Genomic DNA, 67,565 nt, shown 5'->3' with positions numbered 1-67,565 from the left:
CCATTGACCCAACGCTGCCAAGGCCACACCAAACCCATCAAGGGCAGAGTCATCATTCCATGTTTCCTGCCTTGGGGGCTGGGTTATTTGTTAATGAAAGTAAAAACTGGGAATCATTAAGGTTGGAAAGGATCTCTAAGATCATCAGTCCAACCATCAACCCAACACCCCCATGCCCACTAAACCATGTCCCCCAGTGCCACCTCTGCCCATTTTTTGAACCCCTCCAGGGATGGGGACTCCCCCACCTCTCTGGGCAGCCTGGTCCAATGCTTGGCCACCCTTTCCATGAAGAAATTTCTCCCAATATCCAACCTAAACCTCCCCTGGCGCAGCTTGAGCCTGTTTTCTCTCATCCCATCGCTGTTCCGTGGCAGCAGAGCCCAGCACCCCCCCAGCCCCCCCAGCCGTCGCGGTCGCCCCGCGCCGCAGCAGCCCGGGCCTGGCGTCAGCGCTGCTCAGCGACAGCCGCACCGGCCCCGCGCCGTCAGCGCTGCTCTCGCCCCAGAGCCAACCCGCGGCGCCGTGCCCGCTGCCGGGAGGAACATCACCTCCATGGCAGCCGAAAGCGGGGCGGCGCAGCGGTGTGGGGAGGTGTGGGGCAGCAGCGCCGGGGCAGCTCGGTGCTCGGTGCCAGCACCAGGGTGGCTTGGTGCTCGGCGCTTGGTGCTTGGTGCTCAGTGCTCGGTGCCAGCACCGGGGCGGCTCGGTGCTCGGTGCTCAGTGTTCGGTGCTCAGTGCTCGGTGCTTGGTGCCAGCACCGGGATGGCTCAGTGCTCGGTGCCAGCGCCAGGACGGCTCAGTGCTCAGTGCTTGGTGCTCGGTGCTCGGTGCCAGCACCGGGATGGCTCGGTGCTCGGTGCTCGGTGCTCGGTGCTCAGTGCCAGCACCGGGATGGCTCGGTGCTCGGTGCTCGGTGGTCGGTGCCAGCACCGGGATGGCTCGGTGCTCGGTGCTCGGTGGTCGGTGCCAGCACCGGGATGGCTCGGTGCTCGGTGCTCGGTGCTCGGTGCTCGGTGCCAGCACCGGGATGGCTCGGTGCTCGGTGCTCAGTGCTCTGTGCTCGGTGGTCGGTGCCAGCACCGGGATGGCTCGGTGCTCGGTGCTCGGTGCTCGGTGCTTGGTGCCAGCACCGGGACGGCTCGGTGCTCAGTGCTTCGTGCTCGGCACTCGGTGCTCGGTGCCAGTGCCAGGATGGCTCGGCGCTCGGTGCTCGGTGCCAGCACCGGGATGGCTTGGTGCTCAGTGCTCAGTGCTCAGTGCTCGGTGCTCGGTGCTTGGTGCTCGGTGCTCGGTGCTCGGTGCCAGCACCGGGATGGCTCGGTGCTCGGTGCTCAGTGCTCGGTGCTCAGTGCTCGGTGCTCGGTGCTCGGCGCTCGGTGCTTGGTGCTCGGTGCTCGGTGGTCGGTGCCAGCACCGGGATGGCTCGGTGCTCGGTGCTCGGTGCTCGGTGGTCGGTGCCAGCACCGGGATGGCTCGGTGCTCGGTGCTCGGTGCTCGGTGGTCGGTGCCAGCACCGGGATGGCTCGGTGCTCGGTGCTCGGTGCTCGGTGGTCGGTGCCAGCACCGGGATGGCTCGGTGCTTGGTGCTCGGTGCTCGGTGCCAGCACCGGGATGGCTCGGTGCTCGGTGCTCGGTGCTCGGTGGTCGGTGCCAGCACCGGGATGGCTCGGTGCTCGGTGCTCGGTGCTCGGTGGTCGGTGCCAGCACCGGGATGGCTCGGTGCTTGGTGCTCGGTGCTCGGTGGTCGGTGCTCGGTGCTCGGTGCTCGGCGCCAGTGCCGGGGCAGCTCGGTGCTTGGTGTTCTGTGTTCGGTGCTCGGTGCCAGCGCCGGGGCGGCGGGTGCTGGGCGACGCCGGATCGCCCGCGAAGGCGGCACGGCGGGAGCCGGCCCCGGGCCCGCGGGGCAGGGATGCGCGGCACAGCGGGCGCCGTGGGGGTCTGTGCCCGTGTGGGTCTGGGACGGGGGTGCGGGGTGCTGGGGGCAGCAGGGCCGGCTCCGTGCCCCATGGCCGGTGCCGGTGGTGCCCTCTGCCAGGAGCCGCACGGCTCCCGGTGCCCGGGGTGGTGCCAGGGCTGTGCCCGGGCGGGGGTACCCGGGGCGGGGGTGCCTGATACAGGGGTGCCGGTGTGGGGGTACCCGGGGCGGGGGTGCCTGATACAGCGGTGTCAGTGCAGGGGTACCTGGTGCGGGGGTACCCGGGGCGGGGGTGCCTGATACAGGGGTGCCAGTGTGGGGGTACCCGGGGCGGGGGTACCTGATACAGGGGTGCCGGTGTGGGGGTACCCGGGGCGGGGGTACCCAATACAGGGGTGTCAGTGCAGGGGTACCTGGTGCGGGGGTGCCCGGGGCGGGGGGTACCCGATACAGGGGTGCTGGTGTGGGGGTACCCGAGGCGGGTGTACCCGATACAGGGGTGCTGGTGCGGTGGTACCTGGTGTGGGGGTACCTGATACAGGGGTGCCGGTGTGGGGGTACCCGGGGCGGGGGTACCTGATACAGCAGTGCCAGTGCGGGGGTATCCAGTGCGGGGGTACCTGATACAGGGGTGCCGGTGTGGGGGTATCCAGTGCAGGGGTACCTGATACAGGGGTGCTGGTGCAGGGGTGCCTGATACAGGGGTGCTGGTGCGGTGGTACCTGGTGTGGGGGTACCCGATACAGGGGTGCCGGTGTGGGGGTACCCGGGGCGGGGGTACCCAATACAGGGGTGTCAGTGCAGGGGTACCTGGTGCGGGGGTGCCCGGTGCGGGGGTACCCGATACAGGGGTGCCAGTGCGGGGGTATCCAGTGCGGGGGTACCTGATACAGGGGTGCCGGTGTGGGGGTACCCGGGGCGGGGGTACCTGATACAGGGGTGCCGGTGCGGGGGTATCCAGTGCGGGGGTACCTGATACAGCAGTGCCAGTGCGGGGGTATCCAGTGCGGGGGTACCTGATACAGCAGTGCCAGTGCGGGGGTATCCAGTGCGGGGGTACCTGATACAGGGGTGCCGGTGTGGGGGTACCCGGGGCGGGGGTACCTGATACAGGGGTGCTGGTGCAGGGGTGCCTGATACAGGGGTGCTGGTGCGGTGGTACCTGGTGTGGGGGTACCCGATACAGGGGTGTCAGTGCAGGGGTACCTGGTGTGGGGGTGCCCGGGGCAGGGGTACCTGATACAGGGGTGCTGGTGCGGGGGTACCTGGTGTAGGGGTACCTGATACAGCGGTGCCAGTGCAGGGGTACCCGGTGCGGGGGTGCCTGATACAGGGGTGCTGGTGCGGGGGTATCCAGTGCGGGGTTACCTGATACAGGGGTGTTCAATGCGGGGGTACCCGGGGCGGGGGTACCCGATACAGGGGTGCCGGTGTGGGGGTACCTGGGGCGGGGGTACCTGATACAGGGCTGCCAGTGTGGGGGTACCTGATACAGGGGTGCCCGGTGTGGAGGTACCTGGTGCGGGGGTACCCGATACAGGGTGCTCAATGCGGGGGTGCCCAGTAAAGGGGGTACCTGATACAGGGTGCCCGGTACAGGGGTACCCAGTGCAGAGGTGCTTGGTAGAGGGGTGGCTGGTATGGGGGTGCCCGGTACAGGGGTGCTCAATGCAGGGGTGCCCGGTGCGGGGGTGCCCGGTGCGGGGGTGCCCAATGCGGGGGGGCCTGGTACAGGGGTGCCCAATATAGGGGTACCCGGTACAGGAGTACCCGGTGAGGGGGTGCCCAGTGCGGGGGTACCCTGTGCAGGGGTACCCAATACAGGGGGGCCTGGTACAGGAGTATCTGGTGTGGGGGGTACCGGGTATGGGGGTACCCGGTGCGGGGGTGCCCGGTGCGGGGTGCTCAATGCGGGGGTCCCGGTGCGGGGGTGCCCGGTGCGGGGTGCTCAATGCGGGGGTCCCGGTGCGGGGGTGCCCGGTACAGGGGTGCTCAATGCGGGGGTCCCGGTGCGGGGGTCCCGGTGCGGGGTGCTCAATGCGGGGGTGCCCGGTGCGGGGAGCTCAATGCGGGGGTCCCGGTGCGGGGGTGCCCGGTGCGGGGGTGCTCAATGCGGGGGTCCCGGTGCGGGGGTCCCGGTGCGGGGGTGCTCAATGCGGGGGTGCCCGGTGCGGGGTGCTCAATGCGGGGGTCCCGGTGCGGGGGTCCCGGTGCGGGGTGCTCAATGCGGGGGTCCCGGTGCGGGGGGGCCCGGTGCGGGGTGCTCAATGCGGGGGTGCCCGGTACAGGGGTGCTCAATGCGGGGGTCCCGGTGCGGGGGTCCCGGTGCGGGGTGCTCAATGCGGGGGTGCCCGGTGCGGGGTGCTCAATGCGGGGGTCCCGGTGCGGGGGGTCCCGGTGCGGGGTGCTCAATGCGGGGGTCCCGGTGCGGGGGTCCCCCTGTGCCCGGTTCCCGCGCGCCCTCTCCCGCCCCCTCCCGCCCCCGCCTTCTCCCAGGCCCCGCCCCGGGCGCGGCTCCACCAATCAGCGCCGGGGAGCGCCGGGCCCCGCCCAGCGGCGGGGACGAGGCGGGGGACGAGGCGGGGGCGTGGCCTACGTGGCGGGGGGGGGGGGTGGCTGGGGGCGTGGCCGGGGGGCGTGGCCTGCGCGACCGGGGCGTGGCGGGGGCGTGGCCTGCGCGGCCGGGGGCGTGGCCGGGGGCGTGGCCTGCGCGGCCGGGGCGTCGGGCGGCGGCGGGAAGATGGCGGCGGGCGCGGGGGGCCCGCGGCGGGGGCGGGCGGTGAGCGGGGCCGGGGGGGCCGGGAGCGGGGCCGGGGGGCTCGGGGGGGCCGGGAGCGGGGCCGGGGGGCTCGGGGGGCTCGGGGGGGCCGGGCCGGGCCCCCTCGTACCGGTTGCAGCCGAGCGCCCGGGCCGCCCTTGGCCGTGCGGGGCTGCCCGGCCCCGGGGGGTCCCCGAGCGGGGGGGGCCGGGCCGGGGGCTGCGGGGCTGCTCCGCCCCCGGGGGTGCCGTGAGGCGCGGCCGAGCCCGGGGCCTTGGGCCGGGGGGGCCGGGAGGGGCCAGGGGTGCGGAGGGGCCGGGGGGGCCTGGGGGTGCGGGGGGGCCGGGGGGGGCTGGGGGGGGTCGGGGGTGCGGAGGGGCCGGGGGGGGCTAGGGGGGTCGGAGGGGCCGGGGGGGTCGGGAGGGCCGGGGGGGCCCGGGGGTGCAGAGGGGCCCGGGGGGGTCAGGGGGGGTCCGGGGGTGCGGAGGGGCTGGGGGGGCCCGGGGGGGCCAAGGGGGGTCCGGGGGTGCGGAGGGGCTGGGGGGCCAAGGGGGGGCCGGGGGTGCGGAGGGGCCAGGGGTGCGGAGGGGCCGGGGGGGCCAAGGGGGGGTCCGGGGGTGCGGAGGGGCTGGGGGGGCCGGGGGGGACTGGGGGGGAGCCCGGGGGGCTGGGGGGCAGTGGGGGGGGGCCAGGCCCCGCCACCGACGCCCCCTCTCCCCCCCAGGTGCGGCGCTGACGGGACGGGCCCCGCCGCGACCTTGACCGCAGGTAAGCGGGTGGGTGGGCAGCGCCGGGGGGGGTCCCGGGGCCGCTCCCACCGTGCCCGGGGGGTGCCCGGGGCGAGCAGCACCCCCCGCGGCCCCGGCTGCGGCGCCCGCCCGGCACCGGCGACGAGCCGGCCCCCGCCCCACGCTGGGTGAGTTTGGGTGGGATGCCGGCCCCGTGCTGCCGGCCCGGTGCCCCCGGGTGCCAGCCGCGGCCTTCGGCCTCGCCGGGAGCAGCGGCAGCTCCCGGCTGCGCGCCTGCCGTCGCCCCCGCGGCGAGCCCCGTGCCGCGGCCCTGCGCCCGCCGCGTGGCTCGGGGGCCGCAGTGGGCCGTGCCGGTGTCCCTGCCCTCGCCGCGGCAGCGCCACGGCTGCCCCCACGCCCGCCGGGTGCGCGCTGCCCGTCCGAGGGGCTGCCTGCGGGCGCGAGCTGCCCGCTCCCGGCGCAACGCCGCTCTGCCGCAGCCGGGACGCCTCGCCGCACGCCGGCACGGGAGCCCGGTGGGCAAATGGCGGGCTTGCGGCGCGCCGGCCGGCTCAGCGGCGCCGTGCCCCGGTGGGTCTCATCCGCCGGCCGGCTCCGCTCCACGCATGGGCGAGGGGTCCGGCGCCGGGACGGGGCTGCCGAGACCCCGCTCTCGGGGCTGTCGCGTGGCGGTCGGGGCCCCTCGCCGGCCCGGCCGCGTGGCTGCGGCTGCCCCCCGGCGCGCGACGTCCTGCGGGCACTACCGGGCGTCGCCCGTCCCGTCCCCGCCGCGGCGATGGCTTTGCTCTGCGCCGGCTCGCGCCCCGCTCGGCCGGCCCCCGCGAGGGGCGCGTGCGGTGACGCCGTGCCGGGCAGCCTGACCCTGGCGTGGGGCGCGAGCCGCGGTGCTGCCGGCCGCTCTGTGCCGGGGCTCGCCCCGGCGCGCTGGCCTTCAGCGCGGTCTAACTTTAGCAACTGCGGTCAGGCCTCGCCCGCGCTGGAACGGGATGCCGGTTGTGCCGCGGTGCAAGTATGCCTGGCGTGCGCCTGCCGCCGGCACCGCCGTGCTCGGCTGCCCGGGGTGTCGCTCCCCTCCTTCCTGTGCTTCGAGAAGGCGCCGGGGCCCTGCCCTGCCCGTGTCGGCTTTCCGCTCTCCCGGCTCCGGCTCTGCCGCCGTCGGCTTCCTCCTTTCTGCCCTTTGCGGTCTGGGTTTTCGTTAATGGCCGTTTTCGTTTCCCTCTCGCCGTGGCAGCTCCTCTGCCCTCCCCGCCGCGGGGCCGCGTCCCGGGGGCAGCCCACCTTCTCCTTGCCGCCCGCCTCGCGCCGGCTTCTGGCTGCTCCCGGCTGAGCCCCGGTGCGTGCGTGCCGCTGGCGGGGCCGCGGCGCCTCGCCGTGCCGCGGGGCCTCGCCGTGCCGCGGGGCCGCTCCCCGCCCGGCGGCGGAGGGTGGAGGCCTGAGCCGTGCCCCGTCCCGGCATGGGAACCGCACGCGACGGCTGCTCCCGGCCGCGGCCCCTGCACCGGGCCGCCGTCCCCGGCGAGGGCTCCGCGCCTGCCCCCCTGCCCCGGCGCGCTCCGGCACCCGGCCCCGCTCCGGCTGTCCCTGCCGCGCGTGCTTCCCCGGGGATGCTATTTCTGGCGGGGCGCGGCAGCTGGGTTTGCCGGCACGGGGAGGGCTGCCGGCGCGGGAGCCGCCGGTGCGGGAGCCGGCGCCGGCTCTTGGCACCGTCGCTCTTCCCACGCGCTCCTGGGCGCCTTGGCCGGGGTCCGCGCGGGTGCGGGGGCTGCAGTGGGGCTGGCCCCCACCCCAGGCTCCCCGGCAGCGGCGGTGGGTGCAGGCAGCCGGCTCCCAGGGCAGCGCCGCGCTCTGTGCCGGCGCCTATCCCCGCGCCGCGGTGGGCCTGAGCGGTGCCGGGGTGCGGGGCACTATAAATATCCCCGCCGGCTGCCTGGCAGCAGCGTGGCGCCGCACTGCCCGTGGGCGCGCCGTCGGTGCTGCCGCAGCCGCCGAGCTGGGCTTTCCCCACCGTTGCGAAGGCCGACGCTGCCGGTGCCCCCGCCTCGGCTGCGGTCGGCGATGCTCGCGGCGCGGCCTTGTGCCGTGCTGCCCGTCGGCCCTCGTGCCGGGCGAGCTCACGTTTGCAACGCCGAGGATTTCGCTTTGAGCGCCCGCTGCCGCCTCCCGCCGCGCTCCTGCCCAGGGGTCCTGCCCGCACCCCGGCCCCGGGCCTCCGAAGGGCTCCGGCACCGCTCCCGGCACCTCGTCGGGGTCAGCCCCAGCCTGCTTGCGCGTCCCACCGAGGCTTTGGTTTTGACGGCAGCCCGCCGTCGCGGCCTCGCCGGGTCCGGCTTCCTTGCCGCGGGGCGTGGAGCGCGTGCCGGGGCCGGCGTGGGCTGCGTGGGATGGAGCCGGGTGGGATGGAGCCAGGGCGCCGGAGAGAGCAGACCCCGGGCGAGGTGCCGGTGCTGGTGCACGAAGCCCCGTCCGCGCCGCGGGCAGGGGTACCTGCTGCTCCCCGTCACCGTCGCGGCGCTGGCAGGGTCGCCGGCAGGGCCCGCGACGCCGCGGTCGGGGGGAAGGGGCTGGGTGGGGACCCCTGCTCGGTGCGAGGGGTCTGTGGGCGTCCCCCCTCGCCCCGGCAGCGTGTCGGGGGGCGCCTCCTTCCCCGCCCTGCCCGTGCGCGGTGCCGCCGGCTGCTATGGGGCCGGACCCCTGCCGCGGTCGCTGGGGGGCCCGTGACCCCCAAGCTGGCGGCTGCCGGGCCATCGGCCCCGCCGGGTGTGGGGCGCGGGGGCGGGCGGCTGTGCCGGCTGTGCCGGCTGGGTGCTGGGCGCCGCGGGCTGGGCCGGCTCCCGGGTTCAAAGTGCGGGGCTGGGCGTGGAGGCAGAGCCGGCAGCCAGAGCCCTCCCGGCCGGTGCCGCCCCGGCACGCTTGCTCTTCCTCTTTCCTGGCGCAGCTCCTGGCGCTCCGGCACCCCCTTCTCCCGCTCCGGCACCCCCTTCTCCCCGCTCCGGCACCCCCTTCTCCCCCTCCGGGCACCCCCTTCTCCCCCTCCGGCACCCCCTTCTCCCCCTCCGGCACCCCCTTCTCCCCCCTCCGGGCACCCCCTTCTCCCCGCTCCGGCACCCCCTTCTCCCGCTCCGGCACCCCCCTTCTCCCCCTCCGGCACCCCCTTCTCCCCCTCCGGCACCCCCTTCTCCCCGCTCCTGCACCCCCTTCTCCCGCTCCTGCACCCCCTTCTCCCCCTCCGGCACCCCCTTCTCCCCCTCCGGCACCCCCTTCTCCCCCCTCCGGCACCCCCCTTCTCCCGCTCCTGCACCCCCTTCTCCCGCTCCTGCACACCCCTTCTCCCCCTCTCGGCACCCCCTTCTCCCCCCTCCGGCACCCCCTTCTCCCGCTCCGGCACCCCCTTCTCCCCCCTCCCGGCACCCCCTTCTCCCGCTCCGGCACCCCCCTTCTCCCCGCTCCGGCACCCCCTTCTCCCCCTCCGGCACCCCCGCCTCCTGCCCAGCTTGCAGGCAGCCGCGGGGCAGCGCGGTGGCCCCGGTAGCCGGCTCCTTCTGTGGCGGGCGTCCTTTTTTAGATTGGATATCGGGAGAGATTTCTTCACGGAAAGAGCGGTCAAGCACTGGAGCAGGCTGCCCAGAGAGGTGGGGGAGTCCCCAGCCCTGGAGGGGTTCAAAAACAGGCAGAGGTGGCACTGGGGGCCATGGTTTAGTGGGCATGGGGGTGTTGGGCTGATGGTTGGGCTGATGATCTTAGAGATCCTTTCCAACTTTAGCGATTCCCAGTTTTTATTTCCATTATAAATGATCCAGCCACCAAGCCAGGACACATGGAACTATGACTCTGCCCTGAACTGGTTTGGTGTGGCCTTGGCAGCGTAGGTTACTGGTTGGACTGGATGCTCTTGAAGGGCTTTTCCAACCTCAACGATTCCATGATTCAGGCCGACACCGGGCTGGCAGCGTCTCGTGGGGCGAAGCCACCGAGTGCGGTGCTGCCGCCGGCTCCCGCGTGCCACCGGCGAGCTGCAGCGGCCCCCCCCGCCACCAACATCCCCGTTACCGCCGCCGCGGCCGCTCTGCCCACCCGTCCCTGCACGGCCCCTGCCTGGGGAGCCGTGCCCGGCGCGGGGCTGCGGCACGCTGCCGGCGCCGACTTCGCTTCCGCGCGCTCTGCGCCTCGTCCGGCCCGGCTCGCCGCGGCGCTCCCTGTCCCGCTCGGCAGCGCCGGGCTGCGGGGCTGCGCCGGCCTCTCCGCTCGCGGCACTGGGGCTGGCACCGCGCTGCTGCGGCGCTCGAGGGCTTCCCCGGTGCCTCCCCGCCGGCCTCGCTCCTCCTGCGGCGAGCTGCCCCGCCGCGCTGCTGGCCGCGGACGAGCTGGCGGTGCCCGGCGCTTTGGCCGCTGCCCGTGGGCGCCGCTCGCTCCCGCGTCTGCCTGTCCGTCCCGTGGCCAGCGCGGCGGCTCCGGCGCGACGCGGCAGCCCCACGGCGCGGCAGCCCCACAGCACGGCGGCTCCGGCACGGTGCGGCAGCCCCACGGCGCAGCGGCAGCCCCACGGCGCAGCGGCAGCGCCACGGCACAGCGGCAGCCCCACGGCGCAGCAGCAGCCCCACGGCGCGGCAGCCCCATGGCACGGCGGCTCCGGCACGGCGTGGCAGCCCCACGGCGCAGCGGCAGCCCCATGGCGCGGCAGCCCCATGGCGCGGCAGCCCCACGGCACGGCAGCCCCACGGCACGGCAGCCCCACGGCGCTGCCCTCCCAAGCCCCCCAGGGCGACGCTTCTGCAGGGCGCGGGTCTCCTCGGCCGCCATCCGCTCCGCGCTGGCAGGACCGTGGCCGCGCCGGCCCGGCCGGGACGAGCACGGGGTGCTCTATCGCCAGCTCTATCGCCGTGGGGCAGGATCGGCGCGGGGAGCGGAGGCGGCGGCGCGGGGGCGGGGGGTCCCGGGCTGGGACAGGGGCGTCAAGAGGGAGCCAAAACGATCCCGTGCATCCCAGCCGTGCGTGGGATGCGCTGCCAGACCCCGGCTGCTTGCCCCACCTCGTGCCCCGGCGCGGGGTCGAGCGCCCCGGCAGCGCCGGGTGCCCCCCGCGCCCGTGCGGGCTCTGAGCCGCCGCTCTCCCCCCCGCAGCCCAGCCCCGGCTGGCAGCAGCATGGAGAGAGGGGCCCTGCGGCCCCACCGCTCCCCCCTGCCCCTGCGGCGCTGCCAGGCGGCAGCCGGATCCGGCCCGGCCCGCGGGACGCCTCGCCGCTGCCCGTGACCGTCCCCCTGCCCTGCCGATGGAGAGGATGAGCTGGCTGAGCAAGCTGAACCCGCGGGCGGCCGGGCAGCGTGCCCCCCGCAGCGCCAGCCTGCAGACCCCCGTCACGGCCGACCCCGAGACCTGCCTCATGGTCTTCAAGAACCACTGGTCCCAGGTGAGCCGGGGCCGGCGGCGCGGACCCTCCCCATCCCGGCGCTCGGCGTCGGCTGCAGGGACCCTCCCCATCCCGGCGCTCGGCTGCAGGGACCCTCCCCATCCTGGCGCTTGGCGTCGGCTGCGGGGACCCTCCCCATCCTGGTGCTTGGCGTCGGCTGCGGGGACCCTCCCCATCCTGGCGCTCGGCGTTGGCTGCAGGGACCCTCCCCAGTGCTCGGCTGCAGGGACCCTCCCCATCCCAGCACTCGGCTGCAGGGACCCTCCCCATCCCAGCCCTCGGCGTTGGCTGCAGGGACCCTCCCCATCCCGGCACTCAGCTGCAGGGACCCTCCCCATCCCGGCGCTCGGCATTGGCTGCTGGGACCCTCCCCAGCGCTTGGTGTCGGCTGCAGGGACCCTCCCCATCCCAGCACTCAGCTGCAGGGACCCTCCCCATCCTGGCGCTCGGCGTTGGCTCCAGGGACCCTCCCCATCCCGGCACTCAGCTGCAGGGACCCTCCCCATCCCAGCGCTCAGCGTCGGCTGCTGGGACCCTCCTCGTCCTGGCGCTTGGCGTTGGCTGCAGGGACCCTCCCCATCCCGGCACTCGGCTACAGGGACCCTCCCCATCCTGGTGCTCGGCTGCAGGGACCGTCCCCGCCCCAGCGCTCAGCGTTGGCTGCAGGGACCCTCCCCAGCGCTTGGCGTCGGCTGCAGGGACCCTCCCCAGCGCTTGGCGTCGGCTGCAGGGACCCTCCCCAGTGCTCGGCTGCAGGGACCCTCCCCATCCCAGCACTCAGCTGCAGGGACCCTCCCCATCCCGGCACTCAGCTGCAGGGACCCTCCCCAGCGCTCGGCATCGGCTGCAGGGACCCTCCCCATCCCGGCACTCAGCTGCAGGGACCCTCCCCATCCCGGCACTCAGCTGCAGGGACCCTCCCCATCCTGGCGCTCGGCGTTGGCTCCAGGGACCCTCCCCATCCCGGCGCTCAGCGTCGCCGTGCTCTCCCTCCAGGTCCTGCGCATCCTGGAGCGGCGCGGCTGCAAGCCGGCCCCCGACGACCTCAGCGCCGTGCGCAACAACACCTACCAGATGCTGAACCTGCTGGCGGAGGACCGGCCGCGGGGGGAGGCGGCCCGCGGGCCCATCCTGGAGTTCGTGGCCGCCGAGAATCTGCTGGAGCGGCTGCTGTGCTGGCACCTGCAGGGAGACTTCACCGAGGAGCGCAAGGTGGAGCAGCTGAAGCTCTACGAGATGCTCATCAGCCAGGCCCGGCAGCCCCTGCTGCGGCACAAGCCGGTGCTGACGCCGCTGCTGCGGCTGCTCAGCCTGTGCGCCGAGCCCACCTCCGCCCCGCTGGAGAACAGCCTCGTCCTGCTGCTCAACCAGCTCTGCGTCTCCGTGGCCAAGGAGCCCTCCATCCTGGAGCTCTTCTTCCACAGCCACACCGACCAGGGCCCCGCCAACCTCATCATCTTCTCCCTCCTCATCCCCTTCATCCACCACGAGGGCGTGCTGGGGCAGCAGGCCAGGGACGCGCTGCTGCTCATCATGGCGATGTCCGCCAGCAACCACGCCGTGGCCAAGTCCATCACCGACAACTCCTACTTCTGCCCGGTACGATGCCCCCGCTCGCCGCGGCGCTGCCGGGGCCCGGCGGCTCTGCTGCCGGCGCAGGGTCGGGTTTGGCTGCCGGGGCCACGGCTGTCCTGCGGGAAGGTCCTGCCCCGGCTGCGCGGCCTGGGCCGTGGAGCAGGGAGGGCTGCGAGGTGGGGGGCTCGGTGGCGGGCTGGGGGCCAGGGCACCGGTGCCCTGGGGACAGCGGGGGACGCAGGGCCCGGCAAAGCCCCCGGCTTCCGACTGGGGCGGAGCGGGGCAGGCAGGAGCAGGAGCAGGGCGAGCAGGAGCAGGCAGGAGCAGGGCAGGCAGGAGCAGGAGCGGGGCAGGCAGGAGCAGGAGCAGGAGCAGGCAGGAGCAGGGCAAGCAGGAGCAGGAGCAGGGCAAGCAGGAGCAGGAGCAGGAGCAGGCAGGAGCAGGGCAGGCAGGAGCAGGAGCAGGAGCAGGCAGGAGCGGGGCAGGCAGGAGCAGGGCAGGCAGGAGCAGGAGCAGAGCAGGCAGGAGCAGGCAGGAGCAGGAGCAGGGCAAGCAGGAGCAGGAGCAGGCAGGAGCAGAGCAGGAGCGGAGCAGGCAGGAGCAGGAGCGGGGCAGGAGCAGGCAGGAGCAGGAGCAGGAGCGGAGCAGAGCAGGCAGGAGCAGGCAGGAGCGGAGCAGGCAGGAGCAGGCAGGAGCAGGAGCGGAGCAGGCAGGAGCAGGCAGGAGCAGGCAGGAGCAGGGCAGGCAGGAGCAGGAGCGGAGCAGGCAGGAGCAGGCAGGAGCAGGCAGGAGCAGGAGCAGGCAGGAGCAGGAGCAGGCCGGAGCAGGCAGGAGCAGGGCAGGCAGGAGCAGGCAGGAGCAGGAGCGGGGCAGGCAGGAGCAGAGCAGGAGCAGGAGCAGGGCAGGCAGGAGCAGGCAGGAGCAGAGCAGGAGCAGGGCAGGCAGGAGCAGGAGCGGAGCAGGCAGGAGCGGAGCAGGCAGGAGCGGAGCAGGAGCAGGGCAGGCAGGAGCAGGAGCGGAGCAGGCAGGAGCAGAGCAGGAGCAGGAGCGGAGCAGGCAGGAGCGGAGCAGGCAGGAGCAGAGCAGGAGCGGGGCAGGCAGGAGCAGGAGCGGGGCAGGCAGGAGCAGAGCAGGAGCGGGGCAGGCAGGAGCAGGAGCGGAGCAGGCAGGAGCAGGCAGGAGCAGGAGCAGAGCAGGCAGGAGCGGAGCAGGCAGGAGCAGAGCAGGAGCGGGGCAGGAGCAGGCAGGAGCGGGGCAGGAGCAGGCAGGAGCGGAGCAGAGCAGGCAGGAGTGGAGCAGGAGTGGAGCGGAGCAGGCAGGAGCAGAGCAGAGCAGGCAGGAGCGGAGCAGGCAGGAGCAGGAGTGGAGCAGGCAGGAGCAGGCAGGAGCAGAGCGGAGCAGGCAGGAGTGGAGCAGGAGTGGAGCAGGAGCAGAGCAGAGCAGGCAGGAGCGGAGCAGGCAGGAGCAGGAGCAGGAGTGGAGCAGGCAGGAGCAGGCAGGAGCGGAGCAGGCAGGAGCAGGAGCAGGCAGGAGCGGAGCAGGCAGGAGCAGGAGCAGGCAGGAGCAGGCAGGAGCGGAGCAGGCAGGAGCAGGAGCAGGCAGGAGCGGAGCAGGCAGGAGCAGGAGCAGGCAGGAGCAGGAGCAGGCAGGAGCGGAGCAGGCAGGAGCAGGCAGGAGCAAGCAGGAGCAGGAGCGGAGCAGGCAGGAGCAGGCAGGAGCGGAGCAGGCAGGAGCAAGCAGGAGCAGGAGCGGAGCAGGCAGGAGCAGGAGCAGGAGCAGGAGCGGAGCAGGCAGGAGCAGGAGCGGAGCAGGCAGGAGCAGGAGCAGGAGCGGAGCGGAGCGGAGCAGGCAGGGCCGGCACCGGCGCTGGTGCCAGGCCCCCGCGGTGCTGGCCGGGGCAGCGCTGCAGGCACCCGCGCCAGCTTTGCCCCTGCCCTCCCGCCGCTCTCGTTCCTGCCCGGCTCCGGCACGGCGCAGCTCCGTTCCCGTCCGCGCCGGGGTGGGCGACGTCCCGGGTGGGCTCTGCCGCGGGGGCACCGCGGTGGCCGTCCCCGCGCCGCGGCTGCAGGGCGGGCAGGCGGTGCCCGGGGGTCCGGCGGCGCGGGGGGGCTGAGTGCCTGTCCCCCCCAGGTGCTGGCCACGGGCCTGAGCGCCCTGTACTCCTCCCTGCCGCGCAAGATTGAGGTGCAGGGGGACGACTGGCACTTCCTGCGCCGCGAGGACTGGATCGGCGTCTCCTCCCTCGTCCTCTTCATGAACTCGCTGGAGTTCTGCAACGCCGTCATCCAGGTAGGGCTGGGGGGGGGGCCGGCGGCCCCGTGCGGGGCTGGCCGCGGGCCCTGACCCCCCCCCGACGCCGCTCCGCAGGTCGCCCACCCCCTCGTGCAGAAGCAGCTGGTGGACTACGTGCACAACGGCTTCCTCGTGCCCGTGGTGGGGCCGGCGCTGCACAAGGTGAGCGGGCTGGCCCGCCGCGGCTTTCCTGCCCGCGCCGGCACGCGGGACCCCCACCCCGGGGCTGGTGCCCGCCTGGCCCAGCCCCGCGCTGCTGCCGCCGCCCGCAGACCTCCGTCGAGGAGATGATCGCCAGCACGGCCTACCTGGAGCTGTTCCTGCGCAGCGTCAGCGAGACGGCCCTGCTGAAAACCTTCCTGCGCTTCCTGCTGCTGCACCGCCACGACAACAGCACCATCCTCGACACCCTCGTGGGCCGCATCAACAGCAACTCCCGGGTGAGAGGCGCCGGGGTCCCGTCCCCCCCCCCCCAGAGTCCTGCCCCGGCCAAGGCGCTGCCCTCCTGCCCCGCCATGGGGCTGCCCCACGGCACCGTGCCGCTGCCCCACGGCACTGTGCTGCTGTCCCGCGGCGCCGTGCTGCTGCCCCATGGCGCCATGCTGCTGCCCCACGGCACTGTGCCGCTGCCCCATGGCGCCGTGCTGCTGCCCCACGGCGCCGTGCCGCTGCCCCACGGCACTGTGCTGCTGTCCCGCGGCGCCGTGCTGCTGCCCCATGGCGCCATGCTGCTGCCCCACGGCGCTGTGCCGCTGCCCCACGGCGCTGTGCCGCTGCCCCATGGCGCCGTGCTGCTGCCCCACGGCACCGTGCTGCTGCCCCACGGCACCGTGCTGCTGTCCCGCGGCGCCGTGCTGCTGCCCCATGGCGCCATGCTGCTGCCCCACGGCACCGTGCTGCTGCCCCACGGCACCGTGCTGCTGCCCCACGGCACCGTGCCGCTGCCCCACGGCGCCGTGCCGCTGCCCCACGGCGCCGTGCCGCTGCCCCACGGCACTGTGCTGCTGCCCCACGGCACCGTGCCGCTGCCCCATGGCGCCGTGCTGCTGTCCTGCAGCGCCGTGCCGCTGCCCCACGGCACCGTGCCGCTGCCCCACAGCACCGTGCCGCTGCCCCATGGCACTGTGCTGCTGTCCTGCAGCGCCGTGCCGCTGCCCCACGGCACCGTGCTGCTGCCCCACGGCACCGTGCTGCTGCCCCACGGCACCGTGCCGCTGCCCCACGGCGCCGTGCCGCTGCCCCACGGCGCCGTGCCGCTGCCCCACGGCACTGTGCTGCTGCCCCACGGCACCGTGCCGCTGCCCCATGGCGCCGTGCTGCTGTCCTGCAGCGCCGTGCCGCTGCCCCACGGCACCGTGCCGCTGCCCCACAGCACCGTGCCGCTGCCCCATGGCACTGTGCTGCTGTCCTGCAGCGCCGTGCCGCTGCCCCACGGCACCGTGCTGCTGCCCCACAGCACTGTGCTGCTGTCCTGCAGCGCCGTGCCGCTGCCCCACGGCGCCGTGCTGCTGCCCCACGGCACTGTGCTGCTGCCCCATGGCGCTGTGCCGCTGCCCCACGGCACTGTGCCGCTGCCCCACGGCACCGTGCCGCTGCCCCACGGCACCGTGCTGCTGTCCTGCAGCGCTGTGCTGCTGTCCTGCAGCGCCGTGCCGCTGCCCCACGGCGCTGTGCCGCTGCCCCGCGGCTCACTCACCTCCGGCCTGTCCCCAGCTCTGCATGGTGTCCCTCAGCCTCTTCCGCACGCTGCTCGGCCTCAACTGCGAGGACGTCATGCTGCAGCTGGTGCTCAGGTAACCCGCGCCCGCCGCCCGCGCCGGGGCGACGACCTGCCGCCGTGCCGCGCCGGCTCCCGCCGGGCCGTCGCCCCCGGCCGCGTCTCCCGCCCCGCTGCCGGAGGCGTTGGGGCGCGGCCGACGCCGGCCCCCGCCGGCTGCAGCCCCGTGCCCCCCCGCCCCCCCAGGTACCTGCTGCCCTGCAGCCACGTCATGCTGAGCCAGAAGCGGGCGGTCAGGGACCTGGACATCTACGGCAAGACGGCTGCCAAATTCCTCTCCCTCATCCCGCGGTGCTGCCGTCCCGAGAGCCTGCCGCCGCCCGACCGGGAGGAGGAGCACGCTGCCTGGGCCAAGGGTACGGTACCGGCGTCGCTGTCGGACCCCCGTGCCGCGCAGCCGGGGCTGCTGCCGCCCCCCCCCGCCCCGCCGTCCCGGCCGCACGCCGAGCCCGCGCCGTGCCGTCGCCCGCAGGTCACGGCAGCCCCAGCGTGGACACCTCCTCGGTGGTGACGGTGCCGAAGCCCTCCACGCCCTCCCGCCTCTCCTTCTTCATGCGGCAGCAGAGCGCGGCCCCCGAGGCGGCCGGCCCCGCGCCGCGCTCCCCCGGCACGCCGTCCGGCAGCCCCTGCCACCGGGCTGGCAGGTGGGAAGAGGTGTCGGAGCTGGACAGAAACTACCTGGAGTACCTGCGGGACGCGCGGCGCAGCATCGACCGCTGCGCCTGGGCCTGCCGCGTCTGGTCGGCCCCTTACGACGGCGAGGAGCCCAGTGCCGGCGCCGCCGGCCCCCCGCCCGACGGCACCGGCCCCCCGCTCGGCCCCGACTGCCTCGGCGCCCCGCGGCCCCAGGGACCCCCCACCCCGCGGACTAAAAAGCGGGGCCTGCCGGAGGAGGGGGCGAGGGAGGGGCAGGGGGGGCCCCCCGGCAGCGGCGGCGGCGGCGAGCCCGGCGGGGGGTGTCCCAGCCCCGAAACCGGGGACCCGGGGGCTCTGGTGAACGGGGCGCACGGGTCGGCGGAGCCGGGCCGGCCCGAGAGGGACGTGGCGGTGAAGAAGGTGCGGCGGAGCCCGCAGGGCGAGGGCAATGGCGACGGCGCGGGACCCCCCGCCCGAGCGGGAGCACCGGCCGGTCCCGGCGCAAAACGGGGCCGCAGGCCCCCCGCCCCCCCGCCCGCAGCCCCCGGGCTGGGAGCCGCTGCCCTCGGTGGACTCGCTGATCGAGGAGCTGCTGGCCCGGGCGCCGGCCGAGCCCAACGGGGCCGGCGTCACCATCGAGGCCTTCACCGAGGAGCTGCGGGAGATCGAGGCCGAGATGAAGAACGGCGGCGGCGGCGGCGGCGGCGCGGCTCTGCCCGCCCCCCAGGAGCCCCCCGAGGCGCCCCTGTCCCGCGAGGAAGAGGAGGCCTTCGCCAGCTTCGCCGCCCTGCCCGAGGGGGACGCCGCGGGGCGGCCGCGGCCGCCGGACCCCCTGGCCCAGCTGGTGGCCAGCCCGCCGCGGGCGGTGGGGCCGCCCCCCAGCCAGCCCTTCACAGGTGGGGCCGCGGGGCCGGGGCGGGGGTCCCGGCCGCCCCCGGCCCTGCCTGACGTGCCCCACGCTCGCCCGCAGGCCCCTTCGTCTCGGTGCTGTTCGGGAAGCTGGAGAACATGCTGCACAACTCGCTCTACGTCAACTTTCTGCTGACGGGGCTGGTGGCCCAGCTGGCCTGCTACCCCCAGCCCCTGCTGCGCTCCTTCCTCCTCAACACCAACATGGTCTTCCAGCCCAGCGTCAAGTCCCTGCTGCAGGTGGGCCGTGGGCAGGGGTCCCCGGGACCCCCGCCTGGCGCCCAGCCCTGCCCGGGGCCGGCCGTCACGGCGTTCCCTCGCCCCGCAGGTCCTCGGCTCGGTGAAGAACAAGATCGAAAGCTTCGCCGCCAGCCAGGAGGACTTCCCGGCTCTGCTCTTCAAGGCCAAGAAGTACCTGATCGCCCGGGGGAAGCTGGACTGGCCGGACGCGCCCAGCACGGGGCCCTCCCTGCGCCGCGCCGAGACGCTGGGTGAGGGCCGGCGGGGGCTGCCGGGGGCTGCGGCGAAGGGCCGGCGAGGCTTGGCACGGGGGCTGCGGGGCGGCGCGGCGTTGCACGGCGGGGCTGGGGGCTGCACGGAGGGCTGGGGGCTGCACGGAGGGCTGGGGGCTGCGCGTTGCGTTGTACAGGGGGCTGGGGGCTGCACCCTGCATTGCAGGGAGGGCTAGGGGCTGCACGGAGGGCCGGGGGCTGCGCATTGCGTTGTGCAGGGGGCTGGGGGCTGCACGGAGGCCTGGGGGCTGCGTGTTGCGTTGTACAGGGGGCTGGGGGCTGCACCCTGCATTGCAGGGAGGGCTAGGGGCTGCATGGAGGGCCGGGGGCTGCGCATTGTGTTGTGCAGGGGGCTGGGGGCTGCACGGAGGGCTGGGGGCTGCGCATTGTGTTGTGCAGGGGGCTGGGGGCTGCATGGAGGGCTGGGGGCTGCGTGTTGCGTTGTGCAGGGGGCTGGGGGCTGCATGGAGGGCTGGGGGCTGCACATTGCGTTGTGCAGGGGGCTGGGGGCTGCACCCTGCATTGCAGGGAGGGCTGGGGGCTGCACGGAGGGCCGGGGGCTGCGCATTGCGTTGTACAGGGGGCTGGGGGCTGCGCGTTGCGTTGTACAGGGGGCTGGGGGCTGCATGGAGGGCTGGGGGCTGCGCATTGCGTTGTGCAGGGGGCTGGGGGCTGCGCATTGCGTTGTACAGGGGGCTGGGGGCTGCACGGAGGGCTGGGGGCTGCGCATTGCGTTGTGCAGGGGGCTGGGGGCTGCACGGAGGGCTGGGGGCTGCGCGTTGCGTTGTACAGGGGGCTGGGGGCTGCACCCTGCATTGCAGGGAGGGCTAGGGGCTGCATGGAGGGCCGGGGGCTGCGCATTGTGTTGTGCAGGGGGCTGGGGGCTGCATGGAGGGCTGGGGGCTGCGCATTGCGTTTTGCAGGGGGCTGGGGGCTGCATGGAGGGCTGGGGGCTGCGCATTGCGTTGTACAGGGGGCTGGGGGCTGCACCCTGCATTGCAGGGAGGGCTAGGGGCTGCACGGAGGGCCGGGGGCTGTGCATTGCGTTGTACAGGGGGCTGGGGGCTGCACGGAGGGCTGGGGGCTGCGTGTTGCGTTGTACAGGGGGCTGGGGGCTGCACCCTGCATTGCAGGGAGGGCTAGGGGCTGCACGGAGGGCCGGGGGCTGCGCATTGCGTTGTGCAGGGGGCTGGGGGCTGCACGGAGGGCTGGGGGCTGCGCGTTGCGTTGTGCAGGGGGCTGGGGGCTGCACGGAGGGCTGGGGGCTGCGCGTTGCGTTGTACAGGGGGCTGGGGGCTGCACCCTGCATTGCAGGGAGGGCTGGGGGCTGCACGGAGGGCCGGGGGCTGCGCATTGCGTTGTACAGGGGGCTGGGGGCTGCATGGAGGGCTGGGGGCTGCGCATTGCGTTGTGCAGGGGGCTGGGGGCTGCACGGAGGGCTGGGGGCTGCGCATTGCGTTGTACAGGGGGCTGGGGGCTGCACGGAGGGCTGGGGGCTGCGCATTGCGTTGTGCAGGGGGCTGGGGGCTGCACGGAGGGCTGGGGGCTGCACGTTGCGTTGTACAGGGGGCTGGGGGCTGCACCCTGCATTGCAGGGAGGGCTAGGGGCTGCACGGAGGGCCGGGGGCTGCGCATTGCGTTGTGCAGGGGGCTGGGGGCTGCATGGAGGGCCGGGGGCTGCGCATTGCGTTGTACAGGGGGCTGGGGGCTGCATGGAGGGCTGGGGGCTGCGTGTTGCGTTGTACAGGGGGCTGGGGGCTGCACCCTGCATTGCAGGGAGGGCTGGGGGCTGCACGGAGGGCCGGGGGCTGTGCATTGCGTTGTGCAGGGGGCTGGGGGCTGCATGGAGGGCCGGGGGCTGCGCATTGCATTATACAGGGGGCTGGGGGCTGCATGGAGGGCCGGGGGCTGCGCATTGCATTATACAGGGGGCTGGGGGCTGCACGTGGCATTGCAGAGAGGGTTCGGGGTGGCATGGAGGGCGGGGGGCTGTGCAGAGGGCGGGGGGCTGCATGTTGAATTGTATGGAGGGTCGGGGGCTGCACCCTGTGTTGGATGGAGGGCTGGGGGGGCTGCGCGTTGCGACGTACAGGGGGCTGGGGGCTGCACATGGCGTTGCAGGGAGGGTTCGGGGCGGCACAGAGGGCTGGGGGCTGCACCCTGCATTGCATGTAGGGCGGGGGGCTGCACGGAGGGCCGGGGGCTGCACGTGGCGTTATACAGGGGGCTGGGGGCTGCACGTGGCGTTATACAGGGGGCTGGGGGCTGCATATGGCGTTGCAGGGAGGGTTCGGGGTGGCACAGAGGGCTGGGGGCTGCACAGAGGGTTGGGGGCTACGTGTGGAATTGCACGGAGGGCGGGGGGCCGCACGGAGGGCTGGGGGCTGCATGGGGGCCTGGGAGCTGCATGGGGGGCCGGGGGCTGCACATTGCATATCAGGGGGGGTACAGAGGGCTGGGGGTTGCCTGGGGGCTGGGGGCTGCACGTTGCATGGTGCGGGGCCTGCGCAGGGGGCCGGGGGCTGCACATTGCATGGTGCGGGGGGGATATGGAGGGCCAGGGGCTGCATGTCATATGGCACAGGGGGGTACGGGGGGCCGGGGGCCGCACAGTGGGGCTGGGGGCCGCATGGGGGGGGCCGGGGGCTGCACGGGGGGGGCTGGGGGCTGCACAGGGGGGCTGGGGGCTGCACGTTGCATGGCACAGGGGGGTACAGAGGGCTGGGGGCTGCATGGGGGGTCAGGGGCCGCGCAGGGGTCCGGGGGCCGCCCGGGGGCTGCATGGGGGTCCGGGTGCCGCCCGGGGGCTGCATGGGGGTCCGGGTGCTGCCCGGGGGGCCGGGGGCTGCATGGGGGTCCGGGTGCCGCCCGGGGGGGCCGGGGGCTGCGCAGGGGTCCGGGTGCCGCCCGGGGGCTGCATGGGGGTCCGGGTGCCGCCCGGGGGGCCGGGGGCTGCATGGGGGTCCGGGTGCCGCCCGGGGGGCCGGGGGCTGCATGGGGGTCCGGGTGCCGCCCGGGGGGCCGGGGGCTGCATGGGGGTCTGGGTGCCGCCTGGGGGGCCGGGGGCTGCATGGGGGTCCGGGTGCTGCCCGGGGGCTGCATGGGGGTCCGGGTGCCGCCCGGGGGTCCGGGTGCCGCGCAGGGGTCCGGGTGCCGCATGGGGGTCCGGGTGCCACCCAGGGGTCCGGGGGCTGCGCAGGGGTCCGGGTGCCGCCCGGGGGGGCCGGGGGCTGCATGGGGGTCCAGGGGCCGCGCAGGGGTCCGGGTGCCGCGCAGGGGTCCGGGTGCCGCCCGGGGGGCCGGGGTCCCGTCCCGTCGGCGCGGCGCTGACCCACCGCCCGCAGCGAAGAGCCGTAAGCCGTCCATCGGGGAGCTGATCCTGCGGCACGCCAACAGCCCGCCGCGGGCGCGCCAGGCGGCGCAGCTGGCCTGGCAGCACGCGCGGGACGGGCAGGCGCTGCCCCCCGCGGCCTCGCTGCCCCGAGGCTCGGCCGAGCGGCAGGGCCAGGCGCTGCGCGTCAAGAACGCCGTCTACTGCGCCGTCATCTTCAGCGAGTTCCTGAAGGAGCTGGCGGCCATCGCCCAGGCGCACGCCGTCACCTCGCCTTTCCTCACCGAGCCCCCCGAGGAGTGACGCCCCCCGGCCGGCGCCTTTTTAACCACCCCCCACCCCCCAACCAGGACGCGGACCTTTTTAATTTATTTTGGGGACGAACGCTCGGCTCAGACCTTGCTGCGCTACGCGCGGGAGCGGCCGGCGGCCCGCTGCCCCCCACGGCTCGGCGGGCGGCAGGGCCGGACCCCGGGCACGGCGGCGGGGGCTCGGCGGGGGTGCGGGGCGGGCTGGCTCTGCCCCCCGCCGCTCCCCGGGGCCCTGCTCCAGCCGGGATTTGGGGGGTCGCCGCCGCCGCCGCCGCCGCAGGAGGTGCCGGCCCCGCCGTCGCCCGCCCGGCACCTCTCTGTGCAACGCGCAGGGCCGGGGCGGTGCATGGGGCGGGCTGCGCGTCTGCTGTGTAAAAACCCTTCTGTAATAAAGGGGCCGGGCGAGGGCATCGCCTGCGTCGCTGCCCGCATCGCTGCCCGCATCACTGCCTGCGTCGCTGCCTCTATTGCTGCCTGCCCCACTGCCTGCGTCGCTGCCTGCACCTCTCCTGCCCCGCTGCCTGCATCGCTGCCTGCCCCTCTGCCTGCCCCTCTGCCTGCACCTCTCCTGCGTTGCTGCCTGCACTGCTGCCTGCACCGCTGCCTGCACCTCTCCTGCCCCGCTGCCTGCCCCGCTGCCTGCCCCGCTGCCTGCCCCGCTGCCTGCCCTGCTGCCTGCCCCGCTGCCTGCCCCCCTGCCTGCACCTCTCCTGCGTTGCTGCCTGCCCCACTGCCTGCGTCGCTGCCTGCACCTCTCCTGCCCCGCTGCCTGCCCCACTGCCTGCATCGCTGCCTGCCCCTCTCCTGCCCCACTGCCTGCATCGCTGCCTGTGTCGCTGCCTGCCCCACTGCCTGCCCCTCTGCCTGCACCTCTCCTGCGTTGCTGCCTGCACTGCTGCCTGCGCTGCTGCCTGCACCTCTCCTGCCCCGCTGCCTGCCCCACTGCCTGCATCGCTGCCTGCCCTGCTGCCTGCCCCTCTGCCTGCACCTCTCCTGCGTTGCTGCCTGCACTGCTGCCTGCGCTGCTGCCTGCACCTCTCCTGCCCCACTGCCTGCGTCGCTGCCTGCACCGCTGCCTGCACCGCTCCTGCCCCACTGCCTGCCCCACTGCCTGCCCCACTGCCTGCACCGCTGCCTGCCCCACTGCCTGCGTTGCTGCCTGCCCCACTGCCTGCGCCACTGCCTGCACCGCTGCCTGCCCCACTGCCTGCTCCTCTCCTGCGTCGCTGCCTGCGCCACTGCCTGCCCCGCTGCCTGCGCTGCTGCCTGCACCTCTCCTGCCCCACTGCCTGTGTCGCTGCCTGCATTGCTGCCTGCACCTCTCCTGCCCCGCTGCCTGCCCCACTGCCTGCATCGCTGCCTGCGTCGCTGCCTGCCCCACTGCCTGCCCCTCTGCCTGCACCTCTCCTGCATTGCTGCCTGCGCTGCTGCCTGCACCGCTCCTGCCCCACTGCCTGCGTTGCTGCCTGCCCCTCTGCCTGCTCCTCTCCTGCGCCGCTGCCTGCCCCACTGCCTGCGCTGCTGCCTGCACCTCTCCTGCCCCACTGCCTGTGTCGCTGCCTGCCCTACTGCCTGCACCTCTCCTGCCCTACTGCCTGCATTGCTGCCTGCACCTCTCCTGCGTTGCTGCCTGCACCCCTGCCTGCGCCGCTGCCGGGGTTGGGGCCGCACACCGGCGTGCCCCCCGCCATGGCCGGGCTGCGGGCCCGGTGCCCCGGGCGCGGACGGCGGCGCCGACTCGGGCTGCGTCGGGGTGCCCGGTGCTGCTCGGCGTCGCCCGCCCGGCGGTGTGGCAGCACCCGCAGGGGCTGGGGGGGTCCCTGGGGTGGGGGGCAGCTTGCCCCCCCCATGGCACTGGCGCTGCTGCATCCCGGGCGCGTGACGCGTCCTGCGTTGGGGCGCGGCACCTGCCCCGCCGCAGCACCCCGCGCCTGCCCTCCCAGCCCCATCTTGTGCCTTTTTGGGGAGGGGGTTGTGCCGTGGGTCACCGTGCCCCCCTCCCCAAAGCACCAACCCCCAGCAGCGCCCCGAGCCCCCCGCGCCCCGGCGTGGGACGAGGCCGTGGCAGGTCGTGGTGTTTGCTGGCGTCGGACGGAAGCGCTGGGGACGCCGGGCACGGCGGGGGCTCGGCTCGGGCAGCGGGGCGGCACGCTGGACCCCCCGGACCCCCGGCGTGAGGGCTGCCCCACATCCCCCGCCCCACATCCCACGTCCCCGCCCCAGCGCAGGGTCCCAGCCTGCCCCCCAAGCAGGGGCATGCGCACCCCCGGAACGGGGACAGCCAGACCCCTCCCCACAGCGCGTCCCCCGCATCGTCGCTGCTCCACGAGCCCCCCGCCCGTGGGGAGAGGAGACCTCAGCCTGTCCGTCCGCCCGTCCGTCCATCCAGCATCTTGCGGCCGGGCGCTTTGCTCCGAGCGCCTCCACCCGCATCCGGCTGGGGACGGAGCAGGGAGGGTGAATGTGGGGCTGCCCCCGGGGGGCCCCCCCCCCGCCCCCCAGCGCTGGGACCCCCAGGCGGGCACCCACCCTCGCCCCTTCCCCAGGCGCGGGCGCTGGGGTGCCCGTGGGAGAGCGGGGAGGGGGCCATGGCCCTGCACCCCCTCCGCCTTCAGAGCGATGGGATCACGGAATGGTTTCGGTGGGAAGGGACCTCCGGCCCTCGGGGCATTTCTGTGGCCTCCCCTGGCCCCGCTCCAGCAGCTCCGTGTCCTGTGCCGGGGACCCCCGAGCTGGGCGCAGGGCTGCAGGGGGGTCTGCCCAGAGCGGGGCAGAGGGGCAGAATCCCCTCCCTCGCCCCGCTGCCCACGCTGCTGGGGATGCAGCCCAGGATGGGGTTGGCTTTCTGGGCTGCCAGCGCACATTGCCGGCTCATGTCCGGCTTTTCACCCCCCAGCACCCCCAAGTCCTTCTCCGCAGGGCTGCTCTCCATCCCTTCATCCCCCAGCCTGTGCTGATACCGGGGGCTGCCCCGTCCCAGCTGCAGGACCTTGCCCTTGGCCTTGCTGCCCCTCACGAGGGTCCCACAGCCCCACCTCTCCCGCTCGCCCAGGTCCCTTTCACAGAATCACGGAATCGTTGAGGTTGGAAAAGCCCTTTACGACCACCCAGTCCAACCAGTAACCCAACGCTGCCAAGCCCACCACTCAACCAGTTAAGGGCAGAGTCGTAATTTCGTGTTTCCTGGCTTCATCCTTTGGATGCCGTCGCGTCCTTCTGGCGCGTCAGGGCTGGGGTCTCCTTCCCGCCGCCCCTCGAGGGGCAGCCGGGCTCCGGCGCGGTGATGGCGAGCAGGGGCTGCCGCGCCCCCCCCGCGCTGCGGGGCCGGTGGGGGCTGCGGCTGTTGGCCGGCGAGCGGCACGCGGGAGAGGCGGCGGCGGAGGAGCCCCGTAGGCTCTGCGGGGAGGCGTCGGAGCCGGGCGAGCGGCGGTCCCGGGCTGCAGGGGTGGCGGTGGGGGGGCTGCGGGGCTCCAGCAGGCACAGGGTGGTGGCACGGCCCCGGTGGGCGGCCAGGCGGGGCCGGGGGGGGGTCCGGCCGTAGCCGTTGGCACAGGGTCGGCGCCCGCTCCGGCAGCACCCGCGCCAGCTCGGCGTGGCCCTACCTGGGCGTTGATGCCCAGCGCCCGTGGCCCCTTGGCTGCAGGCCCAGTCATCGACTCATGGAATCATGGAATCGTTGAGGTGGGAAAAGACCTTGAAGATCACCCAGTCCAACCAGTAACGTACAGGGCCACATCCAGCACTGGGGCGCGGGGCTGGGGGGGCTGGGGGTGTTCAGCCTGGAGAAGAGGAGGCTGAGGGGAGACCTGATCGCTCTGCAGCTCCTGGCAGGAGGGGGCAGGGAGGGGGGTCGGGCTCTGCTCCCAAGGAACAGCGATGGGACGAGAGGAGATGGGCTCAAGCTGCGCCAGGGGAGGTTTAGGTTGGATATTGGGAGAAATTTCTTCACGGAAAGAGCGGTCAAGCATTGGACCAGGCTGCCTAGAGAGGGGGGGGGAGTCCCCAGCCCTGGAGGGGTTCAAAAAACGGGCAGAGGTGGCACTTGGGGACATGGTTTGGTGGGCATGGGGGTGTTGGGTTGATGGTTGGGCTGATGATCTCAGAGATCCTTTCCAACCTTGGTGATTCCTGGTTTTTACTTTCATTAACAAATAACCCAGCCACCAAGGCAGGAAACATGAAATGATGACTCTGCCCTGAATTGGTTGAGTGGTGGCCTTGGTAGTGTGGGTTAATGGTTGGACTGGATGATCTTCAAGGTCTTTTCCAACCTCAACGATTCCATGACTCTATGATTCTATGATCTTCAAGGTCGTTTCCAACCTCAACGATTCCATGACTCTATGATTCTATGATCTTCAAGGTCTTTTCCAACCTCAACGATTCCATGACTCTATGATTCTATGATCTTCAAGGTCGTTTCCAACCTCAACGATTCCATGACTCTATGATTCTATAAACCCATTAAGGGCAGAGTCATCATTCCATGTTTCCTGCCTTGGCGGCTGGATCATTTATCATGACAGTAAAACCAGGAATCACTGAGGCTGGACAGGATCTCCAAGACCATCAGCCCAACCACCACCCCAACGCCCCGCACCCACCAACCCACGTCCCCCAGCGCCATCGCTGTCTGCGGTGCAGGACGCAGGGAGCCCCTCGGGCCAGGCTGGGGGGACTGATCCTGCCCCGACGCCGTACACGGGCACGGCAGAGCGCGCGCCGGGGGCACCGCGCTGTCCCACCCCGCCGGGGCTGCCGCCGGGAACGCCGGTCTTGGCGGTTGCTGGGGCCGCAGGGGAAGAGGCACGTGCCCGGCGCGGAGCCGGGGCGTGAGGCACGTCCTGAGCCTGGGGCCGGCGGCCGCGGCCCTGGGACCCCCTGGACCCCTCGGGATCCCCCGGGACGGCGCTGCCCGCTCACGGCCGTCAGCCGGAGCTTTCCCGGAGCTCCGGCAGCAGGGGCCGCGGGGGCAGGGGCGGTTTGGGTGCAGGGGGGCAGCGGCCCCCGCGCTCACCCCCCACGCTGCCGGGCCCAGGTCGCGCAGTCTGGGTCGGGACCATCCCGCGGGCAGCGCCGGTGCCAGGAGGTGTGGATCCGCACGGAGCGGGGGGAGGCAGCTGCCTGAGGGCTGGGACACGGGGGAGCAGCAGGGGAGGGGAGGGGGTGGGATAGGATGGGGTGGGATGGGGATGGGGATGGGATGGGGTGGGATGGGGATGGGGATGGGATGGGATGGGATGGGATGGGATGGGGATGGGGATGGGGATGGGATGGGGTGGGATGGGATGGGATGGGGTGGGGTGGGGTGGGATGGGGATGGGGTGGGATGGGATGGGGGTGGGGTGGGATGGGATGGGGTGGGGTGGGATAGGGATTGGATGGCAGGATGGGATGGGATGAGATGGGATGGGATGGGGGTGGGGTGGGATGGGGATGGGATGGGGTGGGATGAGAGGGGATGGGGATGGAATGGGGAAGGGATGGGATGGGGATGGGGTGGGGATGGGATGGGATGGGGATGGGATGGGGTGGGATGGGATGGGGATGGGATGGGGATTGGATGGCGTGGGGATGGGATGAGATGGGATGGGGGTGGGGTGGGATGGGGATGGGGATGGGATGGGGTGGGATGGGATGGGGGTGGGGTGGGATGGGATGGGGTGGGGTGGGATAGGGATTGGATGGCAGGATGGGATGGGATGAGATGGGATGGGGGTGGGGTGGGATGGGATGGGGATTGGGTTGGGATGGGATGGGGATGGGATGGGGATGGGGATGGGATGGGGTGGGATGAGAGGGGATGGGGATGGGATGGGGTAGGATGGGATGGGGATGGGATGGGGATTGGATGGCGTGGGGATGGGATGAGATGGGATGGGGGTGGGGTGGGATGGGGATGGGGATGGGATGGGGTGGGATGGGGTGGGATGGGATGGGATGGGGATTGGATGGGGTGGGATGGGATGGGGATGGGATGGGGATTGGATGGCGTGGGGATGGGATGAGATGGGATGGGGGTGGGGTGGGATGGGGATGGGGATGGGATGGGGTGGGATGGGGTGGGATGGGATGGGATGGGGATTGGATGGCGTGGGGATGGGATGGGATGAGATGGGATGGGGGTGGGGTGGGATGGGGATGGGATGGGGATGGGATGGGATGGGGATTGGGTTGGGATGGGATGGGGATTGGGTTGGGATGGGATGGGGATGGGATGGGGATTGGGTTGGGGTGGGGATAGGGATGGGATGGGGTGGGGATGGGATGGGGACGGGATGGCGTGGGGATGGGATGGGGATGAGATGGGATGGGATGGGGACGGGAACGGGAACGGCAACGGGGATGGGATGGGGATGGGATGGGGATTGGGTTGGGATGGGGATGGGATGGGATGGGGATGCAATGGGATGGGATGGGGATGGGGATGGGGTGGGGATAAGGATGGTATGGGATGGGGATGGGGATGGGAATGGGGTTGGGAATGGGGATGCGGACGGGGATGAGGATGGGATGGGAACACAGTGGTGGCCGTCCGCTAGCCCAAGGCACCGCGGGAAGGGGACGCACTGAGGATGAGCTCCAGCGTGCTCTTCCAGCCGGCTCCGCTCCGGCTCAGCCCACCCACAGCCACGTCCCAGCAGCTGCGGACGCCGGCTGCCCTGGCACGCCGTGGCTGCTGGGGCAGTTTCTGCAGGGGCTCTGAAAGCCCCCGGCACTGCAGGCACCAGTGGTAAAGCAATTTTTTTTTTACCTTGTCCCATCTTCTAAACCTCACACCTCTAAACCGTGTAAAGGAGCAGCTACAGAACGTGGCCGATTTACTCCTATTCTCATATTTTATGTATTCATTTCAGTCATTCATTCATTTTTTCAATACAGCTTTTCTCCACGTTAAACAGTGTGCAAATAACTGAGAGAAAAGCAAGGCAAGCTTTTGTTAAAGCCATTTTTTTTTTCCTGGCAGCACCGAACATCACTCCCGCAGCAGAAGGGATGCTGAATCCCGAGCCCAGCACCGGGGTCTCCAGGTGCTCCAGCTCCGCCTGTACACCAGGGCCGGGGCGGGGAAACAGCGGGATTAAGTGATGTCAAATAAAGGCTCGGAGGAGAGGAAGAGGCTGCTCGGTGCCGCGGCCGCGCGAGGAGGGGCCGCTCTGACCCTGACCAGGCGCCGATGCAGCCTGGGCAGGTGCTGCTTACCGCGGGTGCAGAGGAGCAGGGCTCTGCGGGCCGCTCGCGGGGACGTGGCGGCGGGGCCGGGGGTCCCGGGGTGCGGGGTGCGCTGCCTCGGCTGTCGCTCCCCGGGCTGCTGCGGGCGTGAGCTCTGGGAAGTCTGCGTGCTCGCCGCGGGCAGCTGCTGCCTTCAAAAGGGGGCACGCACCAGCCGTGGTCCTCTTACCCTGAGAGACCGAGCCCTTCTGCCTGCAGAGAGAGAAACCCGGTGCGTTCAGCTCCCGGCGGCATCCACCGCGGCGAGGAGCTGGCAGGGCTGAGCCCGGTGCCACCGGCTGCGACCCGGCCGCGGGTGGGAGGCAGCTGGCAGGGGAAGGCAGCAGCAGCCCCCGACTTCACGGGGGAGACAGGAGATGCGGGGGACTGCGGAGCCGTGAGTCATGGAATCACAGAATCATGGAATCATAGAATCAGAATCGTTGAGGTTGGAAAAGACCTTTAAGATCATCCAGTCCAGCCATTAACCTACACTACCAAGTCCACTCTAAGCCAATCAAGGGTAGACCAGACTGAACCATGGCCCCCAGTGCCACCTCTGCCCGTTTTTTGAACCCCTCCAGGGCTGGGGACTCCCCCACCTCTCTGGGCAGCCTGGTCCAGTGCTTGGCCACCCTTTCCGTAAAGAAATTTTTCCTAATATCCAACCTAAACCTCCCCTGGCGCAGCTTGAGCTCATTTCCTCTCGTCCTAAGATCATAGAAGTGTTTAGGTTGGAAAAGACCTTTAAGATCACCCAGCCCAACCATTAATCCAACACTGCCAAGGCCACCACTCAACCAATTCAGGGCAGAGTCATCATTTCATCTTTCCTGCCTTGGTGGCTGGATTATTTGTTAATGAAAGTAAAAACCAGGAATCATTAAGGTTGGAAAGGCCCTCTAAGATCACCAGCCCAACCATCAACCCAACACCCCCGTGCCCACTAAACCATGTCCCCAAGTGCCACCTCTGCCCATTTTTGAACCCCTCCAGGGCTGGGGACTCCCCCACCTCTCTGGGCAGCCTGGTTGTCGTGGTTCAGCCCCAGGCAGCAGCTCAGCACCACGCGGCCGCTCGCTCACTCCCCCTACCCCGATGGGATGGGGGAGAGAATCGGAGGAGTAAGAGTGAGAAACACTCCTGGGTTGAGATAAGAACAGTTTAATAATTGAAATAAAGTAAAATAGTAATGCTAATAGTAACAGTATAATAATGATAATAATAATAATGATACACGAAGCAAGTGATGCACAATGCAATTGCTCACCACCCGCCGACCGATACCCAGACAGTTCCCGAGCAGCAATCGCTGCTCCCCGGCCAACCCCCCCAGTTTCTATACTGCCCATGACGCCGTATGGTATGGAATGGCCCTTGGGGCAGTTTGGATCAACTCTCCTGGCTGTGCCCCCTCCCAGTTTCTTGTGCGCCTGGCAGAGCATGGGAAGCTGAAAAAGTCCTTGACTAGCATAAGCAGTACTCAGCAACAACTAAAAAACATCAGCATGTTATCAACATTCTTCTCCTACTAAATCCAAACCACAGCACTGTGCCTGCTGCTAGGAAGAAAATTAACTCTATCCCAGCCGAAACCAGGACACTGGTCCAATGCTTGACCACCCTTTCCGTGAAGAAATTTTTCCTAATATCCAAGCTAATCTAATCCAATCATGTCCTGGTGGAAGCTGGAGGAGATGATGGGATGTTTCCAGGCTGCTGGAGGGTGGCGGGGAGCTCGGTGACGGACAGCGCAAGGACTTCTCCTGGTAGAGCAATGCACCATCTTCCTCTACAGACGGGCAATAGGCCCAGGGGAGGGGGAACGGGGAAATCCTGCGTGCCCTGAGCCTTGCGAGGCTTTCTGTCCTCACAAGCAAGGGAGGGAAATAAGTCAGGTGAAAATATTGATAGAAACTGAAAAAAGTGTTGAAAACGTCCCTGGGGAGTTGCCACCGCTCGTGGCCAAACAGGAGGGAGGTGCAGCAGTGGGTGCTGCAGGGACCCCGGGTGATTGTTTTCATCAGCAAAGCGCTGGAGCGGGGAGGGAGGTGGTCAGGCTTGCAGATAACGCAAATTTGGGAAGGGTTGCAAGGATGGAATCATAGAATCATGGAATCGTTTGGGTTGGAAAAGACCTTTACAATCATCCAGTCCAACCAGTAACCCAACACTGCCAAGTCCACACTAAACCAGTTAAGGGGAGAGTCATAATTTCGTGTTTCCTGGCTTGGTGGCCGGAGTATTTGTTGATGAAAGTAAAACTGGGAATCGTTAAGATTGGAAAGGATGCTAGAAACCAGGATTAGAATGCAAATTGGCTCAAATTCAAAACGATTTGGGGAAAGAGAGGATGCAGTTTGACCGGGACAAGAGCCGTGTGTTGGTTAGGACGATCGGCTGCACCAAGGCGGGTGGGGGCAGGCGGCGGCTCTGCGGGCAGGAGCCGGGACGGTGCGGGGCCACGCACTGGGCGTGAGCTGAAAAATGCCAAACTGGCGCCAAGCAGCAGTGCCCCGCTGCCGGCACGAGCAGGAGCGTCCTCTTGTCGGGGCTCAGCCCCAGCAGCAGCTCAGCACCACGCGGCCATCGCTGACTGCCCCTGCCCCGGGGGGATGGGGAGAGAATCGGAGGAGTGAGAGTGAGAAACACTCCTGGGCTGAGATAAGAACAGGTTAAGAATTGAAATAAAGTAAAATAGTAATGATAATAATATAGTGAAAATAGTAATAATAATGATATCCAAAGCCAGTGATGCCCAATGCAGTTGCTCACCACCCGCCGACCGATGCCCAGCCAGTTCCCAGCAGCGATCGCTGCTCCCCAGCCAACCCCCCCAGTTTCCATACTGCCCGTGACGCCGTATGGTATGGAATGGCCCTTGGGGCAGTTGGGATCAACTCTCCTGGCTGTGCCCCCTCCCAGCTCCTTGTGCCCCTGGCAGAGCCTGGGAAGCTGAAAAGTCCTTGACCAGTGTCAGCACTGCTCAGCAACAACTGAACCATCAGGGCGTTATCAGCGTTATTCTCATCCTAAATGCAAAACACAGCACTGTGCCTGCTACTGGGAAGAAAATTAACTCTACCCCAGCCGAAAGCAGGACACCGCTGAGTGACGGACCAGCCAGTGCCGGTCACGTCTCCGTGGCAGCACCGAGCTCTCCGGGCGCTGCTGCTGGGGAGATGCGGGGACCTGCTGGGGAGAGCCCAGGGGAGAACAAACCAGCAGAGCCCGGCGTTCGTGGTCGGGGCTCCCTGGGGTCAGCGAGTGACTGGCTTTCCGTGCTAAGCTCCCGGCGGAGAACATCCCACCATCCTGGCTCCTCCTGACCCGGTTGGGGTTGGGTGGAGGTTTTGGCAGGGTGCCGGTGGTCCTGGGCACCCAGCGATGAGGTGGGTGCAACGCACCTCGGTGGGGCACGTGGCTGTTTCTCGTGGCTTTTGGCTGTGAAGACAGCTTTGTGCATCGTCCTGCAGCAGGATGGGGAGCGGGCAGAGAACCACAGGCTGCCCGCGCCCCATCGATGGCGGAGTCCCCGCTCGGGGAGGGCTCTCCCGGCGAGGTCTGCGGCCCGGCACCCGGCCGCTCTCCATCGACACGTCCATCAGTGATCCCAGTATAAAAACACACCTCAGCCGGTGGAACTGTGGGGAGATGCCGAGATGAGCAGAGTGAGAATGATGACAGAGACGGCACGATGGACACACGTCAGGGGAGCGGAAAGCGGTGCCCCCCGTGCAGGCTGGGCACGTGCCTGGGGACGGCGTCCGGGCTGGGGTCGCAGCTGGTTTGGCGTGGGCTCCCGGGCTGACGCCGGGGCTTCACGGAGAGGGTCTGCACGCTGGGTCTTCATGGAGGGGAGCAGGAGCCACATTGGGCGTGGGCAATGTGCCGGGGGTGCAGGTGGGGCAAGTGCCTCAAGCCCAGGGAAGGAGCTCAGTGTCTCCAGCTTCCCTCCTGAGCGGCCGCTGCGCGGTGCCGATGCCTCCCGGGGAGCCCGCGCCAGTGCCGACGGCACCGGTACCCGATGCCTCCCCGGGGAGCCCACGCCAGTGCCGACGGAGCCGGTACCCGATGCATCCCGGGGAGCCCACGCCAGTGCCGACGGCGCCGGTACCCGATGCCTCCCGGGGAGCCCACGCCAGTGCCGACGGCGCCGGTACCCGATGCCTCCCCGGGGAGCCCGTGCCAGTGCCGACGGCGCCGGTACCCGATGCCTCCCCGGGGAGCCCGTGCCAGTGCCGACGGCGCCGGTATCCGGGGGGGAGCAACGGTCAGGGACCAGCAGCTGGTAGCTGGAGGCAGGCAAATCAATTTTGGGAATGAGACATCCACGTGTTCACTGTGAGGATAATTAATTAATCCCTGAAACGCTCCCCGCAGTGAGCTGTGGATGAAGATGCTTCAAACGCTTTCAGAAACGGTGCCTGGGAGAAAATACTGGTTTTCTGGGACTGACAAAATTTTGGGGAGAGGATTTAGCTTCGGCAAAGCTCCAGCTGTGAAGCAGGGCGTTGCTGCCGGACCAGCGCTGGGAGCGGGTGTTTTGGGAGGCTTTGCAGGCAGCCGGAGTCCCTGCAGCCCCCCCCCCGGCTCCCCTCGGCAAAGACCCCTGGGGTGAGGCTGGGGCGAGGGGCAGCTCCTGCACCCCCTGCCCGGGCCAGCGGCTCCTCGCGCTCTGCATCCCCTGCTCTGCCGGGGGGCACCCGGAGCTCTGCCCCTCCCTGCTTCGGCTTTGGCCGTGCCCTGCCCTCCCCAGCCGGCGCGTTTTTGGGTTGAGCTGCAAAAGGCTTGAGGTTTGGGCAGGGAGTTTTTCTCCGAGTCACTTTTTTCTCTGCAGCAGGAGGAAACCTGAGGGGAGACCTCATCGCTCTGCAGCTCCTGGCAGGAGGGGGCAGGGAGGGGGGTCGGGCTCTTCTCCCAAGGAACAAGTGATAGGACGAGAGGGAATGGGCTCAAGCTGCGCCAGGGGAGGTTTAGGTTGGATATTAGGAAAAATTTCTTTGTGGAAAGGGTGGTCAAGCATTGGACCAGGCTGCCCAGAGAGGTGGGGGAGTCCCCATCCCTGGAGGGGTTCAAAAAACGGGCAGAGGTGGCACTTTGGGACATGGTTTAGTGGGCATGGGGGTGTTGGGTTGATGGTTGGGCTGGTGATCTCAGAGATCCTTTCCAACCTTAATGATTCCCAGTTTTTACTTTCATTAACAAATAATCCAACCACCAAGGCAGGAAACATGGAATTATGACTCTGCCCTTAATTGGTTGAGTGGTGGCCTTGGCAGTGTAGGTTACTGGTTGGACTGGATGATCTTCAAGGTCTTTTCCAACCTCAACGATTCCATGATTCTATGAAACCCTCGCTCAGCCGCTGCGGATGGGAGATGGTGGCTGGAGCTGTGTCCGGGCTCCGGTTACCACCTGAAGCACCAAGACGGACCAGGAGCTGGGGACACGGCGGGGGATGCGGGCCCTGCCGTAAGCCCACCGGTGGGAGAGTTAGCGGCCGGAGTTTGGCTTTGCCAAAACTTCCCGGCAGTTTCCCACTCACTCCGATGGCCGGTGACGGCGTCCGCTGTGATTTTGAGAGCTGGCCTGTTCCTGGGCGGGATAATTGCCGTGCACGTGCGTAGGAGACTGCTCGGTGGAGAGAGCGCTCGTGTGAATTTTTCCTACTATTATTGCTAACCATAAATATCCCAGTGCTGCGGAGTGATGTGTAGATGTGTTAGCTGGCAGCGTATCAGTCATAGTTCATGATCCTTGGGGGTAATGAGTTGTTTCACCATGGTGATGTCTCCATAACAAGTTTCTTGGGATTTATGATTAATCTCTTTCTTTCCTCTTTCGGGCTCAGTTTCTGCGGCTAGAAGAATGCTTTCTTGCTTTCAACCCTGTAGAAGCTCCCGTTGCCCCGCAGCACAAGGTCCGGGTCTGCGCCGAGGCACCAGCGCAGCCCCTCCGAGCGCTCGCGCGGCAGCTCGCCCGGGCGCCACACCTTTCACCTCCCCTTTTCACTTCTTTCTTAGCAAACGCCGCGATATTTGTGTCACCCTGGTTTTTGGAATAAATGGTTTTTTTGAGTCTGCGTTTGTTCTGACCCCTGAAACGAAGCGCATCCTCGGCTGAGCTGTCTCAGACCCCGTGGCACGAGGACCCCAGAGCCCCCCGTTCTCCTCCCCGCTGCAGAGGCGCGGAGGGGACCCAGCCTGGAGCCGGAACGGCGAGACGGGGGACCAGAGCCGCGGGGTCCCAGCCCGGCCGGGCGGGACAAGCCGGGCCATCGAGATGTCCCCCTTCCTCGGTGGGGTTTGCCCAGGGCGCCTCTGACGGGCACCAGCGTCCTCCCTGTGGGGTGCCGGCACCCGCAGCTCCGCTTCCAGGGCTTTTTGCTGCCTTTTCTGCAGGTGAACCCCAGGCTCAGCGCAGCAGCGGCTGAGCAAAGGTCTCGTGGTCCTTATCGTGTCCTGTATTTGCGCCAAGCGCCATGGCAAAAATGGGTTTGAAGGAGGAATTCAGTGGCCTGTGGTTTGGGGTGGGCTGCCGGAGCACAGCGCAGAGCAGGAAAGGACCATTTATCCTCTTTCTCAACCTGGCAGCGAACTTCCATGGACGTGGAGCATTAAACGCTGCAGTTACAGCTTTTGCCCTCTGTGCTGGCTCACGCTTGAAGCCACGACTTCGCAATTGGAGACGGCTGATCCCAGCACCGCTGGTGACACCCTGGAGACCCTTAGAGCTGCTCTCAGCCTTCCTTTATTTGATGTGCCATCTCTGGCCTGTAGAAAAGAAAAAAAAAAAAAAAAGAAACCCAGAAAATTATTAAAGTCGCACGAGTGTCCAACAGACCGCGGCAAGACGGCGGCTCGCAGCACGCGGGCTCTCGCGCTGCTGTGATCTGTGCTGCACGGGGAGGACGGCCGGGGCACGTCGCGGCGAGGCACTGCAGAGGATCATTTTGGAGGGCTGCTGCCCGATACGCTCAGCCCGTGCCGCTGCTGGGAATTCGGCTTTCCCGGCAGGGGAGCGTCTCGGGGGCTGTCTCACCCCTTCCCTGGGGAGGGGGACATGGAGGAGCCCCTGTGGGACTGGCCCCAAGGCTCCTGGGACCAGAGTTGGCAGCGCCGTGCCCGGCATCGCAGCGCGGATGCCTTGTGGCCATCAAGCCATCGCCCCACGGCAAACTCCCCTGTGCACGTGCCGTGAGCGCGCCCAGCACGTCGGCACCCTGGGGCGTGCAGGCAGGGGACCCCTCCTCGGGGTGTCAGCAAAAACTCTCCGGGCATCCCAGTGGCGAGGGGTGGCTGCGTTTTCACCTCGGCTGTTGGCCACGGGCTGCTCTGCTCCTTCGCCGGAGCTGTTGCGTTGCAGGCGGGGAGGCCGATTTGAGGGGATGTGCGAGGGGATGTGTCGGGGCTCAGCCCCAGGCAGCAGCTCAGCACCACGCAGCCGCTCGCTGCCCCTGCCCCGATGGGTTGGGGAGAGAATGGGAGGAGTGAGAGTGAGAAACACTCCTGGGCTGAGATAAGAACAGTTTAATAATTGAAATAATGTAAAATAATAATAATAACAATATAATAATAATAGTAATAACAATATCCAAAGCCAGTGATGCCCAATGCAATTGCTCACCACCCGCCGACCGATGCCCAGCCAGTTCCCAGCAGCGATCGCTGCTCCCCGGCCAACCCCCCCAGTTTCCATACTGCCCATGACGCCGTATGGTATGGAATGGCCCTTGGGGCAGTTGGGGTCAGCTCTCCTGGCTGTGCCCCCTCCCAGCGCCTTGTGCCCCTGGCAGAGCATGGGAAGCTGAAAAGTCCTTGACCAGTGTCAGCACTGCTCAGCAACAACTGAACCATCAGGGCGTTATCAGCGTTATTCTCATCCTAAATGCAAAACACAGCACTGTGCCTGCTACTGGGAAGAAAATTAACTCTATCCCAGCCGAAACCAGGACAGGCTGTTTGGGGGTGATGGTGCACGAGGGGTGTGCAGGGAGGGAGGAAAGCTTTGGGGGAGAAGCGGGGGCAGGCACGTCTTGGGGGTGCAGCTGAGGGGAGCGCCTGCGCGCTCAGGAACGCTGTGCACGTGGCCTTGCAGGTGACCGGCAGCGCCTGGGATAACCGCGGTGCTCCGGCCGCCTCTTTCGGCTGGCCACGTGAGCTACGGCTGAACTGAGTCGGGCTGAAGGTCCCTCTCGCCCTGCCTGGTCTCCAGCAGCAAGCAGACATTTAGTGAAGATTCTAGAAGAAGGTCGGAGAAAAATGGTGTTCTCCCAGCTGTTCCCCGTCAACGATTCACACCTGCCGGAGCGGGAGGCTGAACACAAAGCACGCTGTTTGCAAACCATCGCCTGGGCTCGCCAATCGCTTTTTGACTTATTTGAGCTTTTGGCTTTCCTAGGTGCCCGACACGACGGGACCGTTCGTTACTGGGCTCGCAAAGCAGCTTCCGGATTTCGAGATTCGGTTCTCTCTCGTGTCTTTATTCAAGAAACACGGTGGGCGGGTGAGGATTTCCACTCTGCGACACTCTCACATGGGCTTTCCCTTGATTTTTCCGCTAGGAAGCAATGCAACAGAGATGGGGGAGAGACCAAACGGGAAAGCTGCAGGAAGTTGTGGGGACCCACGGTCTCAACGCTGTTTTTTTATTGCGGGACGTAACGTTGATGCACACCCATGGCTGCTGCCAGCGCTTTGCTTCCTGTTCCTCCCCTGCCCGGGAAGCCAGCGCTGCAGCGATGGGCGCTGTGCTCCGAGGGCAGTCGTGGCGAGGTCCAGCCGCGCTGGGAAGCCTTTGCCTTCTCCATCCTGGATGGGATCCCGGCACGGGAACGGCTGCGCCCGCGCCTCTTCCAGAGCGAGGGCATCCCGCGCAGGCACGCTGCCGCTTCCCCGGGGCGCCGTGCCCGGCTGGCGCTGCCGGGAGCACCTTTGGGATGCCCTCCCGCTCCGGCTGAAGGCGATGCCGCCTGCCCAGCCCGGGTATTCACCGCGGTGGAGCCTGGTGGCCTCACGTCCATCGCCCTGGGCCGGGTCCTTGTCACCTCCAGGAATCTGTCCCAGACCTCGCATCCCTGCTGCTGAGAGGGTTTTTTTCCCCGATTTCCAGCTCAGATTGATTTGCGACCGACTTGAACTCGTTCATTCTTGCTCCAAGACGATCATCCAGCTGAACTGCACGGTGTTTTCCCCGTTGGCCCTGTTTTCTCCTCCTGTTTATTCTCCACGTAGTAGGAGACGGCGGGTAACTACAGACAGCAAAGCAGGCTGGGCAGTAAGTTGCTGCTCCTGGAGTTGGCTGTTGATTTCCCCCGCTGTTTCGCCAGTCTCTCTGTGATCCCGCTGGGGTTTGAGTTATCTGCTCTGGTACCTGGGATGCTGAAACCGCAGGCGCTGGTCCAGGTGAAGTCCTGCCGCTGCCCTCTGCAACAGCTCCGACGCCTGTCTTCAGCTAATACAAAAATCTCTTGCATTAGGCACCCCCGGAGAAATCTTTGCCCTCTTTTTCATCGAATGATGGAATGCTTTGGGTGGGAAGGGACCTTTAGGGATCATCCAGCCCAACCCCCTGCAGCGAGCAGGGACAGCTTTAACCAGAGCAGGGTGCTCAGAGCCCCGTCCAACCTGGCCTGGGATGTTTCCAGGGATGGGGCATCGACCACCTCTCTGGGCAACCTGTGCCAGTGCCTCACCACCCTCAGTGTAAAAAATTTCTTCCTTGTATCCAGTCTAAATCGCTCCTCCCTTAGTTTAAAACCATTACTCCTTGTCCTGTCCGTGTCCTTTTTGCAATGGTATTACATGTTTCTAGCAGAAAAGATACCGGTATACAGAAAAGCATCTTTTCGTTAGCCTGCGGAGCATGGCCGCCTTCCACCTACAGCTAAATGTAATCGCAATTCAAGGAATCCCGTCTCCACCGTCGCTCGGTTATTTCTGAGCAATACGCAGCCCTTTGTCTACGCTGGCGGTGTCTCCTGGCTTTGCCTCTTCCTGCTCCGGCGTTTGCAAATGCCTTACCAGCCACACCTGCTCGCCACGCAGCCGGCGGCGCCGGCGCCGAAAGCATTCATTTTCCTAATTCATAAATAACCACTGCTAAATATAGAAACGTTCTCCTCTCCCCCCTCCTGCCATGCCCATGCAAAGCGCTCTCAAAGCCCCCGCTCGGGCTCGCTCCGGCAGGCAGCAGATGTGCCTCCATCAGCCGGGGAGCCTTGGCAGAAATTTTGCACAAAGGCTTTATAAATACCCTCCCGCTCCAAGGTGGAGGCGGGTGGGTTTTTTTTTTTTTTTTTTTTGGTTTTTTTTTTTTCCCCCCGTGCTCTGTGCGCGTGTGAGCCGTCAGACTGAGCGCTGGTGTCCCTCCAGGCTGCAGGAAGACGGTTTATTATTTGCAAATATCTCAACCCGCGCGGCTCCGGTTCGGAGGTCGGGGCAGCCGCAGGAGCCGAGCCCCGGCCTCGTGCGCGGCGGGTGGTTTTGAAGGCGCGCCTGGGAGGCTCTGCAGAGAGCCGGCCGCACGTCGCGCAGCGGGCGCCAAGACGTCGCTCCGGCTGTCCCCGCGTGGGCGCAACACCCTGCATTGAATTTGCAGGCGGACCGTCTGCTTGGTTTGGTTAGGGTTAGGGTTAGGGTTAGGGTTAGGGTTAGGGTTAGGGTTAGGGTTAGGGTTTGTTAAGTACCAGTTCAGTCTCCCTAAGGGACGCTGCCTTGAAGGCGTTGAGCCAGTGGGCTGATGCCCGTGAGTTTGAAAACCATGAGCACGTTTGCTGTGATGGTACCGGGGTAGAGGAGAAGTCGTGGTTGTATCAGGGTAGAGAAAAGTCGTGATCGTATCAGGGTAGAGGAAAAGTCGTGATCGTATTGGGGTAGAGGGAAAGTGGTGATCGTATCGGGGTAGAGGAGAAGTCGTGGTTGTGTCGGGGCAGAGGAGAAGTTGTGATAGAGGAAAAGTCGTGATCGTATCGGGGTAGAGGAAAAGTTCTGATAGAGGAAAAGTCGTGATCGTATTGGGGTAGAGGAAAAGCTGTGATAGAGGAAAAGTCGTGGTCGTATCGGGGTAGAGGGAAAGTCATGATCGTATCGGGTAGAGGAAAAGTCATGGTCGTCTCGAGGTAGAGGAAAAGTTGTGATAATATTGGGGTAGAGAAAAGTCGTGATAATATTGGGGTAGAGAAAAGTCGTGATAATATTGGGGTAGAGAAAAGTCGTGATAATATCGGGGTAGAGAAAAGTCGTGGTCGTATCGGGATAGAGAAAAGTCATGGTCGTATTGGGGTAGAGGAGAAGTCGTGGTTGTATCAGGGTTGAGAAAAGTCGTGATAATATCGGGGTAGAGAAAAGTCGTGGTCGTATCGGGATAGAGAAAAGTTGTGGTCATATCAGGGTAGAGGGAAAGCGGTGATCGTATTGGGGTAGAGGAAGAGTCGTGATCATATCGGGATAGAGGAAAAGTCGTGATCGTATCGGGTAGAGGAGAAGTCATGGTCGTATCGGGGTAGAGGAGAAGTCGTGGTTGTATCAGGGTAGAGAAAAGTCGTGATCGTATCAGGGTAGAGGAAAAGTCGTGATCGTATTGGGGTAGAGGGAAAGTGGTGATCGTATCGGGGTAGAGGAGAAGTCGTGGTTGTGTCGGGGCAGAGGAGAAGTTGTGATAGAGGAAAAGTCGTGATCGTATCGGGGTAGAGGAAAAGTTGTGATAGAGGAAAAGTTGTGATCGTATTGGGGTAGAGGAAAAGTTGTGATAGAGGAAAAGTCGTGGTCGTATCGGGGTAGAGGGAAAGTCATGGTCGTATCGGGTAGAGGAGAAGTCGTGGTCGTCTCGGGGTAGAGGAAAAGTTGTGATAATATCGGGGTAGAGGAAAAGTTGTGATAATATCGGGGTAGAGAAAAGTCGTGATAGTATCGGGTAGAGGAGAAGTCATGGTCGTATCGGGGTAGAGGAGAAGTCGTGGTTGTATCAGGGTAGAGAAAAGTCGTGATCGTATCAGGGTAGAGGAAAAGTCGTGATCGTATCAGGGTAGAGGAGAAGTCGTGGTTGTGTCGGGGCAGAGGAGAAGTTGTGATAGAGGAAAAGTCGTGATCGTATCGGGGTAGAGGAAAAGTTGTGATAATATCGGGGTAGAGAAAAGTCGTGGTTGTATCAGGATAGAGAAAAGTCATGGTCGTATTGGGGTAGAGGAGAAGTCGTGGTTGTATCAGGGTTGAGAAAAGTCGTGATAATATCAGGGTAGAGAAAAGTCGTGGTCGTATCGGGATAGAGAAAAGTTGTGGTCATATCAGGGTAGAGGGAAAGCGGTGATCGTATTGGGGTAGAGGAAGAGTCGTGATCATATCGGGATAGAGGAAAAGTCGTGATCGTATCGGGTAGAGGAGAAGTCATGGTCGTATCGGGGTAGAGGAGAAGTCGTGATCGTATCAGGGTAGAGGAAAAGTCGTGATCGTATCAGGGTAGAGGAAAAGTCGTGATCGTATTGGGGTAGAGGGAAAGTGGTGATCGTATCGGGGTAGAGGAGAAGTCGTGGTTGTGTCGGGGCAGAGGAGAAGTTGTGATAGAGGAAAAGTCGTGATCGTATCGGGGTAGAGGAAAAGTTGTGATAATATCGGGGTAGAGAAAAGTCGTGGTTGTATCAGGATAGAGAAAAGTCATGGTCGTATTGGGGTAGAGGAGAAGTCGTGGTTGTATCAGGGTTGAGAAAAGTCGTGATAATATCAGGGTAGAGAAAAGTCGTGGTCGTATCGGGATAGAGAAAAGTTGTGGTCATATCAGGGTAGAGGGAAAGCGGTGATCATATCGGGGTAGAGGAAAAGTCGTGATCGTATCGGGTAGAGGAGAAGTCATGGTCGTATCGGGGTAGAGGAGAAGTCGTGGTTTTATCAGGGTAGAGAAAAGTCGTGGTCGTATCGGGGTAGAGGAAAAGCGGTGATTGTATCGGGGCAGAGGAGAAGTCGTGGTTGTGTCGGGGCAGAGGAGAAGTCGTGGTTGTGTCAGGGCAGAGGAGAAGTCGCGCTCACCCGGCTGCTGGCGCAGGATGCCTGCGAGGCCGTTCTCCGCAGCTCTCACGCCCATCGCACCGCGGCCGGGCAGACCCTGGGAGCAGCCTGTGACCCCTGCGCCCCCTGTGCCCCCCGCACCCCCCTGTGCCCCCCGTGCCCCCCGCGCCCCCTGTGCCCCCCACGCCCCCTGTGCCCCCCATGCCCTGCACCCCCTGCACCCCCCGCACCCCCTGCGCCCCCCGCGCCCCCTGTGCCCCCCGTGCCCCCTGCGCCCCCCGTGACCCCTGTGCCCCCCGCACCCCCCTGTGCCCCCCGCGCCCCCCGTGACCCCTGTGACCCCTGCGCCCCCTGTGCCCCCCGCGCCCCCCGTGACCCCTGTGCCCCCTGCGCCCCCTGTGCCCTGCACCCCCTGCACCCCCCGCGCCCCCTGTGCCCCCCGTGCCCCCTGTGCCCCCTGCGCCCCCCTGCGCCCCCCATGCCCCCTGCGCCCCCCGTGCCCCCCGTGACCCCTGCGCCCCCTGTGCCCCCCGTGACCCCTGTGCCCCCCGCGCCCCCTGTGCCCCCTGTGCCCTGCACCCCCTGCGCCCCCCGTGCCCCCTGCACCCCCCGTGCCCCCCGTGCCCCCTGTGCCCCCTGTGACCCCTGTGCCCCCCGTGCCCCCTGTGCCCCCCGTGCCCTGCACCCCCTGCACCCCCCGCGCCCCCCGTGCCCCCTGCACCCCCCGTGCCCCCTGTGCCCCCCATGACCCCTGCACCCCCTGTGACCCATGTGCCCCCTGCACCCCCTACGCCCCCCGTGCCCCCTGTGCCCCCGTGCCCTGCACCCCCTGCGCCCCCTGTGCCCCCCATGACCCCTGCGCACCCTGTGACCCATGTGCCCCCTGCGCCCCCTGCACCCCCTACGCCCCCTGTGACCCCTGTGCCCCCCATGACCCCTGCACCCCCCGTGACCCCTGTGCCCCCTGCGCCCCCCATGACCCCTGCGCCCCCCGTGACCCCTGTGCCCCCTGCGCCCCCTGCACCCCCTACGCCCCCTGTGCCCCCCGTGCCCCCCGTGACCCCTGTGCCCCCCATGACCCCTGCACCCCCCGTGACCCCTGTGCCCCCTGCGCCCCCCATGACCCCTGCGCCCCCCGTGACCCCTGTGCCCCCTGCGCCCCCCATGACCCCTGCGCCCCCTGTGACCCCTGTGCCCCCTGCGCCCCCTGCACCCCCTACGCCCCCTGTGCCCCCCGCGCCCCCCGTGCCCGGAGCCGGCAGCCCGGGCTGAGCCAGCCCCACTCCTGCCTTGCAGCCCGGGAGTCGCGCTACGATAGCTCGTGCAACAAGAGGCTGGCCCCGAGGGAAGCTCTGCAGTCTTTTTTTCCCCCCCATCTTTGGCTTCTCACAACCGCAACTGATTTTTTTCTTGCTTTTCCAGGCGAAGGGACGCGCCTGCAGCGTCGGGTATGCTCTCCCCGTGTACGAACACGAAGACCGACCCAAGCTGATTTTCAGCCTCCCTGCGTTACGCTGAGCAGTTCGGCTCCGATTTCCCTTCCAACCCACCTCTGCAGGCGTTCCCTGACCCCGCGCCAGCTTTTTCAAAGCTCTTCGTGGTGCCCTCAAGGCCGCCCCTGCTCCCGCAGCCGGGGATGCCGAGCGCGGCAGGATCGCGACTTCCGCGGCGGCAAGGATCTCGTAACGCGGGTACGACCCGGCACCGGGTTGCGGGAACAGCCAGGCAAGCGGTCGTCTCCCTGGGGAAAAAAACCCAACTTCCATCAACGGTGATTTCAGATTCCTGGTAATCTCCACCCAGCAGGACGGCTTCTGTTCGGGCCGGATAGACCTTTAGTTTAAAACTATTTAATATTTTAAATCAATGAACAGATGTATTTGGAAATCTATTCACCTTGTAGCCTACCTACTCTGTGATTTGCTGACACGTTTTTAATGAGAACGTTGTGCAATTGCTACATAAAGCTCCTCCCAGAAGTTAATTGGCCAGGATCTATTTTCCATTAAAGCCAGGCTGAAGCATTAATTTGTTACCAACGTCTAGAGCTTCACTGACTGAGCTGTGTATGAGCTTTTTTTTTCCTGTTTCCGTACACGGGATCAAAAGGAAGCCAGCTCACCGCTAACGACCTGGGCCATCTCTTGGTGGCTTAAACGGGGGCCGTGGCTGCTCAGTGCCCGTCCCACGGCCCCCCGCCCTGCCCTGGGGTCCATCACCGCACCCGGACGCGGGTGGGAAGGGTCCCCGGTCTGCTCCAGCCTCCCGCTGCCGGTGCTGGGGGACCCGGACAGCACCCAGGCGCGGCCTCACCAGCAGCGCAGGGCTGCTTCTGAGACACCATCATGAACGTTCGTAGATTCATCGAATCGTTGAGCTTGGAAAAGACCTTCAAGGTCATCCAGTCCAACCAGTAACCCAACACTGCCAAGGCCACCACTAAACCCGTTAAGGGGAGAGTCATAATTTCATGTTTCCTGGCTTGGTGGCTGGAGTATTTATTAATGAAAGTAAAAACTAGGAATCATTAAGATTGGAAAGGATCTCTAAGATCATCAGCCCAACCATCAACCCAACACCCCCATGCCCACTAAACCATGGCCCAAAGCGCCGCATCTACACATCTTTTAAATACCTCCAGGGCTGGGGACTCCCCCACCTCTCTGGGCAGCCTGTTCCAATGCTTGACCACTCTTTCCATGAAGAAATTTTTCCTAATATCCAACCTAACCCCGCCCCCCGACACAGCTTGAGCCCATCTCCTCTCATCCTATCGCTGGTTCCTTGGGAGAAGAGCCCGACCCCCCCTCCCTGCCCCCTCCCGTCAGGCAGTATTCATTGTGCCTGTCTGGATGAGCGGCTGCGATGGAGCCTCCTCGCAGCCACCGACGGCCGCACGAAAGGAGGGATGAGCAGTTTCATCCCTTGCTGGATCGGGGAGCTGCTGGTTGGGTGGCCAAGCTGCCTCCTCATTGAACACAGCGACACTTCTCTAAGGAAGGGGGGGAGCAGATTTGACGGCGTGGTCACTCACAACCACCTCCTTCCAGCACCTCCACGACGGGGCTCCCTCCCTCCCTTCTCGCTGCTCTGCGAGACGGTTCTAGGACGAGAGGGAATGGGCTCAAGCCGCGCCAGGGGAGGTTTAGGTTGGATATTAGGAAAAATTTCTTCACGGAAAGGGTGGTCAAGCATTGGACCAGGCTGCCCAGAGAGGTGGGGGAGTCCCCAGCCCTGGAGGGGTTCAAAAAATGGGCAGAGGTGGCACTTGGGGACATGGTTTAGTGGGCATGGGGGTGTTGGGGTGATGGTTGGGCTGGTGATCTTAGAGGGCCTTTCCAACCTTAGTGATTCCTAGTTTTTACTTTCAGTAACAAATAACCCAGCCACCAATCCAGGAAGCATGTAATTATGACTCTCCCCTTAACTGGTTTAGTGGTGGCCTTGGTAGTGTAGGTTACTGGTTGGACTGGATGATCTTCAAGGTCTTTTCCAACCTCAACCATTCTATGATTCTATGATTCACCTCACCGAGCCAGCAGAAAACAACCTGGAGAGAAGAAAAGCCGGCTGTTTTCTGCCTGGTTAGTGAGCGAAACGGGCCAGGTGGGAGGCGGAGGAAGGGCAACGAGACCCCCTCCACTCGGCAGCGGCGAGCCACCAGATCAGCTCCACCGGGTCACGCAACCACCCCCAGCCACGGCTTGGTCTTGCTGCTCCTCTAGCTTCCATAACCTCCGAGGAAGCTGGAAGCAGCCGGACCAGTCTCCTCCAGGAGCTTCTAAGGGACAGGTTCTGCGCTCCTGCAGCGGCAGAAGCTGATGTGCTCTTGCCAAGAGCCTGCAAGCCGAGCCATGCCGCAGATCCCCAGGGAGCGCTTGCGCTGGGGAAGCTGCTACAGCACGCCAGTGGGACACGGACCTTCCAGACGCAGGCTTGCTGTACACGGAAGCGGTGAATAATTAGCGTTTTACCCAGGTCTGCTCGGTGTGAAGGCAGCGACGGAGGCATCCCTCAGCCGCAGTCATGGCGGGGCAGCGGGACTCCTGCTGCGAAGTTCCCCGCGCCTTCTCAGCACAGGCGAAGCGCAAGGATGCCGTCCCCGAGGAGCTGCCCGGGCTGGGGGCAAAGCCGGGCCAACGCTCTGCCAGGCAGCTGCGCTGCGAGCCCCCCTGCACCCCAGAGCCCCCCCGAGACCCCAACCTTTCCAGCCGCCCTCCCACATGCAGCTCTCGCCTGGCTCCTCAGCACCCAGGGACGTGCCTCCAGAGGTGCTCTCCCCGCTTGCTCTGCGGCTGACCCATTTCGTGACTTCTGGAAAGCGCGGACACCTCCTTTTTGCTGCTCTGGCACGACCTGCTGCCTCCTGCCCGCTCTGCTCCAGGTGGACGGCGCAGCTGGGCTGCGGGTGGCAGAGCCGAGGAGCCGACGCGTGTGCTGCTGCAGCACCGGTGAGGCTACGACATCCCGCAGCCTGGGTGGGAACGTGGGCTCCGGAGCTCTGCCGGGATCCTGTACCGCAGCCGAGCCCCTGCTCCCCCTCTTCCCCCAGCCCTGATCCCAGCTTCCCACAAGGCTTGTGGATTTAGGCATTGAAACCTCCGGGCACCACAACCCCCAGCAGCCTCGTCTGAGGGTCCCCGTGCGTAACAGCCGTCGCATGACTGCGCGCAGACATCTCGAGCGGCCGCCCGGACAGGCTGGGCTGGGGCAGTTTAGAATCATGGAATCGTTGAGGTTGGAAAAGACCTTGAAGATCATCCAGTCCAACCAGTAACCTACACTACCAAGGCCACCACTCAACCAATTAAGGGCAGAGTCATAATTTCACGTTTCCTGCCTTGGTGGCTGGATTATTTGTTAATGAAAGTAAAAACCAGGAATCATTAAGGTTGGAAAGGATCTCTGAGATCATCAGCCCAACCATCAACCCAACACCCCCGTGCCCACCAAACCATGTCCCCAAGTGCCACGTCTACATGGTTTTTGAACCCTTCCAGGGATGGGGACTCAATCACTTCCCTGGCAGCCTGTTCCAATGCTTGACCACTCTTTCCATGAAGAAATTTCTCCCAATATCCAACCTAAACCTCCCCTGGCGCAGCTTGAGCCCATTTCCTCTTGTCCTATCGCTAACTACATGGGAGAAGAGCCCAACACCCCCTCCCTGCCCCCTCCTGCCAGGAGCTGCAGAGCGATCAGGTCTCCCCTCAGCCTCCTCTTCTCCAGGCTGAACACCCCCAGCTCCCTCAGCAGAATCCCAGCTCCCTCAGCACAATTCCTCCCTGCCGCAAAGGTACAAGGCAGCACGAACCAAAAAGCTCTCACGCAAACGCTACTAAATTTTCGCAAGCCAGGCGCGCGCCAATACAGAAGTCACCGCCGCGCAGCGTTTTCCGCAAGCCGTGGGGCACCGGATTGCTCTCGCAGCCCGATCCAGCGTCAGCTCAACAGGCAACGCCGCCGGAGCCAGCCCTGGGTTAAGGTAGCGCTGCCAGCTGAACTACAAGGGTTTCAAACGCCAGATTTTGGTTTTTTTCCACCTCTGGTTCTCATCACATGCCCTCTCCTGATGCTCCACGACAGGCGTGCCATCCGTACTGCGTCACACCATCGCTGCCTCCTGGTTTTTCCCCCGAACGTGGGATGTGTTTCCTACAGAAGGGCTTACTCAGCTCCCAGAATAACATTTCCTACGACTGCTGGAACCACGAGCAACTGTCACCTCTAAAGAAAAAAAAAAAAAAACCAAACCTGCAGGAAAAGCAGTTTCTTTAGCATTAATTCCCATTCCCTTCAGCTGCTGACACACACCAGAGCCTTGTAAAAATGCGCTTGGACACCTCTGTGTGTGAAACCACCACACGGCATCTTTCTCCTTAAGCGCACACTTAAGCTTTCTGAGAAACCATCTTTAAAGTCACAACTGCCTTTATCACCAAGAGGAGGCTTTACGTTGTTCTAAACCAAATTATCGCCTGATCTCCAGTCTGTTACTGCCTGCAGCCACGCCGGGGAGGGGTGAAATGGGAGAGCAGGAATGGGTACTGAACTGGGAAGCTGCGAGAACTCCCCAGAAAGTAACCAAAAGCGGTCAGAGCGCGTCCTCTTCTGCTTTTTGACTGTGCCCCAGTTCCCCACGCATTGAAGATCTCGGCCTCGGTCAGCCTGTCCCGGAATAGAGCCCGGGAGGAGACGCAAAGGCAGTTTTCCTTTTGGACAGGGCTGTGCGGGAGCTGGCTACGCCGCACCTCAGACGGAGGAAGGCTCGCTCACGGTACCGCTCAGATTGCGTCAGCTCCGCGGAAAAATACCAAGGTCCCCGCTTAGCAACACAGGCACAAGACTTGCTCCTCGTCCCTTGCCCAAACCCTGGTCGTTTCCGAACGGAAAACATGGAATATCTGAACCCGCATCTGCGTAACACTCTCACGTCTTCCTCGAGAGGCGCGCTCATCTCGCCCGTTTCCGCAGTCCGAGGAGTTCACACGCGCTGTTGCGTCCCCACGCTATTTATTTCAGATTACACACACAAGGGTACGTTTTTACAAAAGTTTTATTTGTCCTGCGTATCTTCCAATATGCCGTCTTTAAAACTTCTGGAATTGCTTCTTGGTACCAGCAGCTTTTGTGACTTTGAGGACGTTGAACCGGACAGTCTTGCTGAGGGGACGACACTCTCCCACGGTGACGATATCCCCAATCTGCACATCCCTGCAAAGACATCACCGGCATTTCAGCGCTTCTCAATTTTCCGCATTTACGCTTGGTTTGCTCTGCAGCACGGACGTTTGCCTCGCGTGACGCTACCGAGCAAGACAGCGCCGAAGGTGACCTCCGATACCCCAAGCTGTAAAGCAGGGTGGTCTTCAGCGTGCCTAAAAAGTGGCAGTCACCCCCCCGCAGCTGCCACAAGGCCTCGGAGTCCGTCACTCCGCGCTGAGCTCAAAATCAAGGCAAGGCTAAACTAAAGGCAAGCTTTTCAAGAGCGGGATGAGTGCCAAGCGCTGAAGGGAAACCCTTCAGAGGCCGGGAGTTTCCCTCCCAGTCACACACAGGCTCAAAGCACTTCAGCCAGATCAGCCGGACTGCAACGCCAGTCCCGGTTTTTCTGGAAACCTGCGCTGCAAAGACAGGCTGAGGAACACGTGGTGGACAAAAAAAACCACCAGCCTTTGAGCCTGTCCCCTCTGGCCTCAGCGTTTACTTCAGAAACATCGAAGTTTTTATCCTTTCTCAAGAACTGCAGCGCTGTCGCGGTGCACGGTTTCCGAACAGGCAGACTGACCAGAACCCGTCCTACGGTTCAGCAATTGCCACCGGCATTGTCAGCAGCCCCCCTGGCTAGCAGAGGCTCTGAAGACCATCGTGAGTTTAGACATCATCACCAGTAAGCAGGTTCCGGGTCAGGAGCAACAATAAAACCGCGCGTGTCACACCGACACGCACGATTCCACGCAAAAGCCGAGTTCCGCGCTACAACCAGTACCTATAAACACTCGGAGCGCGCCTGGCACTCCCACACCCCCCCTCTCCACGGAGTAACGCTCCCCCCGGCGCTGTGGGGGCCTGCACGCACCTGAAGCAGGGGGACAGATGCACAGACATGTTCTTGTGGCGCTTTTCGAAGCGGTTGTACTTGCGGATGTAATGCAGGTAGTCCCGACGGATGACAATGGTGCGCTGCATCTTCATCTTGGTAACCACACCTGGGCGACAGAAGCAGGGGGGGAGGCGACAGCGACGAGCGTAAGCAAGCACGCGCTGACCAGGGGTAAACCGGGCCGGGGATCTGGGTTGTAACTAACAGGGAACGGAGATTTTCACAAGAGCTACCCAGTAAGATCAGCAGGGACGAGTGGTATTTGACAGCGGAAGGCAGTACCCTTCAATTCCAGTAATTTCTCCTTTTTTACATTAATAATAAACTGGAACACATCCTCTGAGGGGTGCTCTGGGACCCTAGTTCTACCAGGATGAAAGGGCTCTCCTACTGCCAGGCTACAATACTCAAATTTGTATTATAAAACAACCCATTTCTCTTGTCTTTTTGAAGACTTCTAAGCACGCTGCCAGACCTTTCCTAGAACCAACGCTCCCTGCGTTATCCGCTACCGTATCGCACCGACATCTGCACCACAGAACAGCACATCTGGAAGGGCAACCGCCAGCACCCGGTCCTTTCGCTGGGCATCAGCAAAGCCGTGCGGCATTGTCGTCAAAGCCCCTTCACCGCGAGACTTGGAAGACCATCGTGAGAGAATGGCATCATGTGCAGCTCAAGGACCACAGCGGGGCTTCCAGGCAGCTCTGGATCGCCGCCGACAGCTCGTGGGCTTCGACTGCTGACGTGCATCAGGGCAGTCACGAGATTACGCCCGTAGTGTTGCTCCTCAAGGAGCTTTCACGACTCACCTGACAGGATTCGGCCACGGATCGAGACATTGCCCGTGAAGGGACACTTCTTGTCGATGTAGGTGCCCTCGATTGCCTACAAAGAGAAACGATGGTCGGCGCGCGGGTCGACAAACGGCTCAGGCAGCGCCGCAAGCTCAGCGCCTGCGCTCAGAGCAGCCACACCTACGTCGGCCTACGAGCGCACGCCCTCGGCAGGGCCGCCACGGCCTCCGGCTTGCGGCGGGAGCAGGCGCTGGGCCCGGGGAAGACGACCGGGAGCGGAGCAGCCCTGCCCAGGCCCCGCAGACGGCCATGCCTTACCTCCTTGGGAGTCTTGAAGCCCAGGCCGATGTTTTTGTAGTAGCGGGGCAACTTCTCCTTGCCACCCTCGCCCAGCAGCACCCGCTTCTTGTTCTGGAAGATGGTGGGCTGCTTCTGGTAGGCCCGCTCGGTCTGAGGAGGGGAGAGAGACGGGGGGGAGCATCACCAGCAGCCCCGGGGCGCGGAAGCTCCCCCGCGCCGGGAGCGAGCCAGCCCCCGGGGCACGGTGCCACGCCGACAGCGGGAGGGGAAGGGAGCGGAGCCGAGCCGAGCCGAGCCGGCCCCAGTGCCTCACGGACACCCCCCCCCCCCCCCGCCGCCGCGCCCACAGCGGCCCACAGGCCGCTCGCCGCCGCCCCTCGCCGGGCCGGGCCGCAGCCCCGCGGTCCCCCCGCAGGCCCGGGGCGGGTGGCGGCCCCGGGGAGGGTCCCGGGGGGGGGTCCCGGGGGGGGGGGGGGGGGGATCCCGGGCCCGCGCCGCGCTGCGCCCACCTGCGTGTCCGCCATCTTGGGCCGCGCGGCGGAAAAGAGGCCCAGGGCCGCGCGCGGCGCCGCTTATCCCGAGGGGCGGGGCCAGGGCGCCGGAAGTGGCCTCACGGGGAGGCGGGGAGGCTGACGTCACTTCCTCCGAGCGGCTGAGGGGGTGGGCCCGGCTGCCCGGGGGAGCGGGGACCCGCAGGGCTCGGCCCGGCCCGGCGCGGGGGCGCCGCGACCCGGCCTGGGGGCGCCGGGATCTGCAGGGCTCGGCCCTCACCGCCCCGGGTCCCGGCCTGGGGGTGCGGGGACCTGCAGGGCTCGGCCCTCACCGCCCCGGGTCCCGGCCTGGGGGCGCCGGGATCTGCAGGGCTCGGCCCTCACCGCCCCGGGTCCCGGCCTGGGGGCGCCGGGACCTGCAGGGCTCGGCCCTCACCGCCCCGGGTCCCGGCCTGGGGGTGCGGGGACCTGCAGGGCTCGGCCCTCACCGCCCCGGGTCCCGGCCTGGGGGCGCCGGGACCTGCAGGGCTCGGCCCTTCCCGCTCCGGGTCCCGGCCTGGGGGTGCGGGGACCTGCAGGGCTCGGCCCTTCCCGCTCCGGGTCCCGGCCTGGGGGCGCCGGGATCTGCAGGGCTCGGCCCTCACCGCCCCGGGTCCCGGCCTGGGGGTGCGGGGATCTGCAGGGCTCGGCCCTCACCGCCCCGGGTCCCGGCCTGGGGGTGCGGGGACCCTTGGTGCCCGCCCCAGCCCGCTCCACTCGCCCCAGCCTCCGGTGCAGGCCCAGGCGGGGAGGCGCAGGCCGCCTCTTGCACCGCCGGGCTCGGGGGCTGCTGGGGAGAGAAAGGCAGAGGCCGGATGGGTGCCCAGCGCTTTGGGAGCCTGATGGCGAGCCCTGGGGTTTCTTCCAGGCACAGTAGGTTAGATCAGGGGACGGACAGCCGTGAGGAACCCGGAGGGAGGTTTCCGGCCTGGTGAGCAGCGCGGTGGCCGAATTGGGTGCTGAAGTTTAAGAGGAGAAGATGCAGATCAAGATGGTGACGTAGGTAGGAGAATCATGGAATCGTTCAGGTTGGAAAAGGCCTTTAAGATCATCCAGTCCAACCAGTAACCCAACACTGCCAAGTCCAGACTAAACCTATTAAGGGCAGAGTCATAATTCCATGTTTCCTGGCTTGGTGGCTGGATTATTTTTTAATGAAAGTAAAAACTGGGAATCATTAAGGTTGGAAAGGCCCTCTAAGATCATCAGCCCAACCATCAACCCAACACCCCCATGCCCGCTAAACCATGTCCCCCAGTGCCACCTCTGCCCATTTTTTGAACCCCTCCAGGGCTGGGGACTCCCCCCCCTCTCTAGGCAGCCTGGTCCAATGCTTGACCACCCTTTCCGTGAAGAAATTTTTCCTAATATCCAATCTAAACCTCCCCTGGCGCAGCTTGAGCCCATTTCCTCTCATCCTATCGCTGTTCCTTGGGAGAAGAGCCCAACACCCCCTCCCTGCCCCCTCCTGTCAGGTAGTTGTAGAGAGCGATCAGGTCTCCCCTCAGCCTCCTCTTCTCCAGGCTGAACACCCCCAGCTCCCTCAGCCGCTCCCCACCAGCCCTGTGCTCCAGACCCTGCCCCAGCTCCGTTGCCCTTCTCTGGACACACTCCAGCACCCCAATGTCCCTCTTGCGCTGAGGGGCCCAAAACTGGACACAGGATTCCAGGTGCGGCCTCCCCAGCGCCGAGCACAGGGGGACGATCCCGGCCCTGCTCCTGCTGGCCAGTGAAGGATTTGAGGAGCGCCTTTTCTGCGAGCCGATGCAGGGTGGCCTGGATGACTGAGTAGGAAGGTACAGCACCGCCGAGGCTGGCGGCCAGCGGTTCGGCCGTTCAGCTGTGCGCCGCTGGCTCAGACACCCCACAGAACAGCTCCACTCGTGCCCCCTCGGCAGCCGGCGTGGAGGTGCTGAGCTCTGCACAGCCTACGCACGAAGCGGGGCAGGATCGCATAGAGTCATGGGATGCTTTGGGTGGGAAGGGACCTTTAGGGATCATCCAGCCCAACCCCTGCAGCGAGCAGGGACAGCTTTAACCAGAGCAGGGTGCTCCGAGCCCCGTCCAACCTGGCCTGGGATGTTTCCAGGGATGGGGCATCGACCGCCTCTCTGGACAACCCCTTCCAGTGCTTGACCATCATGCTTCATCTCTTCTGTGTTGGCTCCTTATCTGGACAGCAGAGAGAGAAATTCTCTGGAGAAATATGTTATTTGTTGGTACAACAGTCTTGGGTTTGTAGCGTACCTGCCACAATCAGTTCCTCTGGCTGAGGGAAGATTTAAACCCAGCAGGGTTTTGGTGGGAATTTCTTCCCGGTCTCAGGCTGTGAGGGCACAGGCTGACGAGGGGTCTCTGGATGTACCCGCGCTGCTTGACTTCCAGAAAACGTGGGACCCTCTGGGTGGGTACCTCTGTGTCTGGACAAGTGGTTGTGTTTCTTCAAGGTCTTTTTCAGAACCTGTTAGCAGTATTACTGGAATTGGACCTAAATTGTTTGAGTTTTCAGTGATTGTGGCCTCTGACGTGTATTACACGCATCAAGGTACCTCAGAAAAGGCAGTAAATTTATCTTTACTTAGTTTTATATAAAGGCGGCTGTATAATTTAACGTCATTGTGATGCAAATAAAGTTATATCAAACCAACAGTATATGGTACCCTGTTTATTGCATGTCACATCATTAATCAGTTGTTTGAAGATTAAAGGGCCAATAATGGCTTCTTAGAGCTCTGACGCTAAAAGGCGTTTTGTTCTCTGTTCGTCATCGTCTGCCTCGTTAGGGGCCGAGTGCAGGGGGAGCTTTTGCGGCTGAAAGCAAAGGCATTCCTAGCCATGAAGGGTTAACTCCTGCGGATGGCGCTTGACTCTTCCAGGGCTGGAAACGAGGACTGGCAAGGAGCAGGTTCAAAAGGAAAAGCAGCTCGTTCTGCGCGCACGGGTCACGATTCCATGATTCTATGATTCTATTAATTGCTTTATAATACTGTATGTTATCTCTCAACTGTATGTTATCTCTTAACTGCATGTTAATATAATAATATAGTATAATGTTAATATAATAATATAGTAGGTTAATATTAAGTATATAATACTGTACGTTATAGTTGCTATATGCCCCATCAATTGTATTGCAGTAAGAATTGCCCAGCTTAATGAAAATGAACTTTGATGAAACCGTGTTGGAATGAGACCTGGCTTCAGCATGCAGCAATCCAACACCGCACACCGCCTCTCCTGCTCTGACAGACTGTGATGACGGATGGAGCCCAAAGTCCTGGGCGGCGGAGCTCCTCGCTGGGATGCTGAAGCTCACAGGGGCTCGTGGAGGGGCCGGGCAAGTTCCTGGAGGAAAAATCCCTTTGCGTGTGCTGAACGCACAGCAAAAACGTGCGGCTCGGGAAGCCTCCTCGGCTGAAAATGCTCGGCACTAGGACGTGGACGAGGCAAAGCAATCCTCGGCTCAGAAAGGGCTTGGGATCTGTGAGCCCGGCAGGGGTGCGGGAGGATCCCGATCCAGCTGAAGTGGGACAGGAATATTTTTAAATTTTGGTCACAGGGGCGTTGATCTTTTTGTGTGTAAGTGCGTGCCAAGGTGGGCTTTTGCACCGGTCACTGCAATGTCGTGGTCCTGAAGAGATGGCAGGAAGGCCTCGAGGATTTTTATATTTATTGTCTTCAAAGTCCTTTCAAACTCCCAGGGGAAAAGCAGTGTGAAAAGGAGAGGCGTAACTAAATTCTTTTTAAAATTACCGTTCTTCTCCGCAAATTGTCTATAAGCTGGTGAATAAATAAAGAAAATAGCATTTCTTTACTCACCTGTTTGACACTGAAAATGAAACCGAGTCATCTACTGCCTTTAACTCATAATAAATTGTGAAGAGTAGGGGAATAAAAAGTGCTAGCAATCTTTTTCTCTTTTAGGTGGGCAAATTCTGTGGGTGTTTTGCCGCTGCTCAGATCAACCCGCTGCCAGCGAAGGGTCTCGTCTCCGGGTTCAGCATCTGCAGCAGCGGCTGGAGAAGAGCTGCGTCAAAACGCGGGGTGAAGGCGGGGCTGTCAAACTAACGAGCTCGATCCTGATGATGCAAAACAAAGCAAAAGGGAATTTCGGACAATGGCTTAGTCAGGAATCCCCGATTAACCTGCGATTAATCATCAGCAGAGCACGGTGCTGCGGCTTTACGGGAGTGTGGATAGCCGTGGGCTGCTAGGAAGCGAAGAGGCTCTTCCACCAAAACGTGCCGTCCCGGCTGGGAGATGAGAAACCCTCAGGAGCCGCTGCCGCCCCTGAGTCGTGGTACCGGGGCGTCTCCCCTGGTCCGGCTAGCAGCCGTCTGTTTAGGGCTACGCGCTGCTTCTGACGGCCCTCGGCAGGAAACGCCTTGAGAACAATGTGTGGGTCCGAGGAGGAAATAGCAGAGGTAAAGCGTAGGCGCTGTCTGGCGAGAGAAGGCATTTTCCTCTGGGCGTTGCCTGGCTGTGCGAGATACCATCGAGCCTTTGTCATGATGAAATACGCCAAATCCATATTGCCCTTGGGCCTGGTTTCGGCGGGGATAGGGTTAATTCTCTTCCCAGTAGCAGGCACAGCGCTGTGGTTTGGATTTAGTAGGACCTCAAGGACCTGGGTGCACTTGGTGGGTGATGCGGAAGGATGGGGAAGTCCAATGTGTACCTCAAGGTAAGGGAATCTGATTTTGGGTGAAAATAGCCAATGAACTGAATTGTGTGATATTTTAGTCTGGTCTACCCTTGATTGGCTTAGAGTAGACTTGGTAGTGTGGGTTACTGGTTGGACTGGATGATCTTAAAGGGCTTTTCCAACCTAAACGACTCCATGATTCTATGATTCTATTAATTGCTTTATAATACTGTATGTTATCTCTCAACTGTATGTTATCTCTTAACTGCATGTTAATATAATAATATAGTATAATGTTAATATAATAATATAGTAGGTTAATATTAAGTATATAATACTGTACGTTATAGTTGCTATATGCCCCATCAATTGTATTGCAGTAAGAATTGCCCAGCTTAATGAAAATGAACTTTGATGAAACTGTGTTGGAATGAGACCTGGCTTCAGCATGCAGCAATCCAACACCGCACACCGCCTCTCCTGCTCTGACAGACTGTGATGACGGATGGAGCCCAAAGTCCTGGGCTGAATGAACTCAATGGCCATTTTAGAGGGATGGCCCATAGACGAAGGCAATGGTATCTGTGTGTATATATCAAGACAGTGAAAGCGGTGGTGATGAATTAGAACACATTGGAAAGGGGAGGCCCTGTGCATGACGTAGATGGTATAGAATAAGGGGTGGATACTGTCCTGGTTTCGGCTGGGATAGAGTTAATTTTCTTCCTAGCAGCAGGCACAGTGCTGTGTTTTGGATTTAGTAGGAGAAGAATGCTGATCACACACTGATGGTTTAGTTGTTGCTCAGTGCTGCTTATGCCAGGCAAGGACTTTTCAGCTTCCCATGCTCTGCCAGGGGCACAAGAAGCTGGGAGGGGGCACAGCCAGGAGAGTTGATCCCAACTGCCCCAAGGGCCATTCCATACCATACGGCGTCATGGGCAGTATGGAAACTGGGGGGGTTGGCCGGGGAGCAGCGATCGCTGCTGGGAACTGGCTGGGTATGGGTCGGCGGGTGGGGAGCAATTGCATTGGGCATCACTGGCTTTGGATATCATTATTACTATTATCATTATATTGTTATTATTATTATTTTACTTTATTTTATTTCAATTCTTAACCTGTTCTTATCTCAGCCCAGGAGTGTTTCTCACTCTTACTCCTCCGATTCTCTCCCCCATCCCACCGGGGCAGGGGCAGCGAGCCAGCGGCTGCGTGGTGCTGAGCTGGGGCTGGGGCTGAGCCACGACACAAGGCAATTTTCTATTTGCCTGAAGTTCAGTATCTTGGCCTCAGATAGACTCCAAGTCCTTCCTCTACACACTGCCGTTTGAGGTTCCGGAAATAAGCAGATTTAAAAGTTAATTTGCAGCGGCACTCACTCCGCAATGTACTGAAGTCCTGTGGAGAGGAGACACAATGCATTCTTCAGATGATTTGCAGCCTGGGCACAAAGACACAGTTAGGTAAGGCAACAGCAACTGAGCAATCAGCAAAACGCATTTATATATTATTTATAAAAAACTGCAGTCCAGCTGAGGCTGCAGACTTCATATCAGAGAGGTCTGCTAAGGGCACGTGTGTGGCCAGCTCCTTAGAGCCTTCTCTCTTGGTGATGGCTCTGGGCTGTCCTCTGGGAAGGGCTTTTCCCAGGTCACAGTAAGGTATTGCCCTGGCTTCGCATGAAAGCATCCCCAAGAAACTTTCAGAGGAGAGCCTTTCTCTCTAGCTAAGATGCTTGAGGTCCTGTGGCAGATTTCTTTTCTCTTCACACCACAGGCAGAGCGGGTTTGGCCTGGGGGAGATCGGCCGGCAGGGATCGGCCGGGATGATGCTGCCCGGCGGCCCAGCCGGAGCAGAAGGGTGGGCGTACGGGCGGTGCTGATGGTTGGGCTGGCGCGGGCCAGCTGCCCTGCAGCCGTGGGCCGTAAGCACGTGGTTGGGGTTGCTTCTGCAGCGGGGCAGCCCGTTAGCCAAAATGGGTATTGGTGTGACGATGAAGATCAGTCAGTGTATTAGCGATGCTGCCCTGACAACCGTGACCATCCCAATCCTGGCTGTTGCTGCAAGATGGCTTTGTATTTCAGAGGACAGTGCGTCGCCAGGTAATGGCCAATTCCATGGCCGTGGACGGAAAACGTCTGGAGCAGGCAGGCACGGAAGCTCATCTCACTGTTGCTGGACCAGAAGATGCACAGCAGAGAGGACGAGATCAGTCACAGGGAAGGTGTCCGTGGGTTTGCGGAGGGCCGGCTGTATCCTGACAACAAAAAGGATCACGCAGCATCCAGGCTGGGAGTGCTGAGTGGGATGAATGCGGCAGGATGAGGAAGGCGGCCATTAAAAGCAAACATCGTGCGCTAAGGCAGAGCAGGTTGAGGGAACATCTTGTCGTGCCGCGCAAACAAGAGCCCCTTGCTTAGAGACGCGTAACGCTTCTGTGTTTCAGCGCACATGGCTTTTGTTCCCGGCTGTGGCTGCTGCCTCGGGTGTAAAGGGACAGATTTTAGACGCCGTGTGAGGGGAAGCAATGAAATGAGCAGGAGGTGGGGAAAGCAGGAATTTGCTCAAGTGTTTACGGGGCTTGATACTGGTATGCGCCCTTGCCAGCTGCTTCCCTGCCACAGCCTCTCTCAAAATCTCAGTGCTTGTCTTCTGTACCGGAGGAAATAACATCCTTAGCCCTCGATCATCTCCTTATTCTAAGCTCAGAAGTCAGACTCTGTGAGAGACCTCTGGAAGGGCAGCATGTGCTGAAACAGGGGGCTGCCCAAGAGCGAATCTTTGGCTGAACACGCAGCTCGGTGGCCACCGTCTTCGCAGAGCTGTCGTCAGAGCACGGCACCTCTCCGCGACGAGGCACCCGTGGAAGTTGGGTGAAGCCGGGCGTTAGCAGGAACATCCTGCGCCTGGGTCAGCGGAGCCAGGGCCAGATGCAGCCTCAGCGCTGATGTTCCTGTTGGAGGTGGCAGCGTCAGAGAGGTGCTGGGCCTGGCTTGGTCCTACTGAATCAGTTAAGTGTTCAAAAAACGGGCAGAGGTGGCACTTGGGGACATGGTTCAGTCTGGTCTACCCTTGATTGGTTTAGTGTGGACTTGGTAGTGTAGGTTAATGGTTGGACTGGATGATCTTCAAGGTCTTTTCCAACCTCAACGATTCTATGATTCCATGATTCTATGATTCTATGAGTCAGTGTATTAGCAGTGCTGCTCTGACAACCGTGACCATCCCAATCCTGGCTGTTGCTGCAAGATGGCTTTGTATTTCAGAGGACAGTGCATCGCCAGGTAATGGCCAATTCCATGGCCGTGGACGGAAAACGTCTGGAGCAGGCAGGCACGGAAGCTCATCTCACTGTTGCTGGACCAGAAGATGCACAGCAGAGAGGACGAGATCAATCACAGATCTACTGAAAGATCTGCCCCTCTTTCCAGTTTCGCTAGGCGCACCGTCCCTCAGCGCTGGCGGGGTTTGGCAGCACGGGAGCACTGATTGCAGAGAAGACGGGACGCGAGTGGATGTGCTTTCAGGTGTGGGTTGGGAGCGGGGTGGCTCAAGGAAACTGCTGCCTGCTGCCAAGCCTGGAAGCCTCAGCCGAGCCAAGCCCAGACTGCTGGACCTTCGGAGGGCGATGCCCTGGAGCGGTCCTGGGCCGGCCGGCTGGGTAACACGTCTTACAGACTTCACCCGTGCAACGGGCAGGGCTGGGGGGAGCCCAGAGATCTCTGCATGGGCAAACTGATCTCGCGTTAAGCATTGCGTACGGCGCAGGTATCCCCTGGATGGGGTCATCAGGCAGAACCGGCAGCCGAGCCGCGGTCTGCTCTCAGCCCGTTGCATTTCAGCACTTGACTCTCACCAGCAGTTGCCATGCTCCACCAGCTGCGGTTCACTTGCAATTTGTCTGCTTAGTGAGACCGCGTTTCAGCGTGCCCCCGAAGCAGAATCCATTCGGCTTCCTATTGATGTGCCTCAGGCAAACTCACCGTGGCTCTTAGCCAGGCACGGGGAGCCTGCCGAGCGTTGCCCGCAGTGCTGCAGCTCCGTGATCGTTATCGGTTCGTCTGCTGGGCGGTTCATGTCAACACAAACTCGTGCAGGCAAAGAGACATTTATCTGGAAGGTTTAGGAAATTGGGGACTGCCTGGAGATCTTTAGAGGGAGAAACGCCATCTCCCTGGACATTTCTTGAAGATCTTAAAAAAGAAGCACTGCTGCTGTTTATGCCAATAACCCAATAATCCAATTTCAAATTCATAAATAAAGCTTTGCTCAAAAGTTATTTGCGTTTACCTTGTACCTGGCTACCAAGTGCTACCGAAACGCTGTATTGAACATTTTTTGCTCTTCCTTAATGTGCGTCTGCAAGGGGGCCCCAGGCAGACTCCATGTCTGAAGTCGGGGTAGCACGGAAGGGAGAGGGCCATGGATGAGCATCAAACAGAGCTGCGAGGGAAACAAACAACTCCTGTTGTAAAGAAGGCTCAGACGTTCAGACTTTTTCCAATACGTAACTTGACTTCTATCTCATAGTAATACACAGGATTATTTTCTGCTTGGAGAGCCCTAAAATAGCTCGCTCTCTCACCAAGTAATTGTAAGCCGTGAAATAGATGGAGCTGTAGATCCTCAGAGAAAACGTGGAGTTTTGTCATGACTGAGCAGGTGTGGGGCCGGAGGTAGCCTGACTTCTCGATGATTATGCTGCTCTTCACGGGAACCTGTCGCGGTAGCTTTTGTTGTATTTTTTTCCCCCCCAGTAGACGTTTCTCCCACTGATACGCAAACTGTTGTAGCACTGCTGCAAGTCTGGATGTGCAGTACTGAGCGCTCCCCCACGGGTCTCCATGAGCTGTGGAAGATCATAGAATAGAATCATAGAATTGTTCAGGTTGGAAAAGACCTTGAAGATCATCCAGCCCAACCATTAACCTACACTACCAAGTCTACTCTAAGCCAATCAAGGGTAGACCGGACTGAACCATGTCCCCAAGTGCCACATCTACCTGTTTTTTGAACACTTCCAGGGATGGGGACTCCCCCACCTCTCTGGGCAGCCTGGTCCAACGCTTGACCACCCTTTCCGTGAAGAAATTTCTCCCAATATCCAACCTGAACCTCCCCTGGCGCAGCTTGAGCCCATTTCCTCTCCTCCTATCGCTAACTACGTGGGAGAAGAGACCAACACCCCCCTCACTACACCCTCCTGTCAGGGAGTTGTAGAGATGGAAGAGTACTTAACACTTTTGGTGACAACTGTGGTCAACTTCAGTTGCCCACTGGGTTGACAGCTTGGGCTGCCCAGAGAGCCCGTGGTGTCTCCATCCTTGGGGCTTTTCAGACACTGTTGGGATGTGGTCCCGAGCAACCGGCTCTGGGTGGCCCTGCTTGAGCAGGGGCTTGGACCAGAGGGACCCCAGAGGTCCCTGCCAGCCTCAGCCATTCTGTGCGTCTGTGAACTTTGCAGTTCTCCTCAGCAAAGGTTATTCTGGAGTGGCCAAACCTTGTTCCTGCCCTGCCAAGGACCAACATCTCATCCTGTGTGCCTCCTTCGGAGCTGTCTGCCGAGGCGCTGACCCAGGGGCCACTCCCAGGGTCCTTTCCCGCTTCTCCACCCTCCAGCCAGGAGCCCAACAGCTGCAAGGGCTGGGAGGGAGGGGGGCAGGCAGACCCTCCTGGCGCCGGCTGCGGGCCAGGGCATGGGAACGGCTCTGCGAGGCAGCGGCTCGGCAGCCAGGACGGGAGAGGTGGCTGCGGTGAGCGGTGGAAGTGTGCGAGCTCTTGCACTGCTCCTGCCTCGGTGCTACCTCCCAGCTGCTCCCATCACCTCCCAGCTGCTCCCATCACCTCCCAGCTGCTCCCACCACCTCCCCAGCTGCTCCCATCACCTCCCAGCTGCTCCCATCACCTCCCCAGCTGCTCCCATCACCTCCCAGCTGCTCCCATCACCTCTGAACTGCTCTGACCACCTCCCAGCTGCTCCCATCACCTCTGAACTGCTCTGACCACCTCCCAGCCGCTCCCATCGCCTCCCAGCTGCTCCCACCACCTCCCAACTGCTCTGACCACCTCCCCAGCTGCTCCCACCACCTCCCAGCCACTCCCATCACCTCCCAGCTGCTCCCATCACCTCCCAGCTGCTCCCATCACCTCCCAGCTGCTCCCATCCCCTCCCAGCTGCTCCCACCACCTCCCCAGCTGCTCCCATCACCTCCCAGCTGCTCCCATCACCTCTGAACTGCTCTGACCACCTCCCAGCTGCTCCCATCGCCTCCCAGCTGCTCCCATCACCTCCCAGCTGCTCCCACCACCTCCCAGCTGCTCTGACCACCTCCCAGCTGCTCTGACCACCTCCCCAGCTGCTCCCACCACCTCCCAGCCACTCCCATCACCTCCCAGCTGCTCCCATCACCTCCCAGCTGCTCCCATCACCTCTCCAGCCGCTCCAACCACCTCTGAACTGCTCTGACCACCTCCCAGCTGCTCCCATCACCTCTCAGCTGCTCTCACTGCCTCCCAGCTGCTCCCATCACCTCTGAACTGCTCTGACCACCTCTGAACTGCTCTGACCACCTCCCAGCTGCTCCCATCACCTCCCAGCTGCTCCCATCAGCTCTCCAGCTTCTCCCACCACCTCCCAGCCACTCCCACCACCTCCCAGCTGCTCTGACCACCTCTCCAGCCACTTCAACCACCTCTGAACTGCTCTGACCACCTCCCAGCTGCTCCCACCACCTCCCAGCTGCTCCCACCACCTCCCAGCTGCTCTGACCACCTCTCCAGCCAATTCAACCACCTCCAAACTGCTCTGACCACCTCCCAGCTGCTCCCACCACCTCCCAGCTGCTCCCACCACCTCCCAGCTGCTCTGACCACCTCCCCAGCCACTCCAACCACCTCCCCAGCTGCTCCCACCACCTCCCAGCTGCTTCCACAACCTCCCCAGCCACTCCCACCACCTCCCCAGCCACTCTCACACCTCCCAGACGCTCTGACCACTGCCTCTCCAGCTGCTCCAACCCTCTCCCCAGCTGCTCCCACCGCCTCCCCAGCCACTCCGACCACCAGCGAGGGGGATGCTGCCCAGAGAGCAGCCTGTGATGTTTCTTCTGCAAGGAGCCCCGCAGCTCAGCAGAGCTGGGCAGCACAGGTGCTGCAGGCAGTGCAGGGGCTGCGGGGCAGAGCGTGTGGCTGTTCAGCAAGAGGATTTAGCAGATTGGATGCTAGACCGTCTCTTGGATCCATCCGGCTTCACTGAGAGTGGGGATTAAGGCAAGGGAGAAACGAGCAATTAATGTGGCAGTCCCAGAGAGTGCAGCTGGGCCGCAATTCGTCCCCCGAAGCACGAGCCAGCAGCAAGGGCTGGCCCAGTGGCTTTGTGCTGCTTCTGTTGCTTTGAATAAAAGATGTTTTCCTCTGCTAAGGAGTAAAAGGTTACGCCTTGCAGGCTGTTCCCTTGGAGGTGCTCTGGCAGTGACACAGCTGCAGGGAAGAGCTTGGGGGTGCTTTATGAAAAAAATCCATTTATTATTTATGTGAAATAAGACTTGTCTGCTTGCTGAAACTGGTCTTGAGTTGGCCCAGGCTTAGCCTCAAACCATTTGAAATTGCACTAATTTGGCCTCTGGATGCTGCTTTGTGGTCTGCTGGGAGGTAAGCAGTGATTCCAGCGTTGTGGCCGGCGAATGCCTTTACCTACGCCTGTCAAACCCAGGTGAGTAGTGCTCAAACTGCTTTATGCCGCCCCCTCTGAAAGATATTCCTTGATAAAGGACCCCTCATCGTCCTCTGTGTTCCTATTCTCCTATTTGATAGCATCCCCTTCCCAGGAGACCCGTCTCAGGCTGCCCCGCAGCAGGGCTGCACTGGCGGTAGGGGGGCTCCCAGGAGACCACCTCTCACGGGGAGACCACCTCTCACGGGGAGACCACCTCTCATGGGGAGACCACCTCTCACTCATGGGGAGACCACTTCTCATGGGGAGACCACCTCTCACGGGGAGACCACCTCTCACTCATGGGGAGACCACTTCTCACGGGGAGACCACCTCTCACGGGGAGACCACCTCTCACTCATGGGGAGACCACTTCTCACGGGGAGACCACCTCTCACGGGGAGACCACCTCTCACTCATGGGGAGACCACTTCTCACGGGGAGACCACCTCTCACGGGGAGACCACCTCTCACTCATGGGGAGACCACTTCTCACGGGGAGACCACCTCTCACGGGGAGACCACCTCTCACTCATGGGGAGACCACTTCTCACGGGGAGACCACCTCTCACGGGGAGACCACCTCTCACGGGGAGACCACTTCTCACGGCAGGACCTGGGTGCGGGCTGGGGCTGAGGGGGGGGGGATTACCGGGGGTGGTCACAGCAGGCTGCACCAGCAGCAGGTGGGAGGATGGCGGTAGGACTGGTAAGCAATGCCAATTGAAGTTTGACAATCGCAGAGTCATAGAAGCGTTTAGGTTGGAAAAGACCTTGAAGATCACCCAGTCCAACCAGTAGCCCAACACTACCAAGTCCACCACTCAACCAATTAAGGGGAGAGGAGTAATTCCATCTTTCCTGCCTTGGTGGTTGGATTATTTGTTAATGAAAGTAAAAACTAGGAATCATTAAGGTTGGAAATGACCTCTAAGATCACCAGTCCAACCATCAACCCAACACCCCCATGCCCACCAAACCATGTCCCCAGGTGCCACCTCTGCCCATTTTTTGAACCCCTCCAGGGATGGGGACTCCCCCACCTCTCTGGGCAGCCTGGTCCAATGCTTGACCACTCTTTCCGTGAAGAAATTTCTCCTAATTTCCAACCTAACCCTCCCCTGGCGCAGCTTGAGCCCATTTCCTCTCATCCTATCGCTGTTCCTTGGGAGAAGAGCCCAACACCCCCTCCCTGCCCCCTCCTTTCAGGCAGTTGTAGAGAGCGATGACGTCTCCTCTCAGCCTCCTCTTCTCCAGGCTGAACACCCCCAGCCCCCTCAGCTGCTCCCCATCAGATTTACAATGCAATGAGATGTTCTGAATCTCATTTTGCGCTGTCCTGATAGCCATGATAACAGCGCTTGCTTTATCCATCTGCTTCTCAGCTCTCGGTCTTCGTCCTGCGGGTCTCCATCCTCCCGGCGGCGGAGTCATGAATGGTGTTTCAAGGTGACCCCCCGGAGCTGCGATTCCCGTTCCTGGGTGGATCCAGGGCTACACCCAGGGCAGCCCCAGGCGGTCCTGCCTCTCCTACTCTGCCGGGCTGCCACCAGGTTTTGGGCATTTTCTCCCCACGCTTTCCTCACTGCGTGGATGTGGAGCTGGTGCCTGAAGCCCTGGGGCCAGCAGTGATCCATGGGCTTCTTGGAAAGCCTCAGTCCCCTCCCAGGCCTTAATGTCCTAATTATTTTCTCCTTGGGAGATTAACCAGAGCCGTTACTCACCAGAGCAATTAGTCTTTCTCCTTCACTCCTGTGCTTTCCTTAAGAAGATTTATCAGGCTAATGTGCCGGTCTTGTGAATTATCCCAACAAGCCTGTTTTAAACCACCAAATAATAATTTTTGTCAGAGAATAGGGGCGGCCAAGATGAGGGGTGGCCTGACCCATCTCTGAGCCCTGCTGGGAGCTTTTGCTCCCTGTGACGTTCCCGCTGAGCCATTGCCCATCAGCAATGGCCCGGCGAACAGCTCGTGTTGAAAAGCCTTCCCTCGTAATCCCTTCCGTAAGCCCTTCCAATGACAGCCGACAAGCTGCCGTGCTCAGACGTGCTGTGATTTGGGGTTTTTCCGCGAAGGAGCTCCCCAGCAGCAGCGGGGGAGAGCGATCCGTGTCCCCTCGGTCTGCGGGAGCTGGTGCTCCCTCCTGCGCTGCCTCCCCTGCCGCCCCACATTTCAGAGCTGTACCGAGACTCCTGATTTTTCTTTTTTTTCCCTCGCTCCGAAAGTTCACAGCAACTGCAGCGTCAGAGGCTGGGTGACCAAACCCCTTCTGGAAGTGGCGCCGGGGTTTTTTTGTCCTTTTGAGGCTTCGGAGAAGGAAGCCCCTGGTCGCAGGCTGCGGGGGCGGAGAGTTGCGTCTCCTGGCAATGAGCGCCGCCGCAGCAAGGTGAGGGCAGCCCTGAATCAGCCCGGAGGTGTCCGGGGCCAGAGCTATTACTGCCGCGGTGGTCTGAGCCGAGGGTTGTTATACAGCCCTGGAAGGATCCCTCAGTCGACCCAGACGCTTCGCAGCCCAGAATAAATGATGCGTGTGCCACCCCAGATATATGCCAGTGGCAATTTCATTAATTACTTCAGTTTCAGGATGCACTCGATCAACTTTATCTCTCCATCCAACTTGCTCAAGGTCAGTGCTTTTCAGCTACATTTTGGAATTAATTCTCCCACCGGGAAGCTCAATTATTCCGCATTGCACTTGCTTTAGCTGACTAAGAAAACTCCTCTCTCCCTCCCTGCCACTCACAGCCCTCGTGCCACGGAGAGTTAACTTGCGAGGCTTCAGACTGACCGCAACACCTCGGCTTCCAGGTGCAAGGTTTCCAAATGCATAAGCATTTACAGGTCTGACAGGTTGCTTGATTTCAAGGTGGGGAGCTGCCCCTGGGAGATGTCTCCTGAAGGCCCCCATGTGCATGCAAGGGGGGTGGAAATCCCTGTTTCCACCACCCTGCCGCAGATGGGCGAGGAAGCACGACCTTGTCTAGAGAGGCAAACCCCAGCACGCTGAGCGCAGTCTCAGCATTGCTTTGCAGGTTTATTTTGAATAAACCAACGGTTTGAATTTGCAGACCCCGACGCCTTCGCTCAGCTTTCCAAGCCGAAGCTGCGGCTCGCTCAGCGCTGCAGTTTTCCTGGCTGCTTTGGACGTGGTGGAAGTGCAGCACGTGCCTGTGCGTGTCTGCAGGGACGCGGGGAGCCTGCGGTCCTTCGGCTTCCTGGGGCACCCCCGCCAGCAACCCCGACCCACAGCGGGCATTTGCTGGGTGCTGCTCAAATGTGGGCGGCTCAGCGTGGAACACGGGAGAACGGCAGCTTGTCGTGCCGCTGCGGGAGGCTGCTTGGTGATGATAATATCAAGGGGTGTGTGTGTATATATATTTTTAATTTTTTTAATGAGGTATGGTGCCTAATGAGGGAGGTGTTTTATCAGCCGAAGGGTCAGTTAACACATTGGGCTAGTGCATGCGTTGATATTTTATCAGGCTTTAAAAGCAGAGCTTGTACCAGAATAGAAATATAAGCCACAACTGAAGAGTAAAAAAAACCCCAACAAATCAAAGTAATAAACTGCAGAGTAATGAAAGATATT

The 67,565-nt window shown here is 64.2% G+C and overlaps 2 protein-coding genes and 2 non-coding genes across 4 annotated transcripts; 1 reads left to right on the top strand and 3 right to left on the bottom strand.

The window, feature by feature from the left end:
- The first annotated feature begins 10,692 nt into the window (after nt 1-10,692).
- FHIP1B (FHF complex subunit HOOK interacting protein 1B) lies at nt 10,693-22,165 on the top strand. Its single transcript, XM_075719175.1, is given in 12 exon segments — nt 10,693-10,830; nt 11,827-12,429; nt 14,536-14,694; nt 14,773-14,859; nt 14,970-15,137; nt 16,411-16,490; nt 16,661-16,830; nt 16,947-17,575; nt 17,577-18,006; nt 18,081-18,259; nt 18,348-18,510; nt 21,876-22,165. Coding segments are annotated over 12 exon segments (3,096 nt in total).
- Nucleotides 22,166-48,924: 26,759 nt separating this feature from the next.
- On the bottom strand, nt 48,925-51,641 carry RPS11 (ribosomal protein S11). Its single transcript, XM_075716958.1, has 5 exons — nt 51,596-51,641; nt 51,105-51,236; nt 50,802-50,877; nt 49,966-50,095; nt 48,925-49,100 (listed from the first exon to the last, which is right to left on the bottom strand). The coding sequence occupies exons 1-5, from the start codon at nt 51,608-51,610 to the stop codon at nt 48,977-48,979; spliced, it is 477 nt and encodes a 158-aa protein (XP_075573073.1). The 5' UTR covers nt 51,611-51,641; the 3' UTR covers nt 48,925-48,976.
- LOC142597206 (small nucleolar RNA SNORD35) lies at nt 49,684-49,776 on the bottom strand. The gene has a single exon (XR_012832023.1). It is a non-coding gene; the product is annotated as a small nucleolar RNA SNORD35 (small nucleolar RNA).
- On the bottom strand, nt 50,571-50,663 carry LOC142597207 (small nucleolar RNA SNORD35). The gene has a single exon (XR_012832024.1). It is a non-coding gene; the product is annotated as a small nucleolar RNA SNORD35 (small nucleolar RNA).
- Nucleotides 51,642-67,565: the final 15,924 nt, after the last annotated feature.

Source organism: Pelecanus crispus, chromosome 1, assembly GCF_030463565.1.
Source record: "Pelecanus crispus isolate bPelCri1 chromosome 1, bPelCri1.pri, whole genome shotgun sequence".
NCBI lineage: Eukaryota > Metazoa > Chordata > Aves > Pelecaniformes > Pelecanidae > Pelecanus > Pelecanus crispus.
Note: the sequence above shows the minus strand (reverse complement) of the source record. Positions and strands in the feature narration are given on the sequence as shown.

Coding starts and splice junctions, on each gene's coding strand:
- RPS11 (XM_075716958.1), bottom strand. Junction 50,878..51,104: donor GCTTCAAGACTCCCAAGGAG/GTAAGGCATGGC, acceptor TTCTCTTTGTAG/GCAATCGAGGGCACCTACAT. Junction 49,101..49,965: donor CATCTGTCCCCCTGCTTCAG/GTGCGTGCAGGC, acceptor ATGTCTTTGCAG/GGATGTGCAGATTGGGGATA.